Here is a 72,089-nt window from a genome sequence, read left to right as displayed (position 1 = left end):
GCACTCAATTCCAACTTTTTAGGCTTTTGGCTGTTTGTTTCAGTGCACTTACTTTGTATTGTCTGTCTTTATATTTGCAATATTTCTAGTGTAAGCAGGACATGGTAGAAAGTTGGATCTTAATATTTTGTCTTCTTTGAGAATTTCTGCCTTTTAATAAAAGTGCTTGGTATATTAACATTTAGTGCAATTAGTAGTAACAATTAGTAAAACAATTTATCATTTTATCTTTTTTTTTCCATTTTAATCCTCTTTTACCTTTCTCATTTTATGATTGATTCTTTCAGAGTTTTTAAATTAGAATTCAATTTTAGACAAGTACATAGACACCTCTCTTTGTTATCTTTTATCCATGCTACAGGGATTATACTCTGTGTCTCTAACTCACCAGTGTCAGTTTTTCCCTATGTTCAAGCCTCTTCCAAATGTTTTTTAACATATGCTTCTGAGGCATGAGGTAGTTGTTTTGTTTGTTTCTGTCATAAATAATGACAATTCAAAAGAAAAAAGAGCAGTGTAGATTTATCCTTTATAAATCAGTCATTGAAAGAACTAAGAATAAACTTTAGGGAGAACAGCAATGATAATAGACAAGAGATTGCTGTAAGCAGTATTGACTGACCAAATTTTTGAAGAATAAGGTGAATCTAAGTTAACATTACCTACCTAATAATAATGATGCTGATGATGCTAAATACTGGATCAAAGCCAAAAGTATAGAGCTTTCATGCTTGACAAATGTAGCACACAGTATTGGAAAAGTTTAGAAATGGTCTCAGCTGGAAGAACAAAGAATAGAATAATTGCTGGCTGAATCCAGGAGATTTTTAGAGAACACACATTTAGAACTAATATTTTTTTGCAACAAAAGCAAATAAAAACAGTTGCTGGAAAACAGTTTGAGTCAGCTAATCATGGGGTTTTATTTCGATAAAGTGGAAAGAGGAAATAGTTTTCCACTTTCTTAAGTAGAGTATGAGTCCTAATAACCTAAGAGTGGCCATTCAAATAAAAGTAGCCAAATTGGAAATTATGTATCACTAGAATGCAAAAACAAAGTAGAAAACATGTGATCAGTTCAGTAAAATGCAGAAGAGACAAAAGAAACAAAAAACCTGAAGAGGATACAATACACATTTGCTTGAATCAGTCTAAATACGTCAGTAAAGAAAGTAAATGTGACTAGATGCTTATTAAAATACAATGACTCTCAGATCCAGAAAATATATGTATAGATACATATGACTATATATTACTTACATATATATACCTAGAACAAAATTTATTCAGAAATACTGAGTGTGAAGAAATAGGTAGCAAACTTATGATCTATGTAAATATCAGATAAAATATATATTTTAAGTTAAAATGTTGTCACAGAGAATGACATTCCCTAAAATGAAAGTAATAATTTCTTTTCTATAAGATATATCCATTTTGGATAAGCAAATTACTAAACAATAGGAAAAAGTAACATTTGACAGTTTACAGACACATAAGCCTGTTACCCAGTCTTTAACATTATTACGATTACCAGTAAGATGCATTTTAAATATCATTAATGTGCTGCTGCACTTGACTGTATAGGATTACCTTATTCTGCAAAAAACAAAGAGAAATGGAGGAAGTCATTTATTTTTACAAATTGAAAATAGCTTAAAGTCAATACTACAAAAATCACAAAGGTACTAATATTGGTCTCTTAAATAATAAGACACAATGAGAAAATTGATGGAGCTACAGTTTCTTTTATCTTTCCCTTTCCCATTGTTTTCTTTCCAAAGAGTTCATTAACAAAAGCGGAAAAAAAGGGGAAAAAGTAAAATGAAAACAAAGCTGCTATGAGACACAGAGCTTACCGTGCTTCCTTATGGATTATACTTGTGAGAACTGAAATGAAATTGTAATATATTCCTTTTTCTAATCCACAAAGCCCCCAAATTTCTCTCTAGCACTGCATTGTTAAAATGATCGCTCCCACCTCCTCTTTGATGTGCAAAATCTCTTTTATAGGAACAAAATTTTTCAGTCAGTATTTCTAATAATAAGAATTCATGTTAATTCAGAGAAATAAATCTACAGTTTTAATTCCAATTAACATAGAAATGACTGATATAACATCTAAAAGCAGAGTTTCTGACTTTTCATATCTGTGGTAGCCTGTGCTTGCAGGTCAGTGATCATCACAATGTCCATAGCTTTATACTTCAGACAACAGCAAGAATACTGTTTTAATCACATGATAAATGCACAAAAGTTATTGAAAGGATGTTTTGAAGAACCCAATACATATAGTTCTCTTTTCTCAATGTAGCATGTCCATCCTGTTTAGATAAACACCTTTCAAATACCAGGTTGCTGGGAACTGTTCCCCAGAAATTAATGTTGTAATCTTAATCCCAAGGAAATGATACCTATAAGTGGGCTTTTAAAGGACATAAGTAGTTTTCCTAGTTAGCTCTTGAAAACCACATGAAGAAAGCCGGTTACCCTACAAGTGCACGTGGTGCCATGGTGGTAGTTCACTCTTTCTTTGCCTTGTGAGAATATGAAAAGTCAGAAGTCTGCAATTCTCAATCAAACCAACTATACTGGTACCCGGATTTCCAACTCCCAGCATTCAGAACTGTGAGAAACAAACTTCAGTTGTTTGTAAGTCATCCAGGAAATGGGAAGTTGTTACATCAGCTTTAACTAAGAAACTGGAACAATTAATCTGATGACCTGCTCCTATCCAGGTAAGACAAGTTGTGACGATCTTTTCTTTTTTGTGAACAGAGACTCATTATGTATTTCAAGCTAAACTTGAACTCACAATGTAGACCACAGGATAACATCAAACACAGTGATTCTCCTGCTTCAGCCTCCCAAGTTCTGAGACTACAGGTATATACCACCACACCCAGATAAATTGACCATTTACCTATAAAAGCCTTGAGTTTATCTTTCCTTATAGCTGAGTAATATTCCATAATATAAAAATACCACAACCTTTTTATCCATTCCTCAGTGGATGGACATTTGGGTTGCCTCCATGATTTAGCCATTACAAATTGTGCTGCTATAAACATGGGTGCACATATATCGCTGTGATATGATGATTTCAGTTGATAAATTGAGATAATCTTACTTCTTGCAAATTATACTGCTGGTGGGAATGTGAACTTGTACAACCCTTATGGAAATCACTATGGAACTTTATCAAAAAACTAAAAATAGAATTTCCATTCAACCCATTGAACAGAATTCCATTCATTCCTCTTCTAGGTATTTTCCCCCAAATTTAGATGCATCATATTACAGTAATACATGTGTACCAATATATATATATATATATATCAACACAACTCATAACAGCTAAATCTTGGAAGCAGCTTATATGTTCCACAAAAAAGGAATGTATAAAGTAATTGTGTTATCTATACCTAATGGAATACTACTTAACCGTTAAGAACAATAAGTTTGAGACATTTGTGGAAAAATGGATTTAGGTTGAAAAGATAATATTAAGTGAAATAAATCAGAAACAAAAATTTAAATACTTTATGGTTTCTTTCATATGCAAAACCCAAGATGAAAATAGAGAACAAAATAAAGGACTGATAAAAGGAAATAGAGATAGATCTTGTGTGAATGAGAAGAAAACCATTAACCCAAAGGAGACAAGTGGGAGGGGAAGGGGACGGGAAAGGATCCAAGATGTGGAATGTACATGTGTCAACTACCCACAACTAAAATAATTGGTCTGTGCTGCAAAAATGAATTCTAAAAATTGCAAGTGGGAGGGGGGTCTAGAAACAGACAGGGAAGAGAATCGGGTGGGGAAGGAGAATATGGAGGACTAGGATAAGTATGTACACCATACATACTCCCTAAAATAAATGTTAACATCCTGCACCACAAACATTTACTAATAAAAAGAAAAAGAAAATTATAGAGATACTCTACACTGGCAGATTTATTGTCAGTGTATCTGCCTATTTCCCCCAGTTAAACAAAATAACCTTCTCTCTGCTATCAAAATAATACAAAAGGAAATAATGATTATATAATTCATAATAACAAGAGAAGTTTTTTAGTATAATCACCTGAACTGAGACATAAAGTACTTACCACCAGAGAATGTATACTATTGTGATTCATTCTGTCACATGACTCGGCTGTCAAGCACTGAAGCTGAAGTAATCTACATGTCAGCTGAACTAGATTTAAAGACTACCTTGTTGAAGGAAGGCAAGGATAGAAAAGAGTGGAACTTGGGACACAGGATTTATAGACTAAGGACCACAATTAAACCCTTATTTTGGGTTTGAGACACTATCAGATACCTCAAGATTATTTTTCTGTTACGAGAAACAGAGACATGGGTTCAGTAGTAGTGCATGCTTGGCTAAAAATACCTAGCGCAGATATATTGATTTAGTTTTGGTGCCGTAAAGCCAGAAAGGGCTGCAAAGTCCTGTTGCACAGGAAGAGGATTCTTGACTTCCATATCTTTCTGTAAAGATATAGAAAATTCCACTTCATAGTGTCTGAAATTTGCCCCTCAGGAAAAGACTTCCCATAGTTGTTCTTTTCATTTCCTACCCAACTTTGTCTCCTCACCACCCACATGCCAAACACAATTTAAAATATATATATTTTATTTCCCATCAAGGATCAAGCTGTTCCTCTGCCCTATGAAGTCTAAGCATTAGAAACAAGTAATTCTCCATGGCTCTTAAGTTATCTTTTACTCCCTATGTGAGTAAGACCTGCTATTTAGACACTGGAAAAAATCGAAGCAGAGCTTTCTTTAGATCTACATAAGTTTTAAGGATGCCTTATTATCTGAGTTTGTTACACTTGGTGTCTATTGGGATCAGGCAAACTCATTTTAATTACATGGGAGTCTGAGTTTATAGCGCCACAGCCCATGTTTTGTTTTGTTTTGAAGGTTTTGAAGAAGTTTTCTTTACCTTGCTTGTTTTCTGTTTTCCCACAGGGAAGTAAGGTGTTTGGGATTTTTCCGTGTACTCTTACTACTCTAAGTAAATATAAAATATAAAATGATTTTTATATAATTTAATTAGGCTGGGATGCTACAACTTATCCATTATTTACAAGATTTGTCTTCTTTCTTTTTCCTTGAAATTTGCTAATGCCATCAAGAAGAACACATTGGAATTTTTAGGTTTAGTGACAAGACTGGTTTAAAATAGGTTCTGAAAATGAATGCCCAGAACTTGATTTGTGGGAACAATTTTTTTTCTCTAGACAAATAGATACATACATGCTTACATAAACAGAGAAAAAAAGAAACAAAGTATATTTGTATTGTTTGACATGGGGTTTAGAAAAAGATGATGTGTAAATGAACAGGAAATTATATTACCTAGTCACAAACACTGCCACTAACCACTGTTCTATATTCCTCAGCTGAGATATTCTATTACCCGTTTGAGCCCTAAGTGCATTTGTGGCTGAGACATGGCCTAGAATATTCAAATGGATATAATTTCACCCTAAAAGTTAAGAAATGCAAAGTTCCATTACAATAAAATATGTCTTTACTTCAGAAACAATGAAGGTTAATATAAGCTAACATAAGGGAAATTTTACAAAAACAGAGTTTTCCAAGCTGTATTGAAAATGCCATATAAAAATAAGGATTACATTCTTATGTCTGGTAGACTAAGCAACTTCATTGAAGAAAAGTGTGTAATGTAAACACCATTGTTAATTCCTATCATTTGGTTTTGAGACCATGTATCATTTTTGTTGTTTTTGTTTTATTTTGAGTTTGTCTTTATTGTTGTTTTGTTAGTTTTTTAATTTTTAAAGTAAAAAAAATTTTAAAAATAAGGATTCTAAACCAAAAATAAAAAATTGAAATGATAGTTTAAACAAAAGTTGAATTAATAAAAATTTAAATGGTAATAGTCCAACTAGTCTGAAAGGGTTTTTGTGCAATTAGAGTCATCAAAGTACGTGAGGACTGTGTGTTCAGGGTTTCATATGTTATCTTCTGATGGAGTCATGTGGAAGCCAGAAGTATCTCTTGCAATGACTGTTCTTGAGGCTTTTGTTACTAGTGTGTGTTTCTAATGCATACTAATTACATTTGTCTTGGGGAACTGGTACATGTATACAACACATCTTATCATTTTTATTCCTGTAATATCCTCCTCCCAACCTGTTTGTATCTCCTTTGTATTTTGCTCTACCTCAGAAAAATGAGCCGGATTCATATGGAGGACTCTATTAACTTCCAAATTTAAACAAAGTAGGTGAAACAATTAACAGACATAGTATATCATTTAAACATGACAGACAATAGAAAATGTCACCAGAGATAATTCAGAACAGGTCTCACTACTAAATGCTTCTGGCAGGAGTATAATTTGTGTGCAGGCATTGTTCTGGGTTTACCTTTCTGCCATGAATGTTCCAGTCCCTGCAAACTAAAATTTTGATCTCATAGACAATCAGGATGACCCTAATATCCTGCATGCCACTAACAGAAACATGTATCTCAGGGCCCGGTTGTAGCAACTATTTTAGTTGTTACCACTGTCTAAAAGTTTGCAAAAGAACTATGTCAGCACTGAAGAAAAATCATCTAATGTCCAAATGAATTACTTATTTTAGTATGTTGAGACTTAGTGACCACAAATAGAACATTAGAAAATTTCTAGTAGGAAAGAAAGAACATTTGACAATGGCAAGAAAATTCTAAATATCCTAAGCAAATACAAATTAAAACTGCAAGTATTTAACCAAAAAACCCCAGTTTTATTTAGTTTTTACATATTGCATTAGAGTGCATAAATCTAATGAAATATAGCCCATGCCTTAAACAGAGAAACTTTCCTCAAATATATTGCATGATTATTAACCATCCTGGGACACTCATAGTTTTGTAAAGCCACGGAAGGGATTTGAGTGCCTAGGAGTCTCCCTTGAATTCAGAAAACATAAGCAGTGTAAAGCAGAGGTTTGTGCAAAGTAGTGCAAAGCAGAGATATTGTGAAGGCAGGGACAGAGCCGTCTAGCAGCAAGTTGCCTAGGAGAGCTGGAACTGAGCTTCTCCTGGTAGTGTCTTTGCTCTCCCTGTCCTTATAGGGTTTTAAGCCAATCAGGATCTTTGTCTTTGTTGTTGCAGAGAGCTTTTTGCTGGGGTGAGCTATTGCTAGTGTTACTTGTTGCTAGAGTGGACTAAGGTTAATGGAGTTTTAGGGTTTTCCATTGTATGCAAGCAGGTCCCTAAAGGTAACTGTTCTATACATGCAAATGTTTTACAAAGGGCAATTTCTTGTAGTAAGCAGGTGATCATCTCCAAAACTGTCTGCCACTTCAGCCATGTCCTATCAATCAGCCATTTCAGCTTATGTCCCTATCTTTCTCCCCCCTGTTGCTACAGCTTCATTGTGTACCCCTACTGCTGTGTGTAGGCTGACCTTCCTCAGGGGCCAGTGGCACAAAGTTGAAAACTAATTTCAGGAGAATTCCAGAGTGGTTTCAAAGCAGAGAATTTTGGTGCGGAGCACCAGTACTATTGATGAAGATTTCTTAGTGGTGCTCTGCCTCCGTCCATCAATGATTCCCACATGAGCACAGCAAAGAGCTGTCAGAGCTCAGTATCCCATTCTCTCCACAGTCTCATTGGTGGCTTTCCTCATCTTTTCTCATCTCTTTGGTAACAAAGAGGAGAAATGAAACAACTGTTACATTGACAAGGGCTTTCTATAAGACAGGCTTATGAAGTGATAGAATTTCTCCAGATATTTTCTCTAAAGTTTCTATGCTTTTTTTGGTAAACACTAGAATCTATTATGGATTCTTCATCTGTACTTACAGTAACATTTTTCACAAAAATGTCACTCCACTCTGTTTTATTCATAACTTCCATCAGTTAGGTTTGTACTACAAGTTATATTGGACTGTATAAGTAATTATCCTTGGAGATTTAAAAGAATTAATCATTCCAAGTTAATTTTCAATCAGATAACTTTATTTATTGCAAAGGTTACCAATGACAGCTACATTAATAAAACTGTGGTCAATTCCTAATTTTCATCTTAATTTACTTATTTATAGTATTTGACATATTCCTTTCTTCCTGACGCACTTCTGCAATGTGTCCCAGGAGCCTGCATTCTTCTCTGATCTCTAAAAGCAAGTATTTTCCAAAATTAAGACACTGACTCTTGTCTTTTTTCTAACCACATTTAGAGTTCAGGGGAATTTTGTCTAGTATTTTGAATTTAAACAATCATTATTTGCTAGGGACTTATGCATTGTTTTTCAGGAGTGCTATACCAAAGTATCATAGATTGTGCAACTAAAAATAACAGAAATTTATTCTCAGAACTCTGGAAGCTACTGAATTCAAAATTAAGATGCTAGAAGGGCCATGTCTTAATCTGAAGGCTACAGGAAATATTATTTTGCATATATTTCTTTTAGCTTCTGGTGTCCCTGACAAGGCTAGGAATTCCTTGGCCTGTAAAAATAGCACTCACTTTCGCTCTCCTCCATGACAGGACAGTCTCCCTGTGTGTCTGTGTCTTCTCCTTTTCTTATAAAGACAGAAGGCGTACAGGATAAAGGACAAAACTAATACAATGTGCACTTAATTAATTATAACTGCAATGACCATATTTCTAAATAAGGTCCCCTTTGGAGTATAAAGGAACTGTTTGCATTTGAAGAAGATGCTACTCAACATAGTGTGATGCATAAATTAAATCTCCACCTCCATCTTCCTTTTGAGCTCCAAATATATATTCAAATTCACATTTACAGCTCTTCTTGAGGTTAAACGTGTATTTCAAATTATATATTTATATATTATACATTTTATACTATGTATATATATACTATGATGTGTAATATATATACAGATATGTATGTATACATATATATGATGTACGCATATATATACTATGTATGTATAATATATATATATAAAGTTATATATCAAGTATTGTCTTTGTTATCCCACTTCAACTCTGTTTTCCCCCTCACTCTATCTCAAATCACAGCTAATTTATCTTTCTAGTGCCTAGCCAAAAATCTTGAGGTATTTTCCGCCTATTTTTTATTTCCCAAGTCTACCCACTCAACAAATCCTGATGCCTGAAAAATATATTCACAGTCCAGTATCTCCTTGCTACTCCTTCTTCCAAATTCCATCAAGCCAAGTTCTCTTGAATATCTTCAGGTTAGATATACTGCTTTGCCCTTCTCCTTCTTGAATCTCTTCTCTACTATATCCAATAAGTAGAGCAAGCAGACTAAAATAAATTTGAAGCACGACATTCTTTTCACAGAGTTCCTGTAGCAACCCATCTCATTCAGAATACAAGTAATGTCCTTTTAATAGACTGTGTGAGAACAGGCTTTCCCTTATTTCTCTGATTACATATCTCAGATACAACGGAGCTTCTTAGGTACCATTGAGCATGCACCATATTCATTAGGCATATCCTCACCTGAACTTATTTTCCTTTCTACCTAAATTTTCTTCTGTAGTTGTTGGCATGGCTTGAGCCATCATACCTCTCTTCATTTAGATTTTTTTCTTCTCCATGATGGCTTCTTTCAGTATCTTGTTTAAAATTTCCTGAGAACATAAATGTCAGAAGGCCAGTGACTTTGCATGTTGTGTTCAATGCCATGGCTCCTGTTCTTGGTATGGTACCATGCTCTGACACTATTCACTATTTACTGAATGTAAGACTGAGCTCTGTTTGGCCACAGTGAACAGAAGGAAGCCCTGAGGACCATGTTTCAAACCAGCATGTTGTAGCCTCAGTTCTGCTGCATGAATAACATTTGCTCTTCTTCAGTGAGTCTCTTAACCTCACAAAAGTTCTATTATGAAGACTCTCCCCCTTTATGTGAACCTGATATGAGAATCACTGAAGCAGACTGCAGAACCACACTCAGTCTCAGTCTGGCTGACTCGGAATTTTCTGTGCATATAGAAAGCTTGAAAAGACCACTGTTATGCCACAAATAACCAAGTCCTCTATTTTCCATGGTTGAATGGCCCTCTTTCCTAGTGCAAGTATTTTTAAAGCTTCAAAGAGTGCTTCTGAAGCATGGACAATGTCTCTTTAGAGATGTATTTAAGTTCAGATCAATTTTTCTAACGTATAGGAATTTACAGATCTCGATTTAGTTTGGATAAGAAAGGGGAAACAGCCACACAAATGCTAAAGGGAAAAATGCCTGACCTCTTTATCCTGAAGACAATAAATGTGCTACAAATACTTTAGTAAATTTCTGTATCATCAGTTCACAAATAGAGATAACATTTAAAATCCATTGTTTCTCTTCCATTTTTAATTACTTCTAGCATTAGGATTTATCTTTATGATATTGAAAGTATGTCTTTTCCTACAGAAACTGCAATGTTTTGGCAAGACAAAAAATATTTCCCAAAGTATTATATTAATGAATGTTTATGAGTTTCAGTTCTGGCAATTCAAAAGGCTCCTGAGATACATATTCAGAGAGCTCAATTCAACCAGACAGACATTTAGTTTTACAATAAACCAGGTTATTTCATTCAACATGTGGGTCTCTTCTTCAAATGTTAGCTAATTTTCCCATTCTGAACAGCAATCACTGTGAATTCATTTTTATTTCCCATTCATGGCAAAATAACATTAAATAACATACCTCTACAGATCCACACCATAAGAGGATTTGAGTCTCTTTCAAATTCTCATTATGGTTAGATTAACAACTCTAATATAGAGAGAGCAAAAAGCCACTCTGATTGGGCAAGACAAACACCAACTTGTTAATTTGTCACTGAACTTCCTTCCTATCAAAACCTAAAATGGGTTTAGCTATTACACACACAAAGATGCACTTTTGGTAAATGTGGTTTGGGGAATTGCAGACAATATTTTTCAGGTGAGATTTGTCACAGTTCCTTGAAAATGCTATGTGAGGATAGGTTTTCTGATAAAATCAGGTTTGAAATATTAATCACAGCTAGTGAGATTTTTTTTAAGATTCTTTTTCCACAATACGTAAAGTGGCTTTTGACACAGCAGAAAAGAAAGAAGAAAAATTATTTCTGTGATCTATTATTTTTCTGTCTCCAGGAGATGAGTTAGAATTCTCTATGAACTCTTTTTGAGACCGTTCAACTCCTGTCCCAGTAGGTGAATCATCAAGCAATTCATATCCTGACTATTCAATAGGTAGATATTAAGTTTGAAACAAATTCCATTATTTTATGAAAGCAAAAAGAATTATTCTTTCTATAAATTATGCTCATTGACTGTAACATTCTTTTCTGCAGTACCACATTTTTGAGCCTATATCTAGGACAGTACATCAACAAACACCAAAGGTTAGACACCATCTAAAGACTGGTAGAAAAAGTTTTGTTAAGACAGAGTGGGAAATGCTAGGAGAACCATCACTTTAAGCACATCTAATGATGAATTTGAAATAGCTAGTGAGACCCAGTGAAGTACATGGGAGGACTTCTTGGCTTCTTTACTATCATTTTGGATTTATGTTAGACCTAGGTTCTGGCTAGATGGTAGACTGAACAAGCACATATCTTAAATGGAAACATTTTTGCATATATGTAGCCATTTATTTGGGCATATTAAAATGTGTTTGAAAATGCCAACTACAAAATGTGAAATACAGGTCTGCAGTTTAAGAGACATGAAACTGAGACAGGTGCCATTTGTTTAGTTATAAAAGCCATAAGCTGGCTGAGATTTCTTGGCAACAAAGAGACTTGGCAACCTCTCCATGACTAAAGAGGACCTTGGAATGTGTCCTGAGAATTTCCAATTTGTAGTACCCTAAAGAGGTCACCTGTCTCCATCTGCTTGCAGAGCCAATATTTTGACTTTGGCTGTGATCACTTTCCACTTCTGGTAAAAAAAAAAAAATATTCAGAGACTCAAAACATCCACAGAATAAATGCTAGAATGTTGTACCTGACATCCACGACACTGCACAACCCGGATGTAACATGCTATTCTAGGTTTAGTTCTCAAGATTTTTCTTTGTACTCGCTTAGCTGAAGAATCTTTATTTCTGTGATTTTTGCACACAAAATACCCTTTCCACAAACCTTACCCTTTCTGTATGTGAGGTTTAGGGATGATCATCATACATCAGTATTTATAACTCTGGAGTACTTCATTTTTCTGCTTCACACCTTTGTAAGTATTCATTAAACTTGCTACAGTTCTTTGGTTTTGGGGATGCTTTTTAGCTGTACTCCAAGTGATACACTGTCAAAGTGAATTGTGTTTATTTTCTAAATTTTTTCTGCATATAAAAACATCTGCCAACTGCATACACACATTCACAAAACACAGCTTTCTTAATATCCTATAGTCATAAAATAGGATACAGGAGAAATGATTGATTATTCTAAAAATAAGTAGCCAGGAAAATGGAATCTATCTTAAAATATTCAAGATTTCTCACTTTGAACAAAAACAGAATTATTTTATTTCTCCTTTGTTAACAATGATGAAACCATTTATTCATCATAAAATGTATTTTATTTACTCTGAGGAGAATCATCTAAAATTTGAGAGGTTAAAAATGTTCCTGATCTCCTAAAATAGGCAGATTCATAATCCCTGAAGGTGTTTAAACATGTTCTAAGGATCCACTTCAAAACTAAGAGGTGAAAAAGTAGACAGTTAGCTGCAAACTATTTTGAACTTAATGATTCTATTAGTAACTCACATAATGAACTCATATAGCGGAAGTAATCATTAACGCTCATATATATTAATCTATTTACAAAATGGGTACTCTGCATATACTGCATATATGATTATTTTATTTTAAACATAAGTAAGAATCTAGTGATCATTTTATATCTGAGAGCTGCCCTTATAGCTAAAATGTGAATGAAATGTGAGCAATGTCTACCAACTCGGTATTAACATTTTTTGTGATCAAAATTTCAAAGGTATAGCAGATACACTCACGTGTCTAACTGAGCTGCTCATCTCTATTCCAAATATCTGACATCACATAGATTTATTCATGATCCCCTTCCTTCACTGAGGCTCCAAGTTGTTCTGTCTTCTTCCCCCATTGTAGGATGGCTTATTTCCTACATACTTATTTCTAACCACACTGCATTTCTCATACAATTCTTAGCATGGCTGTGCCTCGCTGTGCACAATGGGCATATTTTGAAATGGAAATGTGTGATATAAATTGAATTTATCTAAATTAAATCTTATTTGAAAATGATGGAGAAAGGGTGTGACATTGAAAGTAAATACATAAAGCAATTTAATTTAAATATAATTGTGTTTGAGGAACTATTACTCCCTCCCCCTTTTGGATTTCTCCCATAGCTTTATTCAGTTGAGTTCATTTAAAGAAGAGGACGTTTATAACTTACAGTGAAGGTAACAATAGTTCTCTCTTTCATTCTGTTCACATAATTGCCTGTCATGGCTACTCATCCTGCTGTGCCTGGTAGATCAGTGTGCTCTGTAGAAATGCGGAAACTCTGACCACATCCCAGGACCATCTCATAGGTATTTGAAGTTACTGAGTCACTGGAGAAACTAGTAAGAAAGTCAAGTGCCCAAATAAAACTCAGAGTCAGTTCTACATAACGTCAAATAGTTGCACAGACTCGGGGATATTTTATTTCAGACATGGAGGAAGAATAACCCATAATTTACTTGTGACTTCTTCGGGTACCAGCATTTTTACTGGATAATTCTGTGCTGTAAAAGCTTTTATCAAATGTCCTTACAGAGTTAGTTTACTAAAAATAGGGTTTACTTGCTTTTAATATGCATTTAATTTGAATAGTTCCAAATAGAATGATGTTAAAAAAATTCATTCTGCACACCCCCCTTATGTCCTGATGATCAGTATTTTTACTCTACCATTACTTTTGATATGTAACTGTTCAATTCTGCCATTACTTTTGGTATGCTACTCTTCAACCCATATTATACCGCTATGTGTCAATTCATAAATAGTCCACTTAGTTAGAATTAAACATTGTTAGAATTAATACACCTCAGAATCCCCCGAACTCAGTTAGCAATTGAGCAGCTGAGAAAACTACTGCTCAGAAATCTGCGTAAATATCCCAATATTCTGTAGCAAACAAGGGGGAAGCACAGTCTCAAAGTTTGTCCAGAGAATGTTGCATTGAACAACAGTCAGCTGGGGTAAAAATTGAAAGGTTTGAGTTTTGATAAGACTTCCTTCCTTTTTAATGTATACTTTGGACAATATAAAATTCACCCTATGCAACAGTGTGATTCAATAAATTTAATAAATGTTTATATATAAATGAGATATATATTAATAAATATGATTTGTATTTATATATGATGAAATTGTCACTGGAAGTTACTTTGAGAATATGTTCATTATCCTGTAAGACCCTTCCTGCCTATCTCTACATTCAGATCCAGGTAAACACTTGTTTAATTTTTATCTCCATAAAAAATTTATCAAGACTTAATTTCTTGAACATCAGGTGTTTTTTTTTTTTTTTTCCAGACAAAAATGAAGATAGTGATATGGTTCGATGAAAAGAAAATTGAATCATATTTGATATAAGGCAAGCACAAAAACTGTAGTTGTCATGATAATACATGCCTTGGCAGCACTCCAAAACAGAAGACAAGGAAGTGAAAGGAAACTGAGATGTATATTTATGCTGGGATTTGGATCGAAACTAGAATTGAAGCTCAAATAAATCCATTTATTGCTACACTTTACCAACTAGAGTAGGATGGACTAAGAAATTTTTAATATTTCCCAGCTTCTGCTTCATCCCCAGTGTGTTCCAAATGCTATCATTGACATTAGGCCTCAGGAAGTAATGAATCAGTTGAATCCTCCTCTTTCAGACTGAGAACACCTGGTAAAGAAGCCCATTAAGGAAGAGGATGACAGAGTCCTGCAGGTGATGCTGACACTTATCCAGCAGGAACTAGGCTGAGACTAACCACAGAAGTCCTAAACTCACCACCAAATGGTGATGGAAGAGTAAGGACTTTGGAGGACTCAATCCAAGCAAAACTTTAATAAAAGTAAAAGTCACTATCTGTGGGCCCCATGAGTAAAGAATTGTGACTTTCTGGATATGGAGACATCATAGCAATTCTGCTTCTTGTTGTAAGGCTTTACACTGCAGAAGAATCTGGTAAGTAGATCTATTTGGGGGCTTAAAACACTTCTGGTCCTTTCTTGTAATCTGAGCAACTGCTTTGAAAATGACAACATGCAACATAATAACCATTGTTAATTTCCTATCATCTTGTTTTCAAATTCTGTTTTGCTTTTATTGTTTTTTCTTTTTTTTCTCTCTTTAAAAAAGAAAAGAACTTCTGGGTTGAGTAGTGGATCAGGTGAGAATAACAGCTGGAATTGATATGGTCTTGGCATTGATATGGTCTTTGCAAGTCATCTACAACCAATAACAAGTTTGAGAATGCAGCCACTGCACAGCTATGGACGAACAACTTGAGGCACCTTCCCATTTTCTTCCAGCATGCTGATTAAAGACAGTCAACTCAAGGTATGTACCAAGTTCTCAATATCAACCAAATAAATGAACTGAAATAATTAGTACATAGGAACTTCTACCTTGTAAACCTTAACATAATTGTCCTTGGTCCAGACAGCTCAGTGAAACATCAGAGAAAAGGAAACAATCCAACACCTCTCAATACATTTTCATGCAATTCTCTTAAAACAAAAAGAGGGATCTCTTTAGTGGACAGGCTTATGTAAGTGCCCAAACACTGAGCTCTACCTAACACATTTTTCTCAGCAATGACAAATAAAGAAGAGAAACCTTGAGGTGGGGGATTAAAAAACAAAAGTTGTTTCCGAATGTTTGCCAACTGTATTGCCAATCCCTAAAAATCATAATTTCTCTACATGTTTTCTTGCTATATTTCCTTGATGTAAACATTATTGAACTCTTGGGGTTTTACTTCCCACCCCACTTTCCTATACAGACCAGCTCCATTGCATCATTTTGGTTTATAAAACCCAAACTGTCATGGCTTCTTTCGGTGGGTAATGTTAGACACAGTGCCACTTTTCTGCATGCTTTAAATTTACATACAGGCTTTCGTTGACTCTTAGTTAACTGTGCTTCAAAAATACTAACACTTTTCTAGACTCTTTAAGAGAGAGGAATCACATTCATATTTTACTATAATGTATTGTTATAATTCTTCAGTTTTATCATTATTTTTGTTCATATCTTATTAGGATTCACTTATAACTCAAACTGGGCCATAGGGATGTATCTGTAGGAAAAAGAAGCATAGTATATACAGAGTACTACATGGTATTATTCATGGGTTCAGGAATCCATAGGGGGGCTCAGAATGTATACTATGGGGATGTTATGGTTTGTGTATGGATGTCCCCCCAGAGCCTCATGCGGTCATGAGGTGGGTTTTTAGAGTTTATGACTGATCCATGATCCAATGCTGGGATTATGGGTGTGAGTGTTACACCCATCCTGGGGTGAATAGTTTGCATATGTAAGGGAAGGAAATAGGCTGCTTCTAGCACTCCTCCCTTTTGTTCTTGTTGACTTTGCTATTTTCTGCCGCCATGTACATCTGCCTTCTGCCATGTGCCACTCTGCCTTGGAGACAGCCGAATAAGGAACTGAAATCTCCACAGACTGTGAGCTAAATAAACTCTTCCTTCCTTAATTTTGAGTGTCCGATATTTTGTCTCAGCAATGAGAAAAAGGTAACCAAGACAGGGATCACAGAAAAAAGTAACCAAGGGGGGACAGTCGGATTTAATTTCACTGTAGATATTGTTATTACTATAGATTTAAATTAAAATAATTTATAAAATAAATGCTATGTTTGAAAAGGAACTAATTGTATATTTGGACTTTTAAATATTATTTTGAAAACTAAAATAAAATTTTTCCTGTTTGCACAAAGAGTGAGTTGATTCATTTACTTTATAAATGTTAGAAAAAAGAGGCCATACCGAGAAGACCATGTCATTCGTACAAGTACAGCTAAATTAAGAAAACTGGGCCTCACTGAACAAGACCAAATGAATATGCACTGTTCAGTGAGAAATATCTTCTATCCTATGACATGAAGAATTCATCTAGGTGAGTTGAATTTATTTAAACTCAAGCAGTATAACTGGTCTTTATCAGTATCAATCATTAATAATATATTTAAATAGTATCTTCTTAAGACATACCTAAACACGTCAAAAGTAGCAAACAATAAACCCATGCCAAGCTATTTTTGTTAGTACACCGTTTCTGTTCCTTGTTGGGGCAAATCAGTGTGTGTTTAATGGATCACAATTGTATGCCCAGGTGCAGGTCTTTTCTTTCTACTCCTCTCTATCAAGAATAAATCTTTTCATCATCTCGATCAACCTCAGTATGTCAGTTATTTTAAGACTTTAAAATAACAACCCCAGATTTGAGTTTGAACCATTTTTTGACCCTTCATTTCAATTACCACCTGCATATTTACAATTTCAGCAAAAGTTAATGTCTTGAGTATCAAGATGGCCATAATTATTTATAAATCATCTCCTCCAACTAGTCAAGCTTTTTATAGTTTCCTTTGAAAATGCCCTGTGTACCTGGGGATCCTTCTCAGCAACTTCCTCCCTCTCCTGTGACTTCATCTGCCTGTTGCTCCTAGAAGCCTCTTTGCCTCCAGGCTGTTTTCTCTACTGTCCTCTTATCACCAGGCTAATTCTTCTCTAATATAGTATGGTTACTCACTTTCTCTCATCAATTTATTAATTGATTTTATCACACATGGGTGGAGCATCAGTTGTGTACCAGAGATTTTGAAGACGAGTAGATTTCATTTAATGTTTGTGAAGTCATCCCTTGGTTATGCAAACTGTAAAAGTTGACCTTCCAAAAGAATTTCAAATTTTCTTCCAATAATTTCTCAATACATCATACTTCCCTGGCACAACAGTGTGTATTAAATGTGTGATTCAAATAAACCTTTCTAATGCAAGTAATGTGCCTGCATTATTTTCAAAACTATGTGCACTATATATTGTCTCACTTTCCTATTATCCCACTGTTTCATTAATTCTGAAACATCCAAGAATCGTTTATTTTCTTTATGTATAATTTCCTTATAGGTTTCCATATCCACTATTGTCCTCTCCTTTGTTTGTTTTAACATAAGGTCTTGCTATGTAGTTTAGGTTGGACTTGAACTCGCTATGTAGTCCAGGATAGCCTCAAATCCACAAGGATACTCCTGCTTCAGCCTCCCTAGTGTCAAGATTACAGGAGTATACCACCACATCCAATCTGTGCTCTAAATTCTGATATCTGTTCTTTATTAATTAATGCAAGTTCAAGTACAAGTTGTAATTTCCTGGGGACCATACAATGCATGTATTACATTGTTTTATTCTTCTACAATTTAAATAGATCCAATATTTTAAATTGTAATAAATACAGGAGAAAAATACTAGACATCTATTTCTCTAGTCACATTTACTTTCTTCAGTCCTATCACTTTCACCAAATCCTCCCCCCATCTACCATTTCTTTATCTTGGGTGGGACTTGATATATTTTTAAGCCAATATGTCAAGGAAATTAAAAGAGAAAGGTTGCAAACTAAACTTTAAAATACCCCTTGTGTTACTAAAAATGATCAGCTAAGTCAATTCCCTTTCACACAGTGTTCTTGGCTTTTGTGTTGTATGCATGTGGATGTGTGTGTGTGTGTGGATGTGCATGTGTGGATGTGTGTGTGTCTGTGTGTGTGCATTTTTAAATTTAACATCATTCTCTCCATGATTATTGCCTTCTCACACGTATTTCCTTAAACTTTCCATTCTGGGGGTTGGGGATTTAGCTCAGCGGCACAGCACCTGCCTGGCAAGTGCAAGGTCATGTGTTCAATTACCGGTACCAGAAAAAAACCAAAAACAAAAAAAACAAAAAAAACCTTTCCATTCTGTAAGAATGAATAAGGATTATACTTGAAGAATAATGTAAAGAAGTGATTGAACCTTATGTATTCAGGAGCTTAGAAAAATGACCACAGTGATAGTTTAAGCTTTTCTTGTTCTTGGACCTTTGTTGACCTTTAGTGGACGAACTGCCTTCTAAATTTAATGATCCACCCTGCCTAATCTTTACCACTTATCTTTCCTATTCCTCTACTCATTAGCATGTGAGTTTACACTATTTTTTAAATTGCTTTCTTCATTTAATTCCATCTCCCCTTACCATTCAGATGGTTGGAGAAAAGCAAAACCACTGTGTAAATCCACATTGGAGATATAAAAGAGAAAATAACTTGAGGAATCAGGATAAGTGAGGAGAATTAAATCTGGAGAAGAGCAAAGTTAATTTTTATGCTTCTACCCTGAATCCCCAAAAGGAATTGCTTTACCTAGAGAATTGCCTTCTGATATCGGGCACTTACCTCGAGTCTTTCACATCTCTGTTGCAATGTTCCCTGACTGGTTTTATTGTTGCCTGTCATTGAGTAAAACAAGGAGAGGCACAATAATCTAGGAAACTGCAAAATAAGACTGCAGATAGAGACTTTTAACAAAACCAAGAGAAAAATCCAAACATGTAGTTATTAAATCTGACAAAGCATCTGTCAAGAAAAGCTAGAGATGGGCCCGATTTGATCAACTTATCATTTAATATTCCTATTTATGTTTCTCATCTTTTTCTCCTATTAGCTACACTCACATTGTATTCTAAATTAGTGTTTTGAATGTAAATTCTCCCACACTCAGACACAAAATGATAATGGAAATTACATAATAAATGCAGCATCTTTTTCATTTCTCCATCTTAAATTTTTCTTTGCATTCCAGACATTACAGAACCAAATTACATTTTTGCATATTATATCAAAACAAGTGCAATCACAGTAACCATTTATTTCTCAGCATTTTCATTTCTTTTTTAATGAATTTTCCCTGAGGACATTCTCACAATTGAGTATTTATTTATTATAAGCAACAAAAGAAGTCTTGATTGTTCCAGCTGTGACAGAGAAACTTAGTTTGATGAGCATACAGTAGATGAAACAAGTAATAATAATAATGATAAGCATTTGGATACTCTGGAATCTGAAGAAACAAAAAGAAATGAAGAGCCAGTGGGTTATGATGCTCTCTTTTCATCCTTCTGTGAATATTTTATTTTTCTTCTTCCAGATCAAGTGAAACTTCTTTGCCGGCATATCAGTACTCACTGTAAATTACTCTAAAAATAAAATTTTGGTGTTAAAAATACTGCAGTAAGAACCCTAGAAAGCAAAGCTCTTCAGCTTGAATGTTTGGTGGAGGTAGTAATATTTGTCACAAGTAGATCACCTTGGTTCTCCTGTCAAATTAATTCATATACTTCTGGCCCCATTTTTTTAGCTACTTACTATGCATCTTTCTATCCCTTTCTTTAGTCATTCATTTCATTGTGGAGCAGCAATGATTTGCCTTTGCTTATGTTTCTAAGAATAAGTTCAATAACTTCATACCTCATCTGCATGACTGATTGAGATTTACTAATATCAACTGGAAATTATTCATGTTATCAACTCCACCAGTTTCCAAACTGTCAAGCAAAAATGTAGTCAGTTTTAAAGTGTAGGATGACAGCCACTGAAAGTAAGTCAGAATGGAGAGAAAATTCTTTTCTACTTCTCTGTCTACATTCTTTGGACTCTTGGAAATATAGAACATCACAATATCCCATTATTCTCCTTGGATGATTGCATATGTGTGTGTGAGAGAGAATGCATGTAATGGAATAGTCAAAATGACCTATGAAAGTCATTCGTCTACATGAAGGTATTTATTAGGTTTCACATTGCCCATAAAAAAAATCCCTCACTTGTGAATCTTATTTGCCTTATAGAAATCTCAATTTACCTTTTTAGCAAGAGTATAACTGAAGAAAAGTACAGCTAAATGCTCTCTGGATGAAGAAGAGAATAATTAAGCAACTGCCTCACTCACTAAATTCATGAAGAATGGGCCAGCTTTGGCAGTTCTATTCTTTTAAGGGAAATAAAGACACTGGATTTCAGGAGAAGTAATGGAGCTGGGATTCATCATTCTGGGAGGAGAAGGTATTTTAAAGCACAGCTTCAATTTGTGAAATTTGGTACAATGGAGATGTTACTGTGATGCCATTTAAATGTGAGAACTGTTTCTTTTACTATTTAAAGAGTCAATTAATGAAAGCATACTAATAAGTGGGCCAAAGAACTGAATGTGATAATAAAATCATAACTTTTTAAATGATATACAGAGGACGTGTACGAGTGCAAGGGAAAAATAAAGATTTTTTGAACTACCCAAATTGGGAACACTAAGGAAAGATATGTTAATATCAGTAATTTTCACTTATAAACAACAAAAAGCACCATGTGTAAAAGACAAAGTACTTTCCAAAGTGAAAAAGATATTTGTAACACACAAAACTTACTACATGTGACTGCAGATTAATACACATTTTCTGAGAGACTGTGGATCTTTTTCTATGTTTTTTTGCTTGTTTGTCTAAAAATTGAGAGATTTGTATAACATTTGCCTTCTGGATCTCAAAGCTCATGATTCTATTCTTTCCATGTTGGCATTTACCCATATTTCTTCTGTAGTCAGAGCCAGTAGATGCTCATTTTGCTATTCTAGTGCCTGAGAAAAAATTTCTAAGTTCTACAATCATTTATGCTCTTATAATCATGTTTTCGCTTCATCCTCTGACTTTTGGCAAAAGCAAATAAGGAATAACTGGCCAGGACACAGAGGCATTAAAAATCAATTCTAAATGAATGGTCAGCTAATGGGATGGCTTCTATGTACCCCTCTAGGAGGAAAGGGGCTGACTAAGTGACCTTTTCAGAATAATTCCAAGACTATGACTCAATAATAATACTTATCAACCTGTTCCCATCATCAGGCACTAAAACTGGGCATGGGAAGGGCAGTCTATTATTAGCTGTGAGCTTCTGATTAATCTTTTAAGCTAAGGAAGCTTGTGTTTCAGCCAAGATGTGAAGCTGTTTCCCGATGTGAGGCCATTAAACATCCCAGGAAATAGACAAGGTTATCATTAAGAAGGCATTAGGCCCTGGTGACCACAGAAGAGTTGAGAATGGCTGGATTGGCCAGCAAAAAGCTCAAGCAAGGTCACTGAAAGCAATGCCAAGCCATATGTTCAAATAGAGGCTACTTACGCATTACCTCTTTTGCTTCCCTTTTGGGATTCTGGTCAGCGTATGATTGAAAAGGTTTATTTCTATGAGAGTTGTAAGAACTATAGGTTCTGTGCATTTCAAAGTTCTGTGTGGATACGGATAAACACGTGTGTGGTGTGGTCATATTTTCCTGTGTGTTGTCTGTGCATTTGTGTGTTTACTCTTTTATATATTCAGGTTGAGATTTGCAAAGCCAAGAGTTATACTTTGACTTTTTAAACTACATTATCAACTGTAAGTAATGATTTTTGTTATAAGATCTATATTCTTTCTCAAATATCTTTTTTCCTGTATAAAGAAACCAGAGGTAAAATTTATAAATGTGTATGTACCTGGCATGAGCATCTTACATATCTATCGGAGGTTCATGCTTCAACAGTCTTAAAAAAGAATTCATTATTTAAGTAGTAAAGATGTTCGTGTCAATTAATCATTCAAAACAGAACTATACACGGACATTTAGTAAATGACTTTAGAAAGATCAATAGATCAACTCGATGTTGTTTACTCCTGTTTCTTTCTTTCCTCTTGATTAACATGGAACGCTGCGGCCCCTGCTGTAGAAAGCATGGGTGGTAAGGTGAGACACACATTTAAAATGTTGAGTGTTAATGAGTTCCTCGGCTTACTTCCATGTAACTTTGATCAAGAGCCCCAGGGTCCTTATGGGCAAAGTGGAGGATGGTAGTGACCGTCTCCCTTGTGGTTACCATTAGTACTGAAGGCAACAGTGTTTGTGATAGTGTTCTGGTAGGTAGAATAGGGCATACATATTGTTGTTGTGTTTGTTGTCATGATTACTGTTACTGAGGAGAGAGTGGGAATCAAGTTCACTATTCTGTTACCCATACAATAAAAATGGTTTCCATGTACTGATACATAATTCATGTTGAGAGGGTTAATGAGTTGGTGTATATTGACATAGCAGTGCATGGTATAAGTGTGTATCCCTATGTGTAGCTCTCAGTACCATGTTTAACTACAGATATGAATAGCTAAAGTAAATGTATTTCACAAATGAATGTGTTTTCAATTTTGAATCACAGAGAGTTTAATCATTTTGTTTATTTTAAAACTATTATCTGTATTTGTAGCCCTGATATCCATTCATGCATCTATCCACCCACTCCACAAACAGAAATGCAGATCCAGCAATAATGTACCTGATTTCACACCACTAAAGCATCACTTATTGTTGCTAAACACCTACTTTCTCATCTCTAAAAAGCTCAGCAGAAGAAGATTTCTGTTTACGATGGGGGGAGGAGAAGACACTTTGCTTACCACACTACTGCTTCAACGGAGAACCTGAAATCCTGAGCCAGTCATTTGACCCTCTGCTTAAATGGACCTCACCTTCTACCCAGTGCCAGAACAAGCCAGACTAAAATATATCAAACTTCCTCTTATTTCCTAGTCCCTAAATAAAATGTAAATGTCCTTTGGTCTTACTCTTTTTTACTGTCTCACAGTGGCAATGACTTCTTCAAACTTGTTTTAAGCTGTAGATGCAGTAAGAGTAGACAGGAGAATCAGGACAAGGGGCAAAAGGCACAGTACAGGACAATGGACCTTTCACCTGCACGATTTCCTTTCTGTGCCTTTTCACATGAACCGAGTTCAAAACTATAGTTCCAGCAATTTCAAGGCCCAGTTAATCCCCCCTTCAATATTTGCCCCTCTGACTAAAATATCAGCAGTTTTTGCAATGTTTCCAACAGACAAACACAACAGGGTTGGAAAGAAAAAAAAGAGTTTAAAAACGACTTTGACACTGCAAGGTTGTTACACTCAGAAAGCAAACTTTAAATGGGTATGGAGAAGGAATCGCATCTATCACTTTGCTCTTTTTATTTCTAATATTTACTCACTTTATTCACACTCAGTACAAATATATATTAAAAATTTACAAGTGTATGCACTAAAATTTATTAGTATTATACATTAATAAATATTAAGAATCAAGATAAATTATAAACATTCTTATGCATTCTGATTCATGTACTCTAAAATATAAACATATATACGTATATATAAATGTTATAGCTTGCATGAATCAAAACCGCCCAGTACTTACCAATTTATCTTATTATTTAGTATTCATTAATACATACTTCATTCCTGTAAATGTGAGGCGCTAACTGATTGTTATATCTTTGGAGGGCGCTGGAGTCAGTTCCATAAGCAGAAAGCAAAGAGTGTGACATTTATTCATTGGACTCTGAAATGGATCTGTAGTATTAGAGAATGAAATAAGGCCATGGTGCCCAGAGGTGTAAAAAACAAAAACTGAGCAGCAGTCACAGTTGCTTAGGATGACTGTGCCGTCCTTTTTAAAAATTTTATTTGTTCTGGCATTAAGGTTAGGTTCACCTTGCTTTTAAGACTTTTACCCCCAAATCGATGTCTTCCTCCTATCCTAGGCACCAAGCAGTCTCCTTTTGCCTGTTGTCTCTGTTAAAAGAAAAACAATACAATAAATACGTTCATATTTATTTAATGTGATATTTGTTTCCATATAGTTTGCATTCTAATGAAGACATTTGGGAGAATGTAACATTTAACGCAAATAAATAAAACATTAATAGTGGGACTTCAGACTCTGAACAGAAAGATTCTTCTCAGGATTGGAGTCCATGAAAGTAGTATTCAGCTCGTACTAATTAGAATCTCCATGTAGTGCCTCATCCTATGAAGGTAGAATTCATCTCATCTCTACAGTTGTCCTGGTGTGTATGTGAGTGTGAAAGAGACGTCACAACAGGTAGCTAGGTAAGGAAATCTTCTCCCTAAGTAATAATAAAGTTATAGGTGAATCATTCAGGTATCCAGTGTGGAAGAAGCAGTCAGCCTTCACCATTCCTATGTTTATCATTCTGACTGTATACAGTCAAATATTGTAGCATTCAGTGAGGGCTTTGCTGGGTGGACAATCAAGAGCTAATCCACAAATCAGGTAGAATCTGACCCTTTGGCCTTACTGCTGGCATGTACAACCTCACTGCTATTTTTTATGGTTTCCCCCCTGAGGCCCTGGTTTTGCATTTCTGACCTTATTTAATAGTATGGCACCCCTGCTTCTTTTATGCCTAGATGTATAATTTTGATCCAGAATAAGTCTTTTAAAATTATATCCAATGGCAGAGTCCTCATATGTTGTTTTGCTTTTTTTTACTTTAATTTTTATTTTATATTAGTACATGTTTGCAGTATCTGGAGTCTCCATTCATCTTGAGGAGTATCTACATGACATAACACATTTGTTTATTTAAGCCCTTTCCCCTTCTCACCCACCTCCTTCCCTCCGAATCTATGTTCCCTTTCCCCATTTTTGTTCTTGTTACATTGCTACCCTTGGCTCACTTTTATGACCTAGGATGTTTTCACTCATTGTAGATATTTGATACATGGGTCCTCACACTCTAAAATATCCTTTTTCAGGTTCTTACACTAGGGAGACAATATGATGTTTACACATGTGCATAAGATTTGTTTCACTTATGAGTATGGTCTCTAGTTATATCCATTTACCTGTAAAAACCTCATTTACCTTTTCTATAGCTGAGTAATACTCCATTGTGTAATAATGCCACATCTCTTTTACCCATTCTTTAGTTGATGGGCATTTGGAGTGTAATAGCCACTGGTATATTTTGTTCTGAAACCTTGTATCATTGTTATTGTTTTTGCCTTGTTTTGTTTTTGTCTATGCTGTTGGTATGTTGCTACTGTTCTTTTTAATTATTCTCAGTAAAATAAAATGAATATATATGTATATAATATCCATATATATAATATCCTCAAGTAAAATAATGTTGAAACCAGTGATGCTGATGCTGATGGCGGTGATGATGATGAACTATAATATATAACCTGTGATTAATTTGAGTTAGAGTTTGTGATAAGAATTTGGTGTGCATTACCTCTACAGAGTTAGTAGTTTGCTATAATCCATTTTAAAACCTATCTAAAATTATGATTATGACAGAGACTCTCAGGTTTGTATTTGCAGTGGAGTGCTTACACATGTTTCTATTGTCATGTTCTTTTTGGATCTTCACCACATACTTGTCCAGGTGTCAGCACAATCCTCACTGCGAGACAGAGCAGAGGGACATGCTCTTATTTTGTTAGTTTCAGGGAAAGCGACAGTTCTTAACCATACAGTAAAAATTTGGAGCTTTGGAAGACCCTAGGTGATTATCCCAGTAGCTGTCTACCTCTCATTAGAACCTTACATGTGTTCCCAATTCTTTTGGAAAGATATATTAAAATATAGCCTGTGAAAATGATATCACTATTATAGATGTCCTTCCTTCTCCAAGATATCATCATTTTACATTGGACATAGTCAAGGCATGAAAAAGTTATTCTAGTTAGAGTAAAAATGTGTAAATGTACTGGTGTATTAAACACAAGATATTTCCAGCATTTTTGGTGTTCAAAAGCTTATGGCATTAAAAGAGTAAAAAGCAGAGTTAGACAAAGTGTGCTGTTTGATTTAAAGCATGGAGAGAGAGTGTAAAGAGGGTTTATCTTCTACCTGGAACTTAATGTCTTGTTGAACCAGTGTTGACGTACTATATCTTAGCTTAAAAAAACACACACACACTTATGAATGGATAGATAAAGCACGATTAAAAGTTAAAGGACAGTGGGGTTATGAGATAAGAAAGGAATGCAATTACATTTTCAATATTCACTAAGCCAAAGGAAGCACATTACTCTCCTTCTTAGGATTGGTTGATGGACTTAACCAGAGTTTGTAAAGCTGAAGGGCAGGACTCAATGCAATTTAAAGTCTTTGTAATTAACAATTTCTAACTTTATTGACCCTTGTAATAATAATCATGCCATTCTCACAGAGAAAAGTTCTTTCCATCAGTCTTCCTCCCTCGCAATAGACTAAAACAACCGAGGATAAACCACTGAAGCTTACATATAATTAAAGAATGCAAGGATTGAGGAGATTGAAAAAAGTACCCTCTCTCATCAAAGTAATTTTAGGGGAAATGAAATTAGAACTATTGTAATACATTTCTTTACCTTACAGAGCACACTAATATAGGGAGGAAAATCTGGAAATTTAAAAATGTTTTGTCTTAGGTCCAAGAGCTTTGTTGTATTTTACTCCTGTTCTATATGCACTCCTTCTGAAGTGTTTGCCTTTGTGCTCCTCAATTGTATTGTCTCAAAACCCAAGCAATTCCGTCTCTTCCCTAGTTCTCCCTCTGTTAAAACAAGAAGCTAAACTCAGGAAACTGTCTTGCCACATGCTGTTTTATTTGGCATTCTTGAAGGTCATGAACATTCTGTGCTCTCCTTAACTGATTAGACAGATCACATGCACAATTAATCTCCCCTAATCCCTCCCTTCAGTTAGACCATAGGAGAAATTGCACATGCAATGAGGATAATGCATTTGTACATCCAAGCCTCCTTTCATCTGAGGATCTCAAAGTCCTTGTTACACATGTCAAAAGCTTCCTATCACTCTTTCAAAATGGGTATTACAAGATTAATTTGCAGAAGGGCAAAGGCAGGCATAGAAATGTTAAGAGACTTTCCAAAGAAAGTGTACTCAGGATAGACAGCAATATCACTCTCAGGTTTGGGGTTCTTATGCTCTGGGGTGATAGAGGACATTTCAATATATAGAAGGCTTATCTTTCAGGAAATGAGGTCTCACTAAAGACAAAATTGATTTTGTTATTTTATCGTGGGTCATAAGGTTGAATAAAGGACTTCAAACTTGATGTCTTGCTTGTCCTTTTCTTTTTAGTTTCACAGGCTTAGGAGCTGGAAAAGAAAAGGAGGCAGGCTGCTCTCACTGTGTTGAAGGCATGTGTCTGTAGGAGTGATGTTGATGTAAGCATATACTCATGAAATTTCAACTTTATTTGCAGAATTAAAGGGTTTGTGGAGGTTCTTGTGAAACACAAGTGTAAGACAGGAGAGTTTTAGTTGTTTAATGAGCTAATATTGTGAGGGCTACTGTATGAAGCCTAATTAAAACTGGAGAGTTGCAAAGGCAACAATATGCCAAAAAATAACCATTTTGGATTCCTACCATCTAGTTGAGTGAAGCTCTGTATCGTTTCTAATGTTTTTATTACTTTTTATTCTCTTTAATTGTTTGTTCATTCTTGCATTCTCACATCTGGTAATCTGAGCAACTTTGTTGAAGATAACAATATGTAATATAACAAGCATTGTTAATTCCTATCATCTTGTTTTGAAATCATGCATTGTTTTTATTGTTTTTGTGCTCTTTTGTTTTTGTCCTTGTTGTTGGTATTTTATTATTTTTTTTCTCTTTAAAGTAAATATAACTGACATAAATGCTGACAATCCTGTAAAATTCTTTGGAATTTATATATTTGAAATTTGGAACTCATGTTTCCATTCAGACCATAGTATAAAGGAAGTTAAACTACTAGACCAATCATGTAAGCAGTCTATATCAGTAACAAGTTTGAACTGTAACAGTAGTCATCACTGATTAACATTTAAAAATTATTGTGGTAGCAGTAACTTAAAGAAATTGAACATTAATATTCCTATATCTAACCTGTCCATAACTTTATCTAGCACTAAATATTTCTAGTCAAGGGATCTCTGACCAGAGAATGGCAGAACATCCTGCTTTCTATCTCCCATTCATCTGCCTTTAGGAAATGGGGAAGAACTGCATCAAGATGTACGTCTGGGGGTGCAACAATGGTGGAGCAGGGTAGAGCTCAGTCAAGCATCTTCATACAGGACTCTGTTTATGTCAGTGCCACAGCGACTGTTGCCTAGGCCTGGAAAAGTCTGGGTTTGGAATGGCCCTATGCTAGGGAAGACTCCATTCTCTTTTTTGTTTTTGGTACTGGGAATCAAACTCATGACCTCAGGCTTGCCAGGCAAACACTTATGCCGCTGAGCTACATCCCAGGCAAGGACTCCATTCTCAAACTCAAGAGCTGTGTGGGATGAGTGTGAAGAAGTGTTCCTACTGCTTTTTTCCACTCAACTGATTCATCCTCATACGCAGAGCACATAGAGTTTTAATGGATATTAGCTTCTTTCTAACCTATATTTCTATACACAATGCTTTTCCAATATGAGACATTGAAAACCCTTCAGGAACTCCTATTGCATGTATTTCCTAGCTTTCTTGTTTAAGTATGGCTATAGCTGACACCTGGCTCTGAGTTCTTGTTTGAATATGGCCTCCTTGATACTATGCTAAGCCTCTCTCCAGCCCTTCATCCTTTCCTTGAAATCTCCATTTCAGCTCCCGTGTGTCTTCCACCAAGCTAAGTCATATAGAACATGCATAGATTGAAGTACACCATCGCCAGATGCATCTTTTGAATACTGTGTTCTTGACAGCCTAAGTGCCATCTGTATGAAGACCTTGCTAGAGCAATTTTTTCTTGCTTGGTGCTCATTCCAGAGTTCAGATCCTCTCAAGAACTGCCTGGGTGTGTGGCATTGGTGGTATAGTGGTGAGCACAGCTGCCTTCCAAGAACTGACTGGATGCTCTTACCTGACAGCCAGTGGCCATCAAAGTGCACCATGCCATATCCTAACTTTACCAGGCATTGAATGTGACAGGTCTATGGCATTCTACAGAAACTTATGTGAAATCTTTCAGGAGTTAGCATATGTTTTCTGTGTGTGTTTAGGGGTGAAGAGAAGAAACCGCAGTTTTCTCCCCTTCAAAGTAGTGGAGAAAGTAGGCAAAAAATTGAACAAACAAAACAATGCACACATTATCAAATGTATAAGTGTGATTGTGATAAGGAAATACCTCTAAAGAAAAAGTAAGGCTATCAAGACACTGTAGTACCAGAGGACTGATCTCTTTTGAGTTGGAGGAGTGATAGAAATGAGTCAAGGGACAAAGCAAGAATTGACGTATCCACCATCATCTGCCAGCATTGTTATTTATAGGGACAGTCTGTAGGTTACTTAACACTATACCCTAGAATGTTCAAAACGTCAGCCTTTCTCTTTTCTGTTAAAAACTTTTCTGGTTCTGCTTTGGCAGGTGAACCTGCAAAGCTAGAACCAAAAATATGCAGTATAGGGCACAGAGCACCTGATGTAATGGAGTTTATTAATTCACTCTCCTTTTGACAGTTTTCTAGAAAAACTTACTTTGATTGTTTTCAAATTATCATAGCTTAATGCAAAATATGTCACAATCATTACCTGAGTTTCAACCGTATGTATATCATCCATCAGCTCGTCCATCCCCTGTCTAAAAGTCTGATCATCATAAATTACATTTGAAAACCTAAAGTAGATGTTATTCATCCCTGTTATTATTGAACAACAGGGAATGCACATGTTTTTTAAATCAAAATACTCACTCTGTGTTCACTAATGCCTTCCAATATCTTATGGGATATTCAATTGGCAAATTAGTAATGAAGTTTTTCTAAGAGAAATGATGCCCTTAAAAAATAATTTCAACACAAACCATTTTGCAGAAGATAAGCATCTCAATAATGGTCTGATGATCCCTGCACAGCTGGGGGGAGAATTTCTGCCTTTCAATCTATTCATTTTGACTCCTATGTGTGTTTGGAAATACAGCATTATTATTCTACCCACTGAATTTATCAAAATGCAGTTTTACAGCACTTTAAGGTTACTTGTAAGATTTCTCCAAGGTTGTTCCCTATCTCTTATACTTTAAAACTCTCTTTCTCACTAGCAAGGACCCTGCTGTTACTGACAGCCACAGTCATTACTATTGTCATTGTAAATATCATCATCAATAAAACAATATCTTATCAAGTGCTTCTTCACCCTACAATGGTACAATAAATTTTTTAAGGAAATTTTGATGAAGACAGAAAGCTTAGTTAACAATACACAGGTTCAGCTGAGGCCTACAATTTGGCTAATATATTGGAGGAATATTTACATATTGCCTGTGAGTGTGGTTATTTCTATTTAACTTACAAAGTTTTAGCTGAAGAAGAGGCATTTTCCTTATATTACTCTGTTAAACTGTTTATTACTGATGTGAACACAGAAATACTTCAACTGATTCTGATATTTCTATGAATGTCTTCAAATGCTGAATGACCCTTCTGTTTGGAGTCTGTATGTGTCCTAACTCCATGTGTGAGGTTAATGCCTATTTGATTAAATATCAAAAAGGCTGTGTGGCACTCAATAGTAACTACCATTGCTGCTTACTGAAATATTCCATTTCAAGAAGTCAAACACCAAGAAAAGCAATTTCACACCATTAATGACTACTGTATGAAATCTATATGCAAGCAGATTTAAATAGCCCTTTTCTAAACTATATGGCCTTCAATACGTTTATTGATAAACTTTTTTTTCTTCTAATTTCTTGGTATCCCATAATCTAGAACTCAGAACATCTAAATGATTTGCCAAACATAATCAAGAGGATGGGGCCTGCTGATTTTGGAAGAAATGTTCTGTCACAGTTTTTCTGACAAATTTGGATTGATTTTTAAAATGAATTTTGAGATTGTTATCATTTATTTTAGTAGATATTTGTCAAAAAATATATATAATCTGAGTAATACATAATCATTTTGGAAACAAAACACTTTGCAGATAAGTATTTTAAATAAAAATTATAACAGACCTCACTGGTAAATCTAGACTGCTTAAATTATCACTATGAATAATATAATACTTTTTTAGTTATAGTAAGTACACTATACTCGTAGTGGCCCAATACAGATGGTATTCACAGAATTGGAGAAAAAAATTTGAAAATTCATATGGACCCAGAAGAGATCAGGAATAGCAAAAGCAATCGTGCACAATAAGAGCAAAAAGAAAGGCATCACAATTGTGAATTTGAAATTGTATTACAAAGCTACAGTGATAAAAACAGACACAACATATACTGGCACAGAAACACACATGAAGATCACTGGAACAGAATAGAAGATATATAAACAATCCAACTATTAGACTTTTGAGAAAGGGTCAAAAATATACACGGTAGGAAAGATAGCCTTTTAATAAATGGCTTTGGGAAAACTGAATATCTGCAGTCAAAAGATTGAATTGATTATATACCATGTACTTAACTAAAATAAAAATGCATCAGAAAACAAAATGTAAAACAGAAACACCGAATCTACTCTAAGACAAAAAAGGTAAAACTCTTAGTCATAGGTGTAGGCCAGGACTTTCTGAACAGAACACCAACTGCATAGGAAGTAGTTCCAAGAATCAACAAATGGGGATTATGTCCAACTAAAGCTTTTGTACAGAAACAGAACCAAACAACAGAGTGAAAAGAATAAATACAAAATGGGAAGCATTTTTGCCAGCTATTCCTCAGCCAGATGACTAATATCTGGAATGTATAAAATCTCAAAAGACTTACCCCCTCAAATAAAATATCAAACAAAAACATGGGCAAATGAAATGAATAGATACTTCACAGCAAAAGTACGAGGGCCAATACATACATGAAGAAATAATTAACATCACTGGCCATTAATGAAATGCAAATTAAAACAACTGATATTCCATTTTTCCCCAGAAAGAATGGCCATCATCAAGAAATGAAATAATAACCAATGCTGGCAAGACTGTGGAGAAAAGTGGAACCCTTGTGAATTGCTACTAGGAATGTAGACTACTAAAATCACTATAGAAATCAGTATGGAGGTTCTTCAGAGAACTAAAACTAGAAATTTCTTTTGACTCAGCTAGTTTCCTTCTAGATATCTTCCCAATAAAGTTAAAGTTACAGTTATATGTTCATCCCTATATAAATAGCAGCACGACTCATAGTATCTAAATCTTGGAAAGCGACCCACATGGGCCTTAACAAATTAGTGGATAAAAATACATGGCAATTATACACAATGAAGTATTATTCTGCCATAAAGAAAGATAAACTGGAGCCATTAGTAGGCACATGGACACATCTTGAGTCCATAATGTTAAGGGAAATAAATCAAGCCCACAAGTTTAACTATTACATGGTTTTCCTTATGTAAGAATTCCAAATTATAATTAAAGAGCCCGATAAAAGACAGATAATGGGAAATCGGAAGATAGATCTTTCACAAATGTAAGGGGACCAAGAGATGAAGGGAGGGTGTAGGGAGAAAAGGGAAAGGAAATGAAAATAAAGAGTAAGGATATATTATGTACATGTACCAACTCCACACAAGTAATGTAAACATTATGTACAGCAAACATATACAAATAAACAAAACTAAACTAAACTAAACAGAGTTTGAATGAATGATGTGCCTGATCTTCATAACAATCACATGAGCCCATCAAAGGTGTATTCAGTGCTATAAATGGGAAGATAGAGGAGTTAGTAATGTACTCAGGTTCACAGGTGCCTGAGATACTGATGTGGGGATAAATATAGGTTTTTAACCACTATTATACTATATTTATGAATGAATTAGTCCTTTTAAGTATCCAGTTTCTCCTTCCAGGGTCCAACTATGTATTTTTTAAAATTATATTATAATTAGATTTTTGTAGATTAAATATAACTTTTTAATAAAATATTTACAGCGAATTTACTTCATATGTTGCTCATAGTTCAAACTATTCCATGTTTGATTGTAACTATGAGGGTCATTTCATCTTTACACATGTAATGCCTCTTGGAGGAACACAAAGTGTGAAAGTCTGCAGTATTTGTTCCGTTAGGATCTGGTATGTATGATACAAAAGAGAAATCCAGAGCCAGCCTCAGCATAGGTGTTGACTTTTACCAAGTCTTTAAGACATTTTGCTTACAAGAAACACAGAATCCTGTTATAGAAAGACAGTCCACTGACACCACCTCAATCAGTGCTAACTTTAGAAATTCACAAAACTCATCCAATGAACCAGAACGCAAAGCATTTTCACTGAAATCTGTTCATTTTTCTTGTAGACCCAACTGCATACTTGGAAGTGCTGGGTTTCATTATAACTGAGCCATTTGAAAATGATTTTACAAAGCATTAGGATGTGACAGTACATTGTTCAAAAATTATTCAAGATGTTAAAACTAAATCCAGTATTATTAAAATGAAAACATGTAGCTTTGCATAAAATTTCTTTTGATTACACTGTAACTCACTGAACTTGCATGGGAGATCCTGGGCTTGGTAAGACTTTTAGATTTAACTGTAAATATTTTTTTTGAAGTACAAAAAATTAGTTGAAATTTGAATGTTTCTTATGCTTTAATCTAACAGGTCAGTTCATCCTAAAGACACTCTGGTGATGATAAGACATTGCTGCAAAAGCCACATGTCAAGAGTTTGAACAAAATTCATTTTATTATTTAAGATAAAGGAATATGAAGATATCAATATGTAATACAACCACCATTGTTAATTCCCTACCACTTTGTTTGTAACTCTGTATTGTCTGTATTGTGCTTGTGATATGTTGTAAAATGTTGTATGTCTGTTAATGTTTCCCTCCTTTTATCTTTAAAATAAAAATAAAAGATAAAGGAATAAAGCCTAATTTCTCAACAGCAAGTTTTAAAATGCATGGATTTACAGGGCTGGGGATTTAGCTCAGTGGCAAAAAGTGCCTGCCTCGCAAGCACAAGGTCGTGAGTTCAGTTCCCGGTACCGGAGAAAAACCAAAAAAAAAAAAAAAAAAAAAAAAAAAAAAAAGCATGGATTTAGATATCCTGAAGAAGTAAATTAAAAAATTAGGAATTCCTAGAAGATCTTGCATTAGGTTTTAAAAGTTTGAAAAAAAAAAAAAAAGAAAAGCTGGAAATAGTTACATTAGTCATCACAGATGTTGGTGTATTTGGGCATATGTGATATTTTGTTCTTTAAAGATAAATGTAAGACTCTATCTTCACAACCATTACTTCACTAAGCCATTGTCTCAGTTCCATTCTCCTTGCTGAGACAAAATACATGACACCAGAAGTGAAAGGAGGAATGGTTTATTTTGTCTCAGTTTGTAGTTTCTGTCAATTGTTGGCTGACTCCTTGGCGGGGCAGCATGGCAGAGGAGCATTGCAAAGGAGAAACAGTCTGTGGCAGGGTGGGCAGGAAGCAGCAACTGGCAAGCAGCTGCAGCGGCAATCCTCCCTTTTCCTTTTATCCTATCTAGGCTGCAAACCTTTGGAGTGGTGCCACGCCTACCCAAAGTGGGCCTTCCATCATCCACAGAGAACCATGTTGTACTGATTTGCTTATCACACTCTTAGTCCCAGTATCACACACCCTAGATTCAACCACCTCTGAGAAGCCCCACCAGTGAGCACATGAAGCTAGACACAAGTGATAGCAGATTATGTTTAGATATCGTGGCTTAATTTTAATTGGCACACATTGACTCCTTTCCATCTTCAGTTGAAGTCTTCTCTCAGGTCAGTGTATTAAATCTTCTATCATTAAGTTTTCTTTGGCACACTTTCCTCTTAAGAAGCACGGTTTATTTCACAGGAAGATATCTGATGGCATCAACTTTCTTTCATTTTCTGTTGCTTTCTTATATGATTTGAATGTCTTCAGTCTTGGGATCCATGTAATACATTTGGTTTTATGCCATTGAATTCTGAATGTGAATGCCTAGTGAGCCTTCTTAGGATTTGCGTTCTGATTATGTGCTTTGGTTACATCTTCTTAACATCAGCCAACCCTCTTGTCATGCGTCCATTTTTTATCATCCTATTGTTCAATTTATGTTTTTTCCCCTCAGGGAACAAAATAATTGTTATGTACAAATGTCTCTTCTTTTCATATTTAATTGGGATTTCCCCTCTGTATATGGAGAGTATAAAGTTTTATTCTGCTTCTGAAAGTGCTATGATAAACAGTCACATTTTAAAATATCGGTATCCCCTATAAATTTCATTTATTCAAGCTCACCGTTGTTAAGGTGCCTCTACTAGTATTTAATATACATTTGAAAATATCTCTTAGTAGCATACATATTCTTCTTTATTCTTTTTGTTTTTTTGAGACAGGGTGTTGCTATGTAGTTCAGGTTGGCCTTGAACTCTCAGTGATCCTCCTGCCTCAACCTCTCAAGTGTTGGGATTACAGGTGTGCACCACCACACCCAGCAGTATATATATTCATAAGGTATCCCATAACTTGTCCTTCAACATGTTTCAGGTTGCACACACTGTTAAACACTACATGAAAAAGAGAGCAGTATAAGAGAAAGGAAAATCTCCAAGTGGAAAGATTTACTTCTCTTACTATCTACCAAAACCTTATGCTTTAGGCTTCTAATTTATAGGAATGTTCTTGCATCTGCTCCATTATCTCTTATGATTTGGTTCCATTTCATAGCCCATGTGAGGATCAGGACCAACATTGATAAGTATATGTCCCCACTCTTACTACCTCTATAGTGACTTGCATAAAGTTCTAGAGGAAACGATTTGGTGTTTGCTTTTAACCCTAGTTTCTTAAGATTCAAGCAATGCCAGAATAGGGTTAGGTCTTTTATTTTTATTTCAACATTGAAAATAGCTTACAATCTATAAGTTCTCATATAAGACTAAGAAACTGTCTTACATTTGATCTAGTTAATGTAACAAAACATTCAGTCTTTCAACTCATGTTAAAGGCACCTTCTTCCAGGAGGATTTTATGCTTACCTTCAATTTGTAACTTCATTTTCCTGCAGCAGAGACACATCAGGATGGTAAACAGAATTCACATCTTCCAGTTTACAGCACATGCAGCTGAGGCAGCTAAGAAGGAGACAGCTGTGCAGCAAGGAAGCACAGGTTCGTTTGGGTTGGACTTTCTTTTCCCAGTGTTGACGACTATCTGATTGGAGGCCATTTTCTCCTTCTCCTTTAGAAAATGACTATGCACATTTTCCTCTCTCAGAAACACCTATTAGATTACCTTGCTAATGCGATTCTCAGTTTTAGAATGTATTACAATATGGCTGGTGGGATGCCGTTTGTATTTTGGCTCAACATGCAACATTAGCAGTAGAAAAAAATAGAGGTAGAAATTATTCTTCACATTAGGCTTTGTCAGCCTCCCTTAAAGGCTGGCACACATGCAGATTGACCAGAACCCTGGGAGTTGCAAAGGTTTGGCATCATCTAAGCAGTTGAGAAATAGAAACATTCTGAAATTGAGACTCAGTAACCATAAAAGCAACAACAGAAGGCACCAACATAGCTAATGACTTATATTTAACTTGTTATGACTCATGTTGTTGGATTTAATTGCACACATACTATGTGTCTAGACACTGCATGGAGAAAGATTTAGCTGATTATACAGGAGTAAAGAGAAAATGTATTTTCTGCTTCCCAAACTAGTTGGTTGAATACAATATATATAATTGAATTGGTCAAAAAATAAAATGGGTTCATTGGAATAGTACATTTTCCATGGTTAGTGTTCAATAAACATCTTTAAAATAAAAGTATATAGCTTCTGTAAGTGATTACACATTAGCAAACTGTACACTGCAGAAGACCAGCTAAATATTTCACCTTTAAAATTATCACTGTTATTGTACTATAATTCAAAAAAGAGAATCATGTAGATCAATATATTTAGAAAGACATCACAGAGAAATAAAGATTTGAACGAGGACCTTGATAATCAGGTAAGATGATGTCAAAGACATGCTGATGTGTTAGAACGAATGGAATATGGGATAAAGGGCTGAAAACAAGCTCTTTCACTTATTAGAAATTGTGTTATTATTGATTCACTTAGCTGTCTTCCATGACAGAAATTCCCGTGTATGACATAGTAGCAATAACAACAGTGCTTAGGATGCAGTGTTACACAAATAAATTGCCAAAACAGTTGATAAACATTTCATGAATCTATGTTTTCAATGCACAAGATCAATGTGTATGTGTGCTCATATGTATGCACGTCTGTGTATGTAAGAATAAACACCAAGGAGACAAGAAAAGGTCACAGTAACGTAACTATGAGCAGAGTCACTGTCTTGGGTTGAATAGCTTGAATATTTTTGAAGAGAGAATTCTAATTATTGAAGAGAAGAGCACAAGTAAGATACTAGGGAGAGAAATGTTTGAAGGAGAAAAAGAGGGCTGACAGTGAAAGTAATGGTGAAGCTGATCTCCATGTCCTGTTCTGTCCCATTTCGTATTTCCTTCTCTTTCACCCTAGCATACATGCGCATAGAGACCTGGTTTCCCCCGAGCCCAGTCACTTCCTCTGACCAAGTTCTGCTCCCTGGAGATGTGGCCATCTGTCAGCGGACTTCTGGAGAGCTGGAAGGACACCCAGCTCCTTCTTCTATGTCTCGCACAGTGTAGCCTTCTTTACACTTGCCTGAGATTTCCTTCATGGTACCATTAAGTCAAGCACCAAGAGGCAGCTTGGCACTGTGCTGTAAAGGAGGCAGGAGTGTGATGGGCTTTGAAGAGGCAGTGGACATACCTGTGCCTTCCCACTGTTTCTGACTGTCAAATGGGCCTGCTTTTCTTTATCTAGATTACAGCCGTTCTGTTCTCACGGAGGTAGTCCCCTGCAGAAAGAAGAGAGGGAAAACTCAGCTTCTGTTAGCATTTAAAGAAATCAGCTCCTACTGTCCCCATGAAACCTGAACACTAAGTGGGGAAAAATGTGGCCAGCTTTTCTCAAGCTCTTCTTGTCCTTGTTTTCTCCTGTGACTTTATCCAGGTGGCTCAATCCATCTCTCCTATTTCTTTCTGTCAGGAAACATTACTCTTCTTTCTTTGTTCTTTTCTTTCTGTCATAGTCTTTCTATCTCAAATCTATCCAAATCATTTAATTCAAGCTATTTTTTCCAGCATATCTGATACTTTGAAGTTTTTGCTACCTCTTTTTTGGGGGGGAATATTTCATAAGATATCCAGGATAAAAAGAAAGTATTTGAACCTGCTCTCAGTATAAGATGACACGAGAATTGATGTGGCTTTCTATAGGACAGAATCCAGTGACAGTGGACAGCCTTAGTCTCATATAGGTGAAGGGTTTCCTGAGGGCTTGGGATGTAGGCAGGCTCTTGTCTTCTGACACTGAGTTAAAGACCTGATTCCATGGATGGACGCTGGAGGCTGGCAAACACCTGGAGCAGAGTCCAAAGGCTCGCAAGCAGCTCTCCCAGATTATTACTCTTTCTCTTCATTCCCATAGAGCTCCTTACTGAGTTCTTTTCATCTTAACTGCATCTAGCAATGTTCAAGGATTGCTGTATTTCTGATCTCCTACCCCAGTCTAACCTGAATGATAACTTCTTTGAAGACAGGATTTGAAAGATTTGTTACTCTCAGTGCACTTAGCACTTTGTCTATCAGACTGTAAGTTCAAACGTTCATTAAGGGGATGAATGGAGTTTCACTAATCTTACTGCATAGGAGGAGGCAGCACAAGGTGAGGGAAAAACATCATAGTAGCAGAGTAATTTGTGTCACCTCCTCCGTAGGATGACTGTCCTCTACTACTTGTAGCGATAGCATCAGCAGTTTATTTCCATTCAGGAAACATTTATTATGAGAAGTCTTCTGGAAGATTATGGAGAAACAAAAGGAAGTAAATATAGCTCTTACCAGAAGGCAGTTACACTCTATGTGGTCCAACAGAGAAAGAACTGTACAAAAACAGTGCAGTACATACAATGCGTGCTATAGGAGAGACTTGTCAACCTCCTTGAGTAATACTGCAAAGACATTGCCCATCTCTGGGATGTACTCAAAGAAGAAATACTACCATAATCAAACTCTTAGGTGTGTATGCAAGTTTTCTATGTTAATGATTAGAAACAGTTTTTCTCAGCCTGACCAATAGAAACACATATTGAGTGTATATGTTTCTGTGATTGTATGTGTGTGTGTATGACTAAATGTGAAATTGAGTTAGGTGTGTGTTCATACATGTGTATGAGGATGAGTGTATGTGCACCTCAGCGGTACCTCTGTCTCCATGAGTGAATGTTCATGCAAGTGAGTCTGCATGTGCTTGTTTATTCATGTGTGTCATTGTGGAAAGCACCGGTTGCAGTGATAAGGTGGTGGCATCACCAGGGATTAGGCAAATTATGGAGATGGTAAATTTGGTCTCTCATTATCTTCCACTTGTAGAAATAATCTGACAATGCTCCTAAAAGTGGGGACAATAGATCAAAAGTCAGGAAAGCCGGGCATTAGATTAAATTCTCCTGCATGGAACAGGTGACCTTGTAAAATGCACTGAGCCCTCTATACCAATGTGTTCAGTAAAGTTGCGTGGTAGGCAGTGGCAAAGTGACAGCTGAAGTCTTATATTTTCCCAAAAAAGATCTGCTAAGATGGTCTGTTTCACACATGTACACTGCTTGCGATTGCTCGCTTACTAATTTCCCTGGGCTAAGAGATGCCCATGGAGCAGGTAAAACATTATTCCTTGACACATCTGAGAGGGTGTTTTCAGAATTGCTTAGCTCTTAAATTTGTAGAATATGGTTGCCATCATCAACATTGGTGGTTACCATCTTATTCATTGTAAGCCTCAAAAGAACAAGTTTAAAGAAGAATAAATTTTCTCTTTCATCTTGAGCTGGGACATCCTTTGTAATTGTTCTTGGACATCAGCACTTGTTTGGACATCACTTGGTCACCACTTGTTCAGAATCAAAAATTGATTACATCATTGGTTTCCTGATTTGGAAATTAATTTCCTCCTGAATAATATGTAAATACTCTTTTTCTTACTTTCTCCATAGGGTATGATCTACAGATAGTCACAGGACAGGAATGGCATGTATTGATTTAAATATGTCAAATTTTCCATGTTATTTTTTGTTACTACTCTAGTTCATGTACTTTCCTCTCTTAAATTTAGCTTTCTGAAACTTAGTGCTAATCCTGTGATTTTGTCAGAGGTCATTGTAGAGCTTGACACCAGAAGATCAGTGAATATGTAAAGGTCAGGACCAGGATAACTTGGGCACATCACCTCTCTCTAAAGCTTTCTTTACTATGGTACAGCTCACAGGTACCATTCTAACTGTGAGGATGAACTCCCCATTTAACTAAAAAAATCCCAGTCTTGATCTTAGAGAAAAAGTAATAAAGCAGAAGCATTTTTTTCTGAAATTAGAATTTATTTTTTTATGCCACAAAGACTGCCTTGTACTTTTTCTTCAAAATAAAACTATTTTCTCTGTTGTAAATAGGTAAAGGAAATTGTTTAAGGATAGCTAGAATTTTAATCACTCTGGAGACCAATTGGACCCTCACATAAATGCTTAAGGGTATTTCACATATTTATTTGGGAAAGGAAAGTCCTCAGAGAACCTGAGAGTGTTCCTCAAGGACTGTGAAATATTTAAAGCTAAAGCAAGGAAGTCAGCCTCGCTCCAGAACCCAGGACAGAGCACTGCTGCAGGGACTTGGTTAAGCAGTTTCTCCATAGCCACATTTTCACTGTGACACAGACCAACACAGCACTCACACAGTGCCAAAGGTCATGAAGAACCTTCACGGCTGAAGTAGATGGTAGTGAGATCATCACTGTGCTCCATCTTAGAAGAACAAAGGCAGTAGATTCAACCAAACCCGAGTTTGAATGCATTTCTCTCACTCAGTGATGTTTGTCCTTCACAATATGACTATACTTCTTTGAGGTTCCTTACTCTCAAAATAAAGAGAAGGATTGTTATTCAAGATGGTGAAGTTTAAACGCAATGATGTATGGACGCTCATTGCTGAGTTTGGCACAAATAAATACTTATAAAATGGGAGCTGCTATAGTCATCACCTTACTTTAAATTCCTACCAATTTTTCAGTGTAAATATGATGCTGTTCCTGGTGCTACTAAGAAGACCCAGGGTTCTGGAAGCTGAGAATATTATCTAAGGTCAAACAAGTAGAAAATTGGTGGATCAGGAATATATACCTTCACCCATCTGATAATAAAACCCTCTCTCCCAGGGCCACATGCTGTCACTCAGCTAGGGAAATGCTTCTATGAACAACAACACAAAGTCAAACGCAGTGGTTTGTGCTTTGGCCAGACAGCAAACACGTATCCTGTCATTCTACCTGGAGAGATGGAGAAGGTGTATTTGTTAGGTCTCTCTCACATCTCCAGGGAGGGTTGTATCATTAGATAAGTTCTATCCAGTTCTATTCTCAATGTAATGGATCCTTTTTTCTTTCATCCGAAGCACAACCTGTCACAGTAGACTGTCATAGCATGTATTTGACCTAGAATCAGCACCACAGCATCTGAGTTCCTGTTAACTCTCAGTCTGTGGAATCAAAATACTGGGATTTGGTGATGACATCTTTGTCTATTTGATGGAATTGCATTCAAGGGTAGCACAGGCAGCATTTAGAGGGCTGCACTCAAAGAAGCTATGCAAAGACCATAGCCATCCAGTTCAGGGTCACTTACCACCCACTTTGTCCTGCCCAGCTGCTTCATTTAGTGAACAAATGGCACTAAAATATGAAACTATAATTCAATTGCTTGACTGTTATCAGGCGCCTTACCTCTAAAGCAGAACTGCTGAAGCTATACAAGAAGAGGAGGGACCTTGGAAGTAGGGTCAACAATAAGAGAAAATAACATGCATAACAACTTTTGTTTGCAATCTTGCGAACTTTGAAATTTTGCTCAAGGTGATTTTCGAGTCACTCAGTGTCTGGACTACCACAAGCGCTTATCTCTTCTGTTCTTCCCCTCTCCATGCTCTGTCCATCCTTCACAACCCCTCACTTTCCCATGCTTTCTGTCCCAGCCTGAAAGTTCTGTGTAGCTTTGGTTTAGGGTACAAGTCATGGTTTCTCACCAATAATCACACTCCAGGCTGCAGGTACTGGAACACTTCCTCAAAGCGTACAGTGCACAGACTAACAATTATATTTCAAGCTGCATTTAATGTTGAAGTATGAGACAACAAATTGATCTCAGATTTCTTCAGTCAAGCATGACCTCACCTCTGACTCCGGCAGAGGCTGCTCTGGTGCCAGAGCAGTTGTAGCAGAGCAGCAAAACAAATAAAAGGAAAAGACAAAGCCTCATCCTTGCTAAAACAAAACAAAAGAGAAAAACAAACAATATTTTTTTTTTCTGCATTAGCACTAGCTGCTTCTGGGAAGGCTGAATGGAAAACTGTTAAGAAAAATATCCACGGCAACCTTCTTTACAAACCACCCAGGCTGGTGCCTTCTTCCTCTTAGCAAAGAGGCGCATTTATAGACATTTTGCTAGGTTATCTGACTCTTTTCATTACAGAGGAGAAAAGAAGACCTATTCAAAACTCTGCCACACAAATATTTAGCAAGATGTCTGTGTAATGTCTGAGAGTATCTGCATTTGGCTATTTATATTGTGTCTTTACATAATAATAACTCTTGAACAAAGGACAGAAAGCTAGCTCTAGTCTGAGATCAAACATTGCACATTATTTCATTACTTCATAGATGGTTTCTTTGCAGAAAGTGATGAGTATTATTACTTCATTTGAAATGGGGAGATATAAAACCAAAGAGATGCTGCAAGTCCTGGAGTTATGCAGTTTGTCATTGCTGAAATCAAGCAATGAGCCCAAAGATAAAGAGCAGCATATTAGGCGAATAAAACAAAAGGATACAAGAGCAAGGATATGAAAGAAGGAAATTTTTAAAAAGGAGAGCAAACAGCATTTTCTCACACACAATCAGTTGAATTTTAAAAACAATTTAAAATATTTAAGTATCAAGCAAAATGGCTTAGTGACAACTGATTAAGACACTGAAGCTATATTTTTAATACTTTTATTGTGAAGTAAATAAGACTGTTTGCAAAGTTCCTATTGTGAAATATTTCCTAAGCCATAAAATACTACCTCAAATCCAGAAGTAGCAAAGGATATCCTTACCTTTCCACCTCTATTTTAATATTAAATTGGAAAATGATTTTAGGCTGCATAAAAAATAAAAATCTGTTGTCTCTTCCCAAACACCAAAATTTATTATCCAATTTTATTCTTGGTTGGATAAAAGCAGTATCAGACATCTTCCAGAAGTTCGAGGATGTATGTGCATATCCCAGGCATGTATGGCTTGTTTTCAAAACTGCCTGCTATTCCAAGATTAGCTGCTGTGTGGCGTTAGTCCCCTTCTAATGAACTGGCTCTCGCTTCTCCCAGCTCAGGCTCAAGCAGCTCGGGCAGCCTTGCTACTGGAAAATGGTTTGCTCTGCTGTCACTGTAACAAACGGTTCTAATTGCTGGGTTGACTGTTAGGGGGGAAATTGCAGCAGTCTGAGTTGAAGGCTTCTGCTCTGCTTCAGTAATGACAAGGAGAGCCAAACAGCTCCTTTCCTGAAGGGACAGGGAAGATAATCTTGAAAATAAATAGTAATAAATAATAAATCATTTTAAAAGAAGCAGAAAACCAACACACTTTCAGAATGGTGATAGTCTAATCTAATTGTAATGCTTTTTTTCCTCATGAAGGAATGAAAGTTCATGGATGTATTTCCTTGTATTTGTGGTGGGAAGGATGGTGGAGGTGGTGTTTGTGTCTGTGAGGTAATACATGGTAGGCAATGATTTGGAATTGTAAACTTTCCAATTTATTTTCATGGCAATCTGTGAGATGTGTCCCTGGAGGTAGGCAAACAATTGCAGTTTTAGAGCTGAATTGGCCTCCCTCTCCTTTCTTACATTAGAAAGCATGCAATTTCATTTTGAGTAGGATTACAAAACTCCTAAATTCTAATAAAGTGCCAGGGTAATATGTGATGGTCTGAGATAGTCTATGTGTTATCGGAGAAACAATCATGAAGGGAAAGGTAAAAATGAGAACAGTTATTGTCAGATTTCGCCTCCATGACAATTCAGGTTACAAAAGGCAGTCCCTAATTTGGGAATGTAATCAGCTAGCAAGCACCAAGGACAGCAGCTGCTGTTACATTAGCTTGGATAAAATTATAAGGCCTATCAATTCTCATGCTTCAGGGTATAAGCTGATCACCAGCTGAGGTCAAGAGGAAATTTCCCCAATGGCAGTCTTGCACAGTTATATCCATTATAAGAGATTTAACACCTACCCCTAAAACATCTGATGTGATTCATTACCAAATAAGTACAAACACACGACATGTACTCACACTGATATACAAGCTTGTACGCTCAAGGGACTCTGGAGGCGTGGAGGTGAGTCTCAGTCTGAATGACCAAGGCCTGCATGAGTCTGTAATGGGCCCAAGGCAACTCCGCTTTCATCCTGTCTGCTTTTTGTACTGATTTCTTTTTGTTTTAACTCTTTGTCAAATGCAGGAGAAAACAGTTTCCAGGCATCTGCTCTCTTTAGGTGTTTACCTGTACGTATGTGAACACCTTCTTCCAAAATGGGTGAGAATAAAAGGGCAGTTTTTATTTAGCTTTCTCTTAGTGTATAATGCATTACTATAAATGTGGCTGCTTCATGCAACACATATTCATTATTTCTCGTTTTTTCTTGTTTAGAAGTCTTTGTATAAGTTAGCTCAAATTCCTGCTTGGGGGCCTTATCAGGTAGTAATCCAGGTGTTACCAAGCACTGTTGGTATATCTGAATATCTGGGCCTTCTTCCAGGCTTATTGGTTGTTTGTGGAATTCATTTTTCTGCAGTTATGGGATCGAAGTCCCCATTATTTGCTAGCTGTTAACCACCCCGGGGAATACTTTCAACTCCTGTAGTCACCCACAGTTCTGTGCCACATGATCCCCATAGGGAAGCCACAATAGTGATGTTTGCTTTCTCCCAGGCTAGAAGGACTGGGGCTCTTTAGAAACAGAGCCTAATCAAGGAAGCATGTATCTCATCCTATTCCTAAATTTTTCCCACACTGAGGCACAAGGAATTATACAAGGTCTGCATATAAAGGAGTGGAAATTTGAGCATCATCTGAAAATTCTGTTTTTAACAGGGCTGTAGTGAAAATAAAATATCAATATGAATAGCACAGTTCTACCCAATTTAGATGTCTCTATAAGAATTTATTTTTTAACTATTAGGTGAGACTAACCATTAATCTATTACGTAAGATCTATTAACAATTTTCTACTAGGGAAGGGCAGATCATTGGTAATTTCATAAGGTTATCCATACAAAAATATTTAGAATGGAAATTAGAGTATTTTGCCCAATAAATTTTATGGCAGATAAAGAAACAGACTCAGCAAAATTAGTAAATTTAAGTAAACTGACTCTGCCAGTGAAATCCTGGGTAAAAATTGAGTTCTACCAGCTCCTAAAAAGTGACACATTTTCCTTCAACCCACCATCTTTCTTTGCCTACCTTAGGTTACTCTCACTCCTGTAGATTTTGAATTGTCCCCAGATTTTTGTGCAGTTTCATCCAAGGAAACGGCATCATATTGATCATAAGCTCACTCACGCTGTCGGTGACTGTCTAACCTTGTAAAGGTAGTTACTTTACACTGAGAGAATAATGCTCTTAAAGTGCATGTGAGAGAACAGAGGAAAAAAGATGAGAGAGAGAGAAAAGGAAAGAGAGAGAGAGGAGGAGAGAGACGAACAGAGACACAGAGACACAAAGAGGGGAGGGACAGATATTGTGTTTAATGACCTGTCCTTTTTCCCTGCTGTTTATAACAGAAGGGCATGTGACCGTCGGTTGGGTCAGTTATCTAAAAAGTATGACAGAAATGGAACATTAAAGAATTTTTCCTTGCTTATCTAAACATGTGCTAGTGTATTGCATTTTCTCAGGTTCTTACATAATCATCCCTCCCTTAAACTAATTTCTTACTGGCTTATGGATATTCACCAGTTACAGGGGGAAGGAGTTATTAATTAAAACTCTATTATTATGAATAACTGCCGAGGCAGAGGTCCTTGAAGCAAGAAGTGGTCAGTTAGAGAATCTTGGAATCTGCAAATAAAATACTGAAATCTGAAATACTGAAAAGACAACAAAATTCAGGACAGCCTTGCCAGTTTCAGAATCAAGACAGACTTGCACAGTGTTCTCTTTGCGGGCCTGTCATGGACGATAGTTTTGATTAAATTAAGATCTGCCAGGGGCTGGGGATTTAGCTCAGCGGCAAAGCGCCTGCCTGGCAAGCGCAAGGTCGTGAGTTCGGTTCCCGGTACCGGAGAAAAACCAAAAATAAAAAAATAAAAAAATAAAATAAATTAATATCTGCCAGTGATTGAGAATGGAAACAGGCAATGTTAAAGGATATCTTTGTCTTAGGCAACAATTGAAGAGTGAACTGCTCAAGATATATTTTTACTAAGCAGATGGATGTTGAATATTTATATTTGTTGTTTTGTCTAAGGTTACAACTCATTATAATCATTGTAGCTGAACTGGGTACATAGGACAAGAAACATGGTTTCTAAGAATCTTTATTAAGAAATACATATCTTTGGTTTTGGTGGTACCATTAAGACCCTTGAAGTTTTCATCCAGCTACTGTATTTTAAATAAACATTTTTCTCTGCCTAAAATGAATCATATCCTTAAGAAAGCATTAAACCTCGTTGCATGTTCCACATGAATTCATCATCTTCATATTAGGGGAAGGCCCTCACCTTCATTTGAACTACAAGGAAATGTCCTCATACTTTCTAAGAATTGTTAATATTTAAACAAAATGTTACCTTCACCTGAGGATGAAACAGTTTTTCTTTCACTTACTATTCACATTGTCCTACATTTTGAAGCAACCATATTAATTACACTAATGAAACTTATTATGAAAATATTTGTTCAGAAATAACATCCTCCCAGTCCTGCTGCCTGCTAGTCATTTCTCTCAGGTTTTTCAATAGACAGCCTGAGTTTTGCCTCCTGTATGGTCATTCTCCTGGATATCAGGTTCATAAGGATTCCTCCATTTCCTGTGCTCACAGGCTGCATGTAGCATATAATCATGCCATTTCTGTTTTCCTGACATAAATTCTATTTCTAAATAGATTCTCAAATTCATTGAAAGCAGGAATTTTCCCCCACAAGCTTTAAAGCCCCCTACAATAAATAGCGTAGAGTTCAAGAAATAGACACTGTTGACATGAGAAAATGAAAGAAAAATAGAAATGAGCTATATTATGTAGTCGTTAATATTTTCATATTGGGGATAGCCTTTTTGTGCTGTTGTTCTTACTGAGGTTGTTAGCTGGTCTGTATTTTGTTTTGCTTGAAATACAGGTTTGGATTTGCTTAGCGTTGGCAAGTTGACCTGAATTTGATAATATTTAATTAATTACCATACCATACTTGACAAAGAAAATGATGCAATATTTAAACCACAAAAATTTTTTAAATGTGGAGAGAGCCAGGTAAGGTTTATGTCTTCCAATTTAATATGGCCCTAAAATCAAATTTGTGATTCTTTTCTAGGCTTTAAAACCTTAGGTGGCATCTTTGCTCCTAGAAGCTTCCTGTAAATCAACATGTGGTCAAAATAATCCCATTTTTAAAGCAAGTAAAGAATTTGCTATGTTGAAGTAGTTTATTTCCAGTACTTCATAAAGCAAATGATCATTTCTCAATATTTCATTATCTAGAAATCTCACGACCAGGTTAAGGCACACCTGTCAAAAACAGCTGTCTAGATGTGGTTTTTATTTGCATTGCCTTCCAGCATACCAGCAACCAATGATTGGCCAGATCTTGACCCACATATACCTTAAGTTTTAATGGTTACCATGGCAATGAAAAAAAGGCATTACAAAATGCACAAGCTGTTAACATGTTGCTGAAGCCAAAGGAAAGAGCTAAGAATAAACTTTTGCAAATTCCTGATCACACCACAGTTGAGGAAAACTGCTGTTAAGCCAGCGTCATGTCTCAGTCCAATAGCTCATTAAGCTGAAGCAGAAGCCGCTCTACCCTCCCTCTGGGTCTGTCAGCTGGGCCTGGGTTAACTTCCCGTGAGAACATGCGAGTGTGTCAGAGTGAACAGGGGTGGGTGGGTGTGCAGCAGTGAGGCACAGAAAGACAGATAAAGAGAAGGAACAGGCTGCAGATTGGGTCTCAGTTCTCTCATCAAGAAAAAGAAAACCACTGTGTTTCCTAACAAGAGTGACGGATAAGGAAATTTAAATGAGTCTAATTTAGATAAATCTATATTTTAGTGGGTAAGTAAATCATTAAAACCACAGAAAAATGAATGTTTCTTTTGCTTTGCATTTTTCAGGCAAAACTCTAGTATTTTGTCTGAAATGAAATAAAATATATGCAGCATATAATCCCCTGCCTGAAACAATGCATTGCTCACTGAGCAAAGGGTTTTACGAAATAAAGAAAGAAGACAAAGAGGATCCTTATCTCTCAAGTCTGAGAACATGAAATTGTCCAGAAAAACAAGGAGTAACGTGCCAACATTTACATGTAAGATTTGTTGTGTACACAGAAGTGAAAACCTACTGCTTCACAGACATAGAACCAAGTAGACAGTGAGGGAGTTAACAAGAGCTGTGAAACATTGAACATGATATAAACATGCAAATCTGATTCATACTGTTCAGTGAAGTTTTGTTCTGTGAAATTTTGTTCGGATTCATGGTTTCTAAGGAAGGAGATCACTCAGGGTGGGGTGAGACTGTCCTAATTTAACCCTCAGATTGTTGTGGACTTTCACCTGAAGACTCCCTATTTATGTCTTTTGAACTGCAGCTGTCATTTCCATGTGATGCCCTGCACTGACCCTGGAGTGTTCTCTCATTTGCTATCTATTGCTCACTTCTCAGCTGTGTGAAAGTCTAGGCCCCACTTCTTTCTGTCTCCAACAAGTATTTCTGCCACTAGTGAGGCTGTCTGCACTCTATCATCCAACTCCCAACTCCCTCTGGCTTACTAATGCCCACTATACACCTAACAGTTCCTATCTTGGTTTTTGTGTCCAGTTGTATCCTATTCATCCCCTGGCCATCACTCCTGGCAGACTTGAACACCTCAGCTAAGTTCACGATATCACCTTCTGATAACTCATGTGTTCCAGAGTATTTTATAGCCATCAAGAAAGTTCAATCAACAATGTGCAATATAGCAGCCATTGTTGAATTCCGATCAATTTGCTTAGTGAAATTCTGTACTGTTTCTAATTTTTTTTATTATTTTTTATTCCCTTTGAAATAAAAAAAGAAAGTTCAAACTCTTAGAGTATCTTCCCTCTTCTTTTTCTTGGTTTTAATTTGACTTTCTTAGTTTGGCTTTAAAGCCATTTATAGCTGGGAATTTATTCTATTTTTGTAATGTTCCTTACACCTGAAACAGTATGGTGCTCCTACTAAGTACCCAATAAATGTTCAATGAACTGGCTTCTTCTTTAATCCCCTAAGGCCATCTTCTGCACCATCACAACATGTCTTGAAACTGTGTTTTAAGACCTGTTGTAAACTCCAAGATTCAGGTTATAGAGATAGAGTAAATCAAGATGAAACTCAAACCAAGATAAGGTTATATAATTTCTACCAACAGTTCAAAGAAAGGTAGAGCCACAAGGGCTACAAAAGTCAGCTACTCTAAATCCATTCTTTTTATACAAAAAGTCTTCATGAGTGGGTGAGGTACTCCAAAGTTATATATTTTGTTCAGCATGACTCTTGTTGAGTATGGCTTTTTACCTACCTCATCCCAATGTCTATCTACAGAGCCCTTCTTATATAGTACACCTTTTTATAAAGCAAAGCAATTAAACACTTCATATGTGACTTTATTCACTGTTAATATTTCTGTTGGGACTCTGGAAGACTGAAAAATCTTCTGGAGAAAAGAAGCTAAGATTATAATGATGTAATTGCATGCAAGAAATTAGTTTCCTTGTAGGATATTGTAGGCAACAATTTATAGAAGGCTCAGGGTGGATTCTGGACAAAATCATATGCTCCCTATAGTCACACTAAGACTCATCTCAATTCTCTGTGAAGAACACCTCTTACTTATATGGTGCTCACTATATTCTAGACCATACCTAGTCTTCTGATACCCACAATAGCCCTAAGATACTATACAATTCTAATGCTTGATAAGGATACTGAGTCATAAATCAGTTCAGTAATTCAGTCAGTATTTGCAAGTATTGGATTTGGGCTCAATCCCAGAGCATCTAACTCCAGACACTATGCTTTAATTGTTTCTGGAATGAATGGATAAATTGTTACATGCACAATTAATTTAAATAAGTAATGTCCAATAACAAAGGCAAGATACAGAAGCAAACTCAAAGTTTCTTGATTTACAGATCATTTAATTGTACATTTTGTTCATGAATTCATTAGACATCTTAGCAGAAAGATGGGTCAGAAAGGGATTTTGACACATGCTGTTTACAAATGATTTACAAATATATATTGTAATTCACATGGGGAAGTAAGGACAAAGTGAAACATTATTTCATTGTTATTGCCGGAGAACCCAGTACAAGAAAGCTCATGAATTCAAACAACTGAGTGTTAATTTCTATTTTACCAACTATTAGTGGAGTAACTTGAGAGAAATTATTTAGATCTGAAAAACCCTTGATGTCTTCATCAGTAAAATGGGTACAATAATGACTTATTTTCAGAATACATAGGTGAAGGCCTTGTCAGATTTATCTATAACCTGTACCTTGTAGTTTAATAAATAGAAAAGACCCTGTGTTTGGTTGTTATTATTATTATCCATATTGACCCAACTGATCAAAGAACTAAGACACAGAAAATCTAACTTGTTAGATTATAATCACATGTTCATAAGATCCTTGAACAAAACATAACAGACATATTATTTGACAAATTAAGCAAATAAATTTCCCAGATTTTAGACTAATAACTCTAAGTTCTAAAGATATACTTGGAAAGAATTACCACCTTAAGAATTACTACCTAAATGTTCCATATGATGGAAAAAATTATTTTACTTTCACGAATGACCACATTAACCTAACACCAGGTCCTTTGACAGACATCCTTATGGAATGTGGCGAGTTAACTCAGCCCTCAATTAATAGTCCAGTTTCTAGAACTCTGAGGGCAACTGTCTGTACTCCTGCTCCTGAACGATGCATCCAAGAGTAACTTCCATGATGTCACAGGATTTAAATATTACACAGCAAGTGGACAAGAGGGTCAGGCTTGCATTCACATAGCAGAAAGAGCCACATTTTCTTACCAGCTTACCTATAGCAAATGGTTTTTCCCTAGAGTTCACTCCATCAGTTCTGTCTCATTCCAAACGTGATCAGTTGTGAAATCACAGCCCGAGAAGGTGGCCAGCATCAATTCTGGCAACTGACTCTGATTCTTCTGTCCATTAAGGCCAAACTCTTGGTCTGTCCATACAGCCCACCAATGACCGGATCCATGCCGTCCCCCTAGTGTCCATCTTCCACCTTTCCACGTGCAAGTTTCTAATTAGAAGCTTAGAGCGCCCTGCTCCCTCTCCGCAGGCAGAGTCAGCGAGCACTCCCAGGCTGCTTTCAGCCTCCCAAACAAGTGAAATGTTTGACATGAAAGCATATGTTTTTTGGCAACTTTGTTTAATCCACATTTTAAAGGGAAAATTGAAACTCCACAAGGTGTGAAAAAGATTAGTGTAATGTTTCAGTATCTGGTGCAAAGCAGACCGTGCTCCCTGCTCCTTCTGTTCTCTTTCCTCTTCCTTCATGTGCAGATACTCACTTTATAAAAGCTGCCATAGAAATGAATCTTTTAATTAAGAATCTGAGCCACCTAACTGCAGAAAAGAGAGAAATATCAAATGGCGCAAGATGCAGGAGCCATCTGCAAGACAGAGATGGCACATTTCTCTTCTCAAGGAGGTCACCACCCTCTGAAATCGTAGGCAGGTCACAAAAACAAGGATTTGAGGGTTAGGGAAAAAATAAATTTTAAAGACATCAGATTTGTCTGACAAGATGAAGAAGCAACTCCTCCAGGAAAAAATTACTTTCAAAATTGCGCTTATTATTTTAGAGAATGCAAAATCTGGTAAGTAATTTCTTTGCAAAACTTCATTTCCAACAACTGTGGTGTGACAAGTTTGAAAGACATATGAATGTGTACTTGATTTGAAAAATCCACATAGGCATCCTTTGTATGAGACAGATTTGGAAGGGTTTAGGAGGTGCTGGAGGCTGCATGAGAGAGAGCAGCAAAAGTCACTTATTTCTTCACCTTTCCTGGGTGCACTGGTCCTGCCTCCACTGTGACCCACTACTCCAAGCAATGCCCTGCCAGAGGTGATGATGCTGATGTTGAAGCATCACAACCAGTCTTCCTAGTTAGTTCCTGCATCAAGAGCTGAAATTCAGAATGAATCTCTGCTACATGCAACTAAAATTCTATTGGTTCATAAAGTAGAATATTGTGTTTAGTTTAAAGCATGAAACTTGTTACATTTGAAACTTTTACACTGATGTAGCATATTAAGTTGCCATATGATGATTTGGAAGCAACATAGGAACATGGATTTGGAGCCATATTTTGAGGGTTCATATCTAAGGTCTACCCTTACTCCCAACTTCTTTTATGTGTACTTAGGTAGTTATTAAGTTCTGCGCCTACGTATTTCATTTTATTTATTTTTATTTTAAAGAAAATAGTACAAAAAAAGAACAATAGCAAAATACAAACAACACAAAGCAATGACGTTAAAAATGATACAGGGTTTCAAACCGAATGGTAGAGATTAACAGTGGTTGTTATACTACATATGGTTATCTTCAACAAAGTTGCTCAGATTACCAGATGTAAGAATAGAAGATTGATCAAATCATTAAAGGGAATAAGAACATAATAATTTAAAAGAACATTAGAGACAATACGTAGTGTCATTAGGTAGGATTGTAGGAATTCATCAATGGATATTATACTGCAAATTGTTGTCATCACATAAATTGGTCAGATTACCAGATACAAGCATGCAAAATTGGTCAAAATATTAAAAAAAAAACTTTTAATCATTAGCTATTCCCCTCGAAAAACCATCAGAAGTGGTAAAATAATAAAATAAAATTTAAAAAAATAATAATTCACATCCTAATATTTGGCAGGTTAAAATGACACAAGTACATTAGTCATAATATGTGTGGTATAAATCAAAAAAATATAACCATCTCAATATTTCAGTAGTAGTAGCAGTCATAGTAGTTATAGTAGAATTTGTAAGTTGTAAACTGTCTTTTTGCATTTTTCCTGTGATTAAAATATGTAACATTAAATTCTCCACATTGGTCAATTCAGTTGTGCGATGCAGTAACATTAAATACTCTCACAATGTTATGGAACCATCACCGCTGTTAATTTCTAAAACTCCGTCATTCCAAACTGAAACCCTGTACCCATTAAACAATGACACCTCATTTCTTTGTCCTGCTAACAGCTGTAATCTCTATTAGTTTTTGTCCCTATACATTTGTTTATGCTAAAGCAATGTACAAATGGAATTATATAGTCTTGTCCTTTTCTATCCAAGTTACTTCCCTTACTTCACTTATGATAATGTGTTCAAGGCTCAAATGTGTTATATATGAAAACTTAATCCTTTATATGGCTGAATGACACTTCAACACATGCATGTACCACATATGGCTTAATCATTCATCTCCTGATGGGCAATTAGGTTGTTTCTACCTTTTGGCCTTTGTAGGGAATGCTGTTATAAACACTAGTGTGTTAATTGGCTTTTTACGAAGACAAAACCTAAGAAAATCAATTGAAAAGGTGAAAGATTTATCTGGGCTCATGATTTCATTGTTTTCCATCCATGGTCAGCTGGCCCCATTGCTTGAGGCCTGGGTCCAGATGGAGACGTTATAGCAGAAGATATGGCATAGGAAAGACACTCACCACAAGGCAGCCACAAAGCTGAAGCCAGTGAAAGGTGAAAGTCTGAGAGAAAGGCGCATGGGACTCCCTCTTACTAGACCCCTCCTGATTCTACCTCCACCCAGTAATACCATCAAACCTTCATCTCATCGCGGGGTTAAATCTCTGATCAAATTAGAGCCTTCATGATCCTGTGTTCTCTGGAAACACCCACCGACACATCCAGCAGTGTGCCCTGCTAATTTCTAAGGTGTTTCTCAATTGCATCACAATTTTTATACATATATCAGTTTGAGTCTCTGTGTCTAACCTTTTTTGGAACCGTAGAAACAGCTCAGTATATCATATGGCAATGTTATATTTAACTTTTTTAAACAGCCAAAGTATTTTCCAGGGAAGCTGTATGGTTTTATATTCCCACAAGCAGTTTACAAGGGCTGCAATTTCTCCACTACCTCACTGGCATCTTTTATTTTCCTTTTCTTTTTTTCTCTCTGCCTTTCCTTTTTTAATAGTTGTCTTGATGTATGTAAAGTAGTATTACAATGTGAGTGTAATTTGTATTTGTGATCTAATTATTAAAGTTGAACACTCTTTCTTCTCCCTTGCTGTTCTGCTTTTAAGTACCCTTGGGATTACACCGTGTCCCCTCTGATCATCTGGAATAATCTCCCCTTCTCAAGATAAGCTAATTAGCAACCTTGATAAAATTTGTAACTTTGTATCCCCTTTGCCATATAATTTCAGGCTCCAGTGATATTAGGATGTGGACATCTTTCCAATTTTAGTATATGTGCTCCTGAAATGAGTATATGATATGGACATCTTTGTGATCAATTTTTTGCCTATGAAAAACACTAAACATACACTAATAATCTAGTTACATTTAGAGCCAGAAGGAAACTTGCTGCTTTATTAGTGAAAAAAATTAGAGAGTAAAAGCAACTTCCTGGATGTTGTCCAATAAATGTTGTCCCTAGGAATCATCAACCAGGTAGATCACCCTTTATTTTTCAACATTATTGTATGGTTGATGCATTGTGTCAGCCTGGGGAATCTAGAGGTTTGGCTAAGTGACTTAGCAGTTCTGCATCCTGGGGTGACAAGCACATGCCCTTCCTGCACTAGGATGTTGTTCATTGTGTCAATGTGAGAATTTTAGAAGGTTAAATGAGTGACTGAGCAGGGGGCCAGAGTCCTTACTTTGTATCATCCTGAGCCTCTGCAAGAGGAGGGCATGGAGATTATGTGAGTGCTGTATGCCCGCCTGGGTGCAGGTAGCCTGCTTACAATGTAAGAGAGGGAAAGAGGCTGATTGCTACCATTTCCCCCCGTTACTATTGTTGCTTTGCTATCTTTTGCAGCCATGAATTGTTGCCCACTGACATGTCCTACTCTACCTCGGAGCCAGCCAAGTACGGACGAAAACCTCCACATATTCTCTCAGCAACAAAGATGAGTAACCAAGACAGAATTTGGTACCCTGGATGTTGTCCAACAAATGTTCCCAGGAATCACCAACAAGGTAGATCACACTTTATTTTTCAGCATTGTCAACCCCAGTAGAAAACCATCTTTCATATATCTGAATCCAACTGCATTTACTTATTTTTACTGTATCATTGATATGCACAAAACTATTATGCTATCAAATGCCTGATACTCCTACTAATAATTTTCAAATAGAGAATTACAAAGTAAGTCTCATTCTGGAATATTTTTCAAGTAGTTATATGAAGATACATGATTTTCAGATTTGGCTACTCATTTATCTATAGGAAAGAGAAACTTGCCATATTCCTGGTCATCCCATCACTATTTCTCTCCCTTCTGAGTAGTTTTTACTTGGAAACTAAAGGAAGACACATGAACCACAGGCATTGTACAAAGCATTCTAAACTTGCCTAACCACAGAAACTGGAAAATATTTCCTCCTTTCCTGCAGATACTTCCTTTTTATTTCTGATCTTTTTTAATTCTAGTTTTTAAGAAAAAGCATCTTGATTATGACAAGTGACAGTAATTACAAAATCTACAAATGACATGTAGAAAGAGATACTTTGTTGTAATTCACTTTCTTCGCATTGCAGATATTCTGATGTACTCAAAATGTATTGAACGAAAGTTCAAGGCTGCAAAAAATTAAATGGTAAGTGCAGTATTTTCTTGTCAAGGTACATACAAATCAAGGACTATGTGACAGTTACACTTGATTTTCAATTGATTGGTTTGAGAGCTGCCTAGAAAATGAGCAAAGCACATTTCTGGGTGTAGCAAGGTGGGTCACAGAACCATGACCTTGGAGACTGTAACTCCTCCCTAACTGCTTCATCTCTAGTGCTGTTTGTTCTCCTGTGTGCTTCCCAGCTGACACAAAGTGAGGAGCTTTGCTTTGCCCCGCCTTTCTGCCATATCTCTCTACCTTATAGCCAACTGACCATGGACTAAGTCTCTGAAACCACAAGCCATGCTAAACAGTTCTTTAAGTTATAGATGTTAGGTAGTTTGTCCCAGTGACTTAGTCACTTTCCTTGTCTCTGAGGCAAACTAATTGACACTTCCACTTTAAAGGAAGAGAGGTTTATTCTGGCTCACATTTTAGAAGTCTGAGTCCTTGAATGGTCAGTGGCTTGAGGGAAGGGTCTAGCAGAAGAATGCTGCTCATATCAAAGCAACCAGAAAGCAAAGGGCAAAGGGCAGAGCCAGAGAAGGATATACACCCTTCCAAACATTCCCCTTTAGTGTCCTGTTTGTTTGACCAAACTCTATCGTCTAACACTGAGGCAGCTGTAGTGCCTCCCTCTCCCCAAACCCTGTCTCTGAATGCATAAAGATTTGGGGAAGGGGCATCCAGATATAAACCATACCACCCAGAGATGGAAAAACTAAATAATACAGGATACAAATATGTTCCTCATGTAGGTATCAGTGCAGAATATGAACAAGTCAGTTAGGACTCCACAGTATTAGGGACAATCTTAAAAATAAGACTTGCTTTGAACTTTAAGACTTCTGAATGATACAGATCTCTTTTGTCATGACTACAAAATTAGCAAGGATGAAGAAGTGATGCCTTATGATACAGCAGTCAACCTGTGTGATATATTTGAGCAGGAGATTAGAGAAAGACTAAATACAATTTGAGTTTTAAAATGTGAGGATACTAAAGATGGAAGGAATTTAGAGTTTAGCAAATACAATTCTTATATTTCATAAGTGGGAAAACCAAAGCTACTCACATTTTAATGATTTACACATTACTTCATATTTCTGATGTTAGGATAAGGTTTTATCTCTCTCTTTGTAACCTCCCCAGTACTAACAAGTGTTCAAATCTGGCAGAAACCCTGTTCATTGATTTGCTAGCTCTTATCCTGGGCTAAAGTCAGGGTGAAGAGGAGGACCAAGGTTTGTTCTTAATGAAATTAAATTCTTACCCAAGAAATAAAGCTAACTCACGTTAGATATAATATAAAACCCTTGGGAGCTATATGCTTGAAGTAATTTATTTGTTCAAACCTTTCCCTAAGAGTATGCTGTTGTCTTCAAAACAACACTGTGTAACATCTTCCCAATGACTCTAGCATCACCTTTCTGAAAGTTGTACCTGGCCAAGTTCTCCCAGTGAGTTATTGCTGATGCACACCCTCCAGCCTTCCACGGGCCCAGTTTTCTATCATGTCATGACACCTTTCCTTTGCAGGCTGTTACCCATTCCCACCCTCTGTGACTCTTCTCTAAGGCACTTGACACTACTCGTTGTTCCCTGCCTGGCTCACACCCTTTCACTTTTCCAGTTTGCCTGTGTTAATTACAGACTAACAAATAATTTTAGTTATTTTAAACATATTCAAGTGTCTTCTTTTTGTTTTTGAATAGGAAGTGAAATATTCTGTAGCCTGTCCTTCACATAGGCTTCCAGAATACTGTGATAAACACTGTTGAAATTACAAAGAATTAATACATAGAATATTTTTTTCTGTTGATGTTGTAAGGGAGACTTAATATATGACATAAACATAGGTAATGAGATTAGCTCAAGAGGTGTATCATCATTTTTTCTTTTTCTTCTCTCTTATCTATCTATCTATCTATCTATCTATCTGTCATCTCTCTATCTCTTACTAGGGATTGAACTCGGTGCCTTTAGCAGCATGCTAATCAAGCATGCTACTAAAGTTGAAGTACACCACCAGCCCTGATTACTTCATTTTTTTTCAAAAGTAATTTTGGTATGGTATAGAAGATTTTTTTTATATCCCAAAATACTAGAGTACGCAACACGTATATCACACCTTCCACCACATCTGTGAAGAGTGATGGCACATGCCTGTACTCCCAGCACTCTGGGACGCTGAGGCAGGAACATCCGAAGTTTGAGCCCAACCTTTGTCAAAGTAGTAAACTTTTTAAAAGTACTGGGGAGGTAGCTCAGTGTGCAGGTTCTGGACTCAATTCCCAGTACTGGAAAAAAAAAAGTTACACTCTACGGTACTCTCCCCTGATTCATCAGGGTTGCCAGTGGTTGCCATAAGTAACACCCCAATTTGAAAGTTGCCAAAATGCCCATGATGATTTGCTATTTTACCTAAAATGCCAGAAACCTACCAATGAAGTAGGAGATCTGGCATATCCAGCTAACAATGTCCATATTCTCCTTATTTTAGGATTTTAAAACCTCACAAGCTTTCCTGTTCAACAATTTCCTTTACTAACTTTCCTAACTGCTTCTATTTCAGTTTTCCTTGCCAGCAAACATGATTGTGTTCTTCAAAACATGTCCTTCACCTTCATAATATCCAGTCAGTTCTGGGGACCGTGAAGAAAATTCCTTAGCCAAATTAATTACTTGGTGTGTGATCCCCCTACAGGGCCTCTGCGATCTAATTCTAAGGTATATAGCTCACAGCTGTAAAGTCTGGGAATTCCTACCCTTCATTTCACAAATAAAACACCACCCACAATTCCACTGACACTTGCAGTATCCTGTAATCAGTTTATTCAACCTACCGTATAAAATTCTACTTATTTATACCTGAGTACATTTTATCAATTATTGATTTATGAATTCTGAAGGAAGGCTCCAGCCACCAATCATACACTGGGTTTTTTATCATCACTAATGGAGTTACAATATACTCTAGTGGCACGGTCTCCACTATTTATTATTCCACACCTTCCAAGTGATCATCCCATGAACGATCATTTTTTCTAGGCTGTGGAGATTTTCAGGTAATTAAATCCCTCCCCGCAGTCCCAGGCCTCGCATCACGGACTCTTACTTCCACTTGTAGCAGTGAACTCTGAGACGCAGCTGTGGAAGTTATGGACTGGAATGCGATCCTATGCGAACGCCTTTCCCAGTGCAGATCCAGGGAGAAGCGACGTACTCACATCAAAGGGGATGTCCCGGGTTTTGCTCCTCATTTTCCCCACTGATATAAAATTCTTTATGTAAATAATTCCTTTGCTTTTTGTAATAATTTTCTTTCTGGCAAAGTTTATGGATATCCATGATTTCAAATTTCATAAAAGTTCATGAAGATCTGTGAATATTGTGCGAAGTTCCCAAGCTCATTAGATAAATCTTTCTTCCCTGGATCCACTCTTAATCCTTTAGCCTTCATTCACCAGACCTCAAAAGCCTACATGTATGCATCAACTTTCTGTTATAATGAATCTGAGATAAATAATCAAAAAGGAAGAAGCATTTACTTTGGCTCATGTTTTAGAATTTCCAGCCCATGGCCACTTGGTCCCATGGCCTTCTCACCTGCAGCAAAGGAGATCACAGCAGTTGATACTGCTCGCCTCATAGCTGCAGGGAAGCAAACACAGAGAGGATGACACTGCTGTCCTTTCTCTCCCTTCAAGGACACTCTCATGTCCTTTTTCCCTAAACCCCACCTTCTGAAGATTTCCTCACCACGCAATAGTGCCACAAGCTGGTGATCAAATCTCAAGGTGTAAGCCTCTGGGAGAGATTACAAATCAATGCACAGAACCAAAAGGTAGTAGTCCTGAAATTTCCCTGTCAAGCTCTTTCCTGTGCTGTTTTGTTTTGTATTGGTTTTCATTTTGTTTATTTAATTTCTTCTTTAGTTTGGATTCAGGTCAACTTCCAATGATGAAGGACCATGGATATGGAGTCAAATTGCCTGATAACACTTGATAGGCTTATTTAACTCTCTGGGTTTCCATTTTTCTTTGTCAGCAGTGAAGTTAATAACAACGTTTACCTTTTAGAACTAAGTAGGGAATTAAAGGTATTAATAAATTCAGCAGGCTTTCATTGTTGTTTGGCTCATATTAAGCAGTCAATAAAAACGCTGCAATAGTGACTGTCAGGAAGGTTTGACTCCTGCGCAGCCCAACCAAACCATCTCACTGCAGTCAGGGTGGAACTGAAAAACAAGACGCGCTCACTCTCCCCTCTCCTGCCATCCTCTACACTAACCTGTTGTGTGCAGTTATAGTGTGACTGGCTTTAGCCTTTCAACCACAGCCTTCCATTTCTGGGCCTTGACTCTTCGTCCTCTATTCCTGGGGTGGGTTCTGCTCCTTCTCCAGCTCTGAATTTTGTGGAAGCTTGTGTTTGAAATCCTCACACAGCTCTGTCTTTACCTCTAAAGTGAGAGAAATATATACCCTTTTCTACCACATCCTTTGATCCTCCCCTCAGTCAGAATTCACTTTTCTAGTGTTTAAGTGTACGTAAGTTTTTAACGTATATTTCTATAGCACTTCCACCGGTGGGAAGTGTATATACTTCAGCCTCAGATCTCTTGCACACAGCTCAAAGTCAGAATGCAAAAGATAGGAAGGTCCTTACCCACAGGAGCTCACCAACTCTCAACTAACTCAGCCTAGAATGTTCTATTCCTTGATCATGGAATTGTATGTGTCTTATTCCCCCACCTGCCATGAAACTACATGAAAATATTTCCACAGCATAGTTCTTAAAAATTCTTGAGCCATAATTTGAAATACTGGAATCATTCAAAAGAGGGTAGGGGGAAGTTTATTGGAAGTTAATGAGTTTGAAAGTAAGGGATGGTGTTACTACTGAAGAATATAGTTGGTAATTTTCAATTTTTTCCATATTATGATTTTATTATCTAATTAAACTCAAAAGTAGCGGTTAGGAAAAAAATTGAAAATTTTTCTCTTTCCCTTACCCTCTTTTGAATGGTTCTAGTACTTCAAATTAAGGCTCAAGAATTTTTAAGAACTATGCTGTGGAATCATTTTCATTTAGTTTCATGGCAGGTGGGGGAATAAGATACATATAATTCCATGATCAAGACATAGAACATTCTAGGCTGATTTAATTGAAAATTGATAATTTTCAAGTTTTCTCCTAATCTCCACTTTTGAGTTTAATGAGATAATAAAATATTTTTCTGGGGCCTTACAACCTCATGAGTTAAACAAGGCAGATGCTCTTCTTATTTAGCAGGCAAAGAAACTAAATTTTGGACAGGTCAAATATCAAAATGATCAAACTAGAAATCGATAGAGATTAGATTAGATTAGATTAGATTAGATTAGATTAGATTAGAGCCAGGTTTTTGCTTCAGGACCCAGCTACCAAATTTTCTGGTTTTTCCTATGCCCAAATACAAATAAAGTAAGAAATTAGACACTTTACATAAAGACTCTTGTTCTCCACCTACTTTGTAAAGTGATATTCATGGGATATAAAGAAGAACTCAAGTTGTCTTAAGTTGTATGTTTACAAAGCATTAAAAATATACAAAAAGTTTTAAAAATCAATCAATAGTATTGCTTTTAACTATACTGATGGCTTGAATGGAATATTAAAAAACTTCTTTCTAGCAGATGACACATATCCTGCAAAATCCAATTTAAGTGTTATGGAAGTTTTGATTTTTTTTTATTTGTTTGTTTATTTTTTGGTACCAGGAATCGAACTCAGGACCTTGTACTTCCCAAGCAGGCGCTTGTGCTGCTGAACTATATTCCAGGCCCTATGGCAGTTTTGAATACCTTTCTTTCTACTGAGGCTAATGTTGACTTTTCTCTCTTCTGAAACTGTTGAGGAATACTGTGTTATAATGAATAAAATGAACTTGTAATGCTCTCTTGGTCTTTAAAGATAAAGCCTAGACATGGTATTTTTGTTTAAAATTTAAAATAAAATGCTAAGGCACATTATCTTGTTCATTCAATATAACAGTCAGTGGGTATATTGTGTTACATAATTTGTGTGGTCGTTTTCCGAACTTCTTAAGTGGGAAATTCTTTAGGAATTCCCAAGTGTTAGAGTATCCTTGCTCTTCATGGTAGGCCATGAGCCTAGTTTATACTAATAATGTGGTTCATAGGGCGTGCTTTACATAGTTTCCTGATGGAGCATGAGAAGTCCAAAATCAGAGCTGGGGATTTAGCTCAGCGGCAAAAACGCCTGCCTGGCAAGCGCAAGGTCATGAGTTCGGTTCCTGGTACTGGAGAAAAAAAAAAAAAAAAAAAGGTAGTCCAAAATCATTTCATCATTAGATGTTTGAGGCTTGAAGAACTGTAATAGCAGTCTAACTTCTCAGTCTTGAAGATTGCATTCAATGACATGGCCAACCATTATAATACAACTGTCATCAGAAATGCAGCACTTTCCTAAGTCCTGTAAATCATTTTATTGAATCATACAACCTGAGATGGTAATAGAAACTGCCAGATTTGTAAACTACAGGTCAAAATGCAGAGGCACTGGGAGCCCAGGGGCTTGTGATGAATGTCAGATCAGACTTAATGAGAACTATGTTTTTACTTGTGATGTTTGTGTTAACTATGGAAAGTTAGTGTCACAATTGCATTGCAAGAAGGGATTGGGATGGTAAGCTATGGAAAAATCATGGTCAGATTTTTGTTTGTTTGTTTGGTTGGTTTCACATGTAGATAAAGTAACTGAAGACAAGACAGTTGAGGTAACTTGTTTCTATATAGAAACTATTCTCTGATTATTATATTATATTCTAATCAGTTATGTGTAGTAGCTCTTGAGAAGTTAAAAACAGAGCTACATAATCTCTCCCTTTACTTGTATCTACTACAGCAACCTGTATGTTTGGACAAAGACAGTAGATAATCAATATAAACACTGATTGATTCAGGTCATGAACTGCTTTGTTAAATACTTTCACATACAGAATTTTGGCTGTGCTTGAGATTTAATTTAGAAAGTGTGCATATAAGTTGGAGGGAGACAAGAGCAATGAATGTAAGCCATGGGTAATTTTGGGAGCAGGCAGTTCCCCAGCTGCAGCCAAAACAGAATTTCTAATACACTGAAAGACTTTCAAAAATACTTTGTGATGTTGTCTTTCTGTACAGCCAATCTGTTTATGTTTTTATTCATAGATGCTTACAGTAAGTTTGATCTATTTCTGGATAAGTATCTGCAGGATTTAAAATATGGTGCCACCTACTCCAAAAATCAACCCTTCTCTCCACTGAGGAGCATAGATAGCCTCTTCAGGTTAATGCATTGTGGGATTCCTCCTCATTAGTTGGATGACACTGAAAGGAAATCACCTACCTGTTCTCTAAAGAGAATTCAACCATCTTCAGATAGAATTCACATTAGTCCCAGTAGCCACTTAGATTTGATTAGAGTACAGCAAGCAGAAGTCAGAGGAGTAATCATTCTATAAACAAGGAACGTGTCCTTGGGATGTCTGATCCTCCATCTCATCTATTCCTGTGATGAACTGATAAGAACATCATTTGAATTCACACAACCATTCTGCCCTTGGAGATAGAAAGAGCAACCCTGAGAAATGAGCTTCCAAAGAAAACTGTCTCAAGCAATTTCTGTTTTTTTCCTTTTTCTGTAGACTTCCTCAGATGTGTATTTTCTTTCATTAATCTCAAACTTGTACAAATTAGCAGTATAATGATGAACAAGCTGAACAATAGAATTTCTTTTGGTTTAATCATGTGTTTTTCCTTCCATGCCCTAGTTGCCAAGGACCCATCATCTGCAATTCTGGCACTTCTTTTTAATTCTGTGAGCCAAAATCCATCACTTTTGAAATTTTTCAAGGAACGGTTTACCCTGATCATTAATCAGCCCCCTCTAATTAAGTGCAATTACACCCTATCATCATTGCTATAATTATTGATTGATTAATCTTTCAACTATTAATTAAAAGTCTTAATTGAACATTTTTGGTGTTATTTAAGCTAAAATATAATTATTATGCAATTTCCCTGGTATATGCAACATGTCCTCCTAGCTTCACAGTTCACTTACAGTCCACTGGTTAGTAAACATTCTCTAGAAGAATGTGAAAATAAGTGCAGTAATCACCAACGTCCCCACTTCTCCATACACAGATATGTGCAAGGATATACGGGCTCATTGGGTAAAATAGAATGAGAAGGCCTATCACTGCAGAACAAGTACAAGCAGTAATACTACTGAAACCATACACAGAGGTCGAATTTTCCACAAAAATCACTAGATAGAATCAGGACAGAGATAAACAAGACAAAACAAATTCCTAAGTTATTTTAAATCTCCAGTATACCACTTGCCTTCTGATTTTATCCATTGTGTTTTTAGTCATATGAATCTGCCAGTGTGCAGCTGGTTTGGGAAGACTGACAGAAAAATTAATACAAAAAATAATTTGAATTCTTCATCACTTTTATTTTTCTTAAGAACCTCAAGGGAACACCTGTAAACACAATGTAGATGAGGAAATACAACCAGAGAGGGAGTTAAAATTTGGACCTATATAAATCCCAAGCTTGTAGTATATCCTAACATTATTAATGTACTTGTGAAATGTGCAAAGATTACTTGTTCAGCTTAAGAGAATTGTTTATTTTATGTACATTGACAGGTTCAGATATTAAGAGCTCCATGGATAGCTTGTGACCTAAGCCAAGTGACATAAACTCTTGAAATCTAAGGTTTCTCATCTTTAAATTAACACATACTCTGTAGGATCTTTTTTTAGGATTGCTGATAATATGTGGCACATAATGTGAGCTCAATGGCTGATAGAAGAGGTTCTAAGTCAATGTTCGATATCATTTTCTACATAATGTTCCTTTTTTCTAGGGTGATTAGATCTTGATTTTAGTACTAAGTTTCTTACTGACCATTTTCTAACCCTATAGTAACTATCACCTAAAGTCTTCACGTTCCATCTCTGTATTTTGGATCTCATAGGTGTTCATAGATGAAAGAGTCTTTGCAATTTCACAGACTAGCCCTTTATCACTTGATAAGGACAGAGAGACCCAGAGAGGGTTAAGGCCTTGTCTGTGGTTGCACTGCTAATTACTGACAGAATCAGGTCTCCAGACTCCCAGTTCAGAGAACTCTCTCTACCACTCCACATTGTCCCTCAAGCTAACATTTGCCCTACATTTTGCACAAGGTTGTCATGAGGATCAAATATGATTAAATATGGGAAAGGGCTTTAAAACGTGCAAAATTATGCACAAGAGCAAAGCATTATTATTAATGGGCTTCCTATTTGGCTTCTTTGGGTAGAAATGGAGATGTTATTTTAAATGGCTTCAAAGAGTTCTTTTTTTCAGATATGAAATCCTCAAAAGTCGTGTTGTGTTTCAAAATAAGAGTTTGTTACTAGTGTACATTTTACTTATGTGAAATTCTATCATGAGTGTGATGCTTTTCTGATATGATGATGCTAGTAGCACCAGTTTGTTTTACAGGTGATCTCAGGAAATTCAGTAAAAAGAAAGAAGAAGAAATACTGGAAAGGGAAGAAGCCAGTGAATGATATAAATTATGCTAGTATTTGGGGCAACTGGAGTTTTATCCCACTATAAAACGCTGGGGATACCCATGATATCCAACCCAAAGGTGTTTATTTACAAATTCCCATCTGTCCTTTATTAAGGTATTAATTCTCCTGCATCACTGAAAACCCTTATTCATATTGTTGACTGGCAACCTATGAAAAGCAAAAAAAAAAAAAAAAAAAAAAAGAGGTAAATGGTTGCCAGCCCTTTAAATCAAAATCTAGTTAGCTTTCTTGAGAAAATGTTAGAAGCTGAGGGAATATTAACCATCAGTACTAGCAATCTCATTCTGTGCTTTCTTAGGAGAAACAAAGTTCTCTCTCTGCCCTGGAGATGTTAGCAAACTCATGCATGCATAATTTGTTCTTACATAGGTCAGTTCAAATGAAAACTAATATAATAAGAATTGCTTATAGTATATATAGCGGTAATGGCTGAGGATCACTGGAATACTGATCAGTTTCCCAGTACCAGACAACATACTTGACAATCACAATTTAAAGGAGGAGAGGTACATGTTGTTCATGGTTTTAGAGGATTCAGTCCATGGATATTTGGCTCCAAGATACAATACCATGGTGAAAGAGCACAGTAGAACAAAGATGCTCAGTACATGGCAGCTGTGAATCAGAGCAAGGAACAGCACAGGAGAGGAAAGGTCAGGGCCAGACATAAACCCCAAGTTCATATTTTTATGAAGACACATGCAAAAAGGTGCTTCAATTACCCTAGATATCTCCCAAGACAATAAAATTGACAATTACACTTCACTGTCACATTTCACCTCTGTCAAATTAATAGCCAGACACATCTCCTTAAACCTGACATAGTATCCAAATAACAATAATAATAAGTTTATAATTCCATTTAACATGATGCAATGGCCCTGTGTTTAACCAAAAATGCAGTAATGCCTCTGTTAAATTCTCAACAGTTTCAATATACCACAAAAGTCCAAGTCCAAAATATCCCCTGAAACACAAGGCAAACTCTTAGTTATAAGCCTCTAAAATATTTTAAAAGTGACTCAATGCTAATATATAATGCCACTGTGTAAATATTCCCATTTGAAAATAAGAAGTAAGTGAATAGAAAAGAATAGCACAAAAGCTGTACCAGAACTTGGCAGGGCAAGCATTAGGTCCTATATTTTACTCCTGTAGCCTCTTATACCACCCTCTCGGGGTCACCTGGCAGGCACTGCCTTGGTTCAGGCTTTTTGCTTAACATTCTAAGCCTTCCTTTGAAATCTGGAGAGAAGTTTACGATTAATTTTTGCAATTTGTATGCCTGAACAACCAGCATTAACCGAATGGTGTCAAGGTTTGCCAACAGTGTAAGCAGAATACAGGGCCCATAGGAAAATAGCTGTGGTATCATCTGATGTCTAAATACCTGAACAATGTGAAGTTAATTCAGCTAAATATTTCCCTGCATACATTTTTGAAGCAGAGGTCCAAATATATGTCTTCTCAAATGAAAATATTATACTTGTGCACTCTAGACCCTGTAATGAGTGGGGTCTTTTGACTCTTCAATTGCCCTCAAGACATCTTTCTTTTTGTTCTGGTTTAAAAGATGTTGAGTTCATTATGATGGTACCAATATTCAGCAATCATACCTTCTTTGGCTCAAAATTTACCTGTGCCTATTCTCTTGGTGAGATTTTAAAATTTTAAAATTTTTCTTTTCTATTTCTGGCTCCTGATCCTCACTATAAATCTGGCTAAAGTACATAGTAGTACCCATGCCACAACCTGAACATTTGACTGCCTTGAAATTTCCTAAAATGAATCAATTAGTTCATACCTCTCAAATTCAACCTCAGAGTCTTAGGGAATGACCAAAATGTAGACATTTCCAAGAACAAATAAAATGTAATGTTTGCCTTCAAACAAGTAGCAATCAGTTTATAGGATAAGGGCATTTTCTTAAAACTTGGCACGGTGGGACACTGTTGTAGTCCCAACACTTGGAAGTTTGAGGGAGGAGGATCATTGCAAGTTGGAGGACAGCCTGGGCTACAAAGTGAGCTCAAGGCCAGCCTGAACTACATAGTCAGACCCTGTCTCAAAAATAAAGAAATAAAAAATAGAGCACTTTTTCAATAATGAACAATACAGTCCCCATCTATAACTTCCTGAGACTTTTTTTTTTTTTTCTGGTCTTTTTGAGACAGGGTCTGGCTGTGCAGTTCAGGCTGGCCTTGAGCTCACTTTGTAGCCCAGGCTGGTCTCAAACTTGCAACAATCCTCCTGCCTCAGCCTCCCAAGTGCTGGGATTACAGGCGTGCACCACCATGCCCAGCAAGACTGTCTTTTAGTGTCTGTACTTTTATCAGCATTCTAGTCTTCTGAGACCTGACCATAAATACTCATTAGACTCTACTTACAGCAGTACAAAATTTCTCTAAAATACCTCTCCAAAAGTTTCCAAATTCTTTCTGCAGACCAGTTCCAAAGTTTTCTGAATTACACGATCAGAAATAGTTACCACAATGACCCCATTCTTTGGTGCCAATTTTGTGTATTGGTCAGCTTTAGCATTGCTGGAACACATACCTGGTACCTACATCTTAAGGAAGCAGATGCTTATTTGGCTCATTCTTTCAGAGCCTTCACTCCATGGCTGCCTGACTGACTCTAAGGCAGAAACATGGCAGCAAGGCAAGCCAGAGCAAAGATGGTTGGGTCATCGTGGCCTAGAAGCAGAGCGTGAGAAAAGCACCATAGACAAAGGGGACAGGGAGCCGATAGAGACCCAAATGTCACACTTCTGTGACCCACCGACATACATGCAGCATTTACTCAGCCGCTCAGTCACTCTCAAGCCAATCAAACTGACAATGAAGGTTAACAATGCAAAGAAAGAAAACTAAATTCTGATGTTTCCTGGCCCTGAAGTTCTGTGTTTCCTGAGTGGTCACAGATACTCAAACATAAGCTGGGGAAATGGGTTTACTGTATTGCCACCAGCAGATTTCCAGTTTCTTTTTTCCTAGTCTACCCAACCCCCCTATTTTTTCCCAGCTGTCAGAAGTCTCTTTCCAGAACTTCGGATGACAGTAAATATTCCTCTGCTGTGAGCTTTCAATATTTCTTTTCCACATTTCTTAGTTTCTGATTTCATGCTAGTTTTTAAATAGCAAGGTGAGAAATGTATACACGCAAATATGTAATGCTACTTAGGGATTAATAGTATTTCTCATTCTAGGAGTTTGTAATTTTTTACAGTGAATTCCTAGAGGTATGAAATATAGACTAGAAAATAATGCTGAATGGTGGATATCAGGCACCAAACAGGAAACCAGTTGCTGCTTTTTAAACACAACTGTGTTTATAAAACACTTTTGAGGAACCTCAGAAGAATGTTGCTCATAGATTTTTGTTCCAAAGTATCTGATTAAGAAATCTACAGAGATCACAGAAAGTTACATTCTTCCTTCAGCTATAAGCTGTCTCCTTTTTGGGGAAGTTTATACTTCAAGATTTAGTTTATCATTTCTTCTTCAAATTGGCTTGACAATACTATTTCTCACTCATACTTATTTTGTTAAACATCTACAGTATTCACCACATACAAGTAATGCTCTACCCTGAAAACTGATTGCAACTTATCTGAAGGTAAAAATTACACTGTGTTCATTCTAAAATAGTGTTAAGTCACACAATTTTCTAACCCAAAACAGGAAGAAAATATTCACAGAATTTATTTCTTTCACTTTTAAAAGCAAATTTGTAAGGTGACTAATATTAAGTAGATTTTCTTGAGAATACAGATTCAAGGATATGAAATGGCTTGCTTCAACCTTTCCATACACTTTCAAAGAAGTGCAGTGTAGTTGATGTGCATAATTGAAGAATAGAGGATGGGCTTTGTATCTTTTTTTACAATGAATCACATGCTATGACCTCTCTGTTATTCAAGCTTTATATAACTTCCTATAGGGTATAATAGGGAACAAGTGTGTGGAGGTCAGAAGACCTAAGCTTAAACTACTTCCCTGCTACCTACCAGCTCCATTCACGTCTACACCTCCATTTCATTGCCTGTGAAGTGAGCGGATGCTCACTCTACCCTTCTCATAAAGTTTTATGGACTCAAATAAAATAATGAATGTGAAAGCACTTACCATAGTTAAGCACCTATCATCATTATTATGACCATGAACTTTGGAGTCAGACATGGGTTAAATACCTGCCCTTCACTACCATTTATAGGATCTGGAGAACATTACTTACCTTTTCGTTGACTCTGTTTTCCAATGTTTAAAATAAGAACAACCAAACTTTTTCCCCAAAGTGAACTCTTTCCATGATTAAATGGGTTCATAACTATAAAAGACTTATACATTGTAAATGTTGGTGTATATATATAGCTGTCTGGTTACTGGGCTATTGTGATAGTAATATTATGCATTTTAAAGCAAGTATGTGTCATGATTATGGAGCGCCATCAGTATAATTGAAATATGGTGAGCATTAGAAACCCATGAATCAACATACTCTGATCCTGAAAATTAGTACAACATCATTACACTTCAGTTTTTGCAACAGAAAAAATAAAAAATCACTTACACCTTGCGACATGACTGTGATAAGTGAGACAGTGTACGCAGACAAGTACAGAAATACCTGGTAATTCACTGGCATTAAAATTGTGTCTTCTCTTCTCACTGCATGACCAAATGATATTAAACACCATGAAACATATCTGTTAGATTGAAAACTGTAAAAATTATCCCAGAAGTACAGCCCATTTCTCTCAAAGCAAGGAATGGGTTAAATTCATGATAAGGGATGTGTGGGGGAGGTGTCGTTGGTCAGTTAACTGACTCATTTCATTGCATGTGGACTGGGTGCACCTCAGTTCGTATGATCACTGTCTGGTCAGGTTCTGTACTGCTGCAGAAACGCTGCAAACTTCAAGACAGATATTAGACAATATATGAAGTGCCCATTAATGGATAAAAATACAGTCTATTTTATAAAGTCATTTGTATAAGACACTAAAGTTCCTAAGAGTGGCAAAGATCAATAATCAGCAGAAAATTCCCATTATCAAATAAACAGATAAAGCCCCCGATATCCAAGACCTAAGTGAATCTCCTCTGAGCAGCAGCTTCTGCAGAGCAGAAGACTTCTAGGCTTTCAGTCATCTGACTGGAAACTAAAGAAAGATTTCAGAGTCACATGTCCTCATTTATAATTCATTTTTTAACTTAGAAAGGGTTTATTGAGAAATAGTGATTTTTGTGTAACATCTACATTTTCCTAATAGTGCTAAGACTTGGGTGATGTCTCTCATATATTGTGCGATTATTTC

General features: G+C 36.4%; 1 long non-coding RNA gene across 2 annotated transcripts; it reads right to left on the bottom strand.

Moving 5' to 3' along the window:
• Positions 1–19,974: 19,974 nt before the first annotated feature.
• Positions 19,975–71,556, bottom strand: LOC102019550. Of its 2 annotated transcripts, XR_259068.1 has the most exons (5): positions 71,399–71,556; positions 38,642–38,729; positions 36,853–36,963; positions 24,623–24,703; positions 19,975–20,253 (listed from the first exon to the last, which is right to left on the bottom strand). It is a non-coding gene; the product is annotated as an uncharacterized LOC102019550 (long non-coding RNA). The 2 variants fall into 2 exon arrangements; XR_001236745.1 differs by lacking the exon at positions 19,975–20,253 and having other exon boundaries at positions 24,374–24,703.
• Positions 71,557–72,089: the final 533 nt, after the last annotated feature.

The sequence above is a fragment of the Chinchilla lanigera genome, unplaced genomic scaffold (assembly GCF_000276665.1).
Source record: "Chinchilla lanigera isolate Chin_1 unplaced genomic scaffold, ChiLan1.0 scaffold00001, whole genome shotgun sequence".
Taxonomy (NCBI): domain Eukaryota; kingdom Metazoa; phylum Chordata; class Mammalia; order Rodentia; family Chinchillidae; genus Chinchilla; species Chinchilla lanigera.
This window is presented reverse-complemented; position numbering and strand designations above follow the sequence as displayed.